The sequence below is a fragment of the Hypanus sabinus genome, chromosome X1, assembly GCF_030144855.1.
Source record: "Hypanus sabinus isolate sHypSab1 chromosome X1, sHypSab1.hap1, whole genome shotgun sequence".
Lineage (NCBI taxonomy): Eukaryota > Metazoa > Chordata > Chondrichthyes > Myliobatiformes > Dasyatidae > Hypanus > Hypanus sabinus.
Genome location: NC_082738.1, coordinates 28,427,833 through 28,499,921, shown reverse-complemented (window position 1 = coordinate 28,499,921; position 72,089 = coordinate 28,427,833). Strand labels below are relative to the sequence as shown.

The 72,089-nt window shown below is 43.7% G+C and overlaps 1 long non-coding RNA gene across 1 annotated transcript; it reads left to right on the top strand.

The window, feature by feature from the left end:
• The first annotated feature begins 30,251 nt into the window (after window positions 1-30,251).
• On the top strand, window positions 30,252-59,997 carry LOC132384732 (uncharacterized). The gene is made up of 3 exons (XR_009509002.1): window positions 30,252-30,373; window positions 59,571-59,706; window positions 59,818-59,997. It is a non-coding gene; the product is annotated as an uncharacterized LOC132384732 (long non-coding RNA).
• Window positions 59,998-72,089: the final 12,092 nt, after the last annotated feature.

Here is a 72,089-nt window from a genome sequence, read left to right as displayed (position 1 = left end):
TGTAATTTGCTTGGTTGCCAGACCTGAACACCACTGATCTGGCCCTCAGCAGATTGCAGATTGCCTGGTTCATCTGGAGTTTCTAGTTGTGGAAGACTCTGAATGATTTTGTGCAGTCATGCTTGTCTATGACTGTTTTTATAAACTCCGTGACAACCATGTTGTATTTGTTCAGACCCTCTGAAGAGTCCTTAAACACGGTCCAGGCCACCGAATGAAGCAATCCCATAGCTACTCCTCTTACTTCTGCAACTTTGCTCTTTAGCCTCTGCCTGTATGCAGGTAGGAGGAAGACAGCCAAATGACCAGATTTCCCAAAGTATGGTCGCGACATGGAATGGTCGGCGTTCCTTATCATAGTATAGCAGTGGTCATTATGTTGGGACCATTGGTGCTGCAGGTCATAGAGTCATAGAAAAGTACAGCATAGAAACAAGCACTTCGGCCCATCTAGTCCATGCTGAACTACTTTAACTACCTACTCCCATTGACCTGCACTGGGACCATAGCCCTCCATATCCCTTCCATCTATGTACCTGTCGAAACTTCCCTTAAGCGTTGAAATCAAGCTCGCATGCACCTCTTGTGCCGACGTCTCATTCCACATTCTCACCACCTACTGAGTGAAAGTTTCCCCTAATGTTCCCCCTTAACCCATGATCTTTAGCTGTAGTCCCACCCTACCTCAGTGGAAAAAGCCTGCTTGCATTTACCCTGTCTATACTCCTCATGGTTTTGTATACCTCTATCAAACCTCCGCTCGTTCTACGTTCTAGGGAATAAAGTTCTAACCTATTCAATCTTTCCTTATAACTCAGGTCCTCAGGTCCTGGCAACATCCTTGTAAATTTTCTCTGTACTCTTTCAACCTTATGTACATCTTTCCAAAACTGCACACAATACTCCAAATTAGGCTTCACCAATGTCTTGTACAACTTCAACATCACATCCCATCTCCTGTACTCAGTACTTTGATTTCTGAAGGCCAATGTGCCAAAAGCTTTCTTTATGACCCTATCTACCCATGATGCCACTTTCAATGAATTATGGATCTGTATTCCCAGATCCCTTTGTTCTACCACACTCCTCAGTGCCCTACCGTTCACTGTGTGAGACCTACCATGGTTGGTGCTACTGAAGTGAAAAACCTTGCACTTGGAGGAGCCACATTCACCCCCTCCTTTGTTTTAAAAGAGAGTCCCCATGGGGCGAAGTTTCTTACAAGTATATTTACAGGTTAGGTCTATCAGGTGGTCGAGTCTGTCGCTGCGATCTACGTAGCACCGGTGGTGATTGCACCGGTGACGGTGGTTATGCTGGCTTCGGCCTGACTTGAGGTGCCAGCCCGTTAGGCGTCAGTAATCCCGTATGCGTGTGTGAGGCGCCCGGTATGGGAGTGTTGTGAGGAGTCTGTGTAGGGCTTGGTGTGCGCAGTGTCTCGTGGGTATACACCTCGGTGGGTACGGGGTTCATAGTCACCGTGGAGTGTTCGGGGTAGGGGTCTGGTGCTTCTGCGGGCGCCAGGTCGCGGATGGAGACCGTGTCCTCCCGCCCATCAGGTAAGACCACGTAGGCATACTGGGGGTTCGCATGTAGAAGGTGAACCCTCTCCACCAGCGGGGAGTATTTATTGCTCCTCACATGTTTCCGGAGCAGCACTGGCCCTGGGGACGTCAGCCAAGCCGGTAGGGTGGTCCCAGTGGCAGACTTCCTGGGAAAAGAAAAGAGTCACTCATGAGGGGTGGCATTGGTGGACATGCATAACAGGGAGCGGATGGAGTGGAGTGCCTCGGGGAGGACCTCCTGCCAGCCAGAGACCGGCAATCCCTTTGACTTAAGGGCTAAGAGTGTGGCCTTCCACACTGTGGCATTCTCCCTCTCCACATGTCCATTCCCCCCGGGATTATAGCTCATGGTCCTACTAGTAGCAATGCCCCTAGCCAGCAGGTACTGGCGCAGCTCATCACTCATAAAGGAAGACCCTCTATCACTGTAGATATAGCAGGGATATCCGAACAGAGTGAAGAGCTGGCGCAGGGCTTTTATGACGGACGTGGCAGTGGTATTGGGGCAGGGGATGGCAAAGGGGAACTGCGAGTTCTCATCGATTATGTTGAGAAAGTAGACATTGCAGTCGGTGGAGGGAAGGGGGTCTTTAAAGTCGATACTCAGTCGCTCAAAGGGGCGGGTGGCCTTGATAAGTTGGGCCTTGTCAGGACGGTAGAAGTGCGGTTTGCTCTCAGCGCAGACCTGACAGTCCCTGGTCATCGTCCTGATGTCCTCAAGGGAGTACGGCAGGTTCCGGGCTTTCACAAAATGGTAAAATCGGGTGACCCCTGGGTGGCAAAGATCTGCATGGAGGGCGTATAGCTGGTCGAGCTGTGCGCTAGCACACGCTCCCCGGGATAGGGCATCAGGGGGCTCATTGAGCTTTCCAGGCCGGTTCAGGATATCATAGTTGTAGGTGGAGAGTTCCATTCTCCAACCGAGCGCTGGTCGGTCAGCAAGGTGAACTTTTTGCCAGCGAGATAGTGCCTCCAGTGCCTAATAGCTTCCACTATGGCCTGGGCTTCTGTCTCCACCGAGGAGTGCCGAATTTCAGGGCTCTGAAGGGTACGAGAGAAGAATGCTACTGGCCTTCCTGCCTGATTGAGGGTAGCAGCCAGCGCGAAGTCGGAGGCGCCACTCTCTACTTGGAAGGGAATGGTCTCGTCCACCGCAGGCATCGTTGCTTTGGCAATGTCCCCTTTAATGCGGCTGAAGGCCGTGCAGGCCTTGGCTGAGAGGGGAAATGCGGTGGATTTGACCAGGGGGCGGGCCTTGTCTGCATAATGGGGGACCCATTGGGCGTAATAGGAAAAGAAGCCCAGGCACCTTTTGAGGGCTCTGAGTGTGGTGGGAAGAGGGAGTTCCAACAGGGGGTGCATACGGTCGGGGTCAGGGCCAATGACCCCGTTCTCCACGACATACCCAAGAAGAGCAAGTCGGGTGGTTCCAAACACACACTTGTCCTTGTTATAGGTAAGGTTAAGAGCTTTGGCCGCTTGGAAGAATCATTGGAGGCTAGTATCTACATTAAATTCCATCTCCATTTCTCAACCCTTGTTTCCAGCTGGTCCAAATCCTGCTGCAAGCTCTGCTAGTCTTCCTCATTGTTCACTACATGTCCAATCTTGGTGTGATCTGCACATTTTCTGATCCAGTTTACACATTATCATCCAGATCATTGATATAAATGACAAACATTAATGGACCCAGCACCAATCCCTGTGGCACCCCACTAGTCACAGGCCTCCAGTCAGAGAGGCAACCATCTCCTACCACTCTCTGGCTTCTCCCACAAAGCCAATGTCTACCTCATCTTGATTGCCAAATGACTGAACTTTCTAGACTAGCTTCCCATGCGGGATCTGACAAATGCCTTGCTAGAGTCCATGTAGACAACGTCCACTGCCTAGCCTTCATCCACTTTCCTGGTAACTTCCTCAAAAAACTATATAAGATTGGTTAGATATGACCTACCACACACAAAGCCATGCTGACTATTCTTAACCAGTCCATATCTATCCAAATACCTTGTACATCCAGTCCCTTAGAATACATTCCAATATCTTGCTCACTGGCCTATAATTTCATGGTTTATTTTTAGAGGCTCTCTTAAACAGCAGAACAATATTAGCTATGCTCTGATCCTCTAGTACCTCACCCGTTGCTAAGGATGATTTAAATTTCTCTGCTAGGGCCCTAGCCTCCCACAGAGTCCAAGGGAACACCTTGTCAGCCCTGGGGATTTATCCACCCTAACTTGCCTCAAGACAGCAAACACCTCCTCCTCTATAATCTGTATAGGGTCCATGAGTTGATGCTGCTTTATTTCACTTCTATAGACTCTGTGTCCATCTCTTGAGTAAATACAGATGTAAAAATCCTTTTATGATCTCTCCCATCTCTTTTGACTCCTCACTTGGATTACCATTTTGATCTTCCAGAGGACCAATTTTGTCCCTTAAAATTCTTTTGCTCTTTACATGTCTGTAGTGTCCCTGAGGATTCCTCATCACCTTGTCTGCTAGAGCAACTTCATGCCTTCTTTTAGCCCTCCTGATTTCTTTCTAAGTGTTGTCTTGCATTTCTTATACTCCATAACTACCTCATTTGTTCTTACTGCCTGTATCTGCAAATCACCTCGGTTTTTTTTCTTAACCAGGGCCTCAATATCTTTTGAACTCCAAAATTCCCTACACCTGTTATCTTTACCTTTTATTCTGACAGGCACATACAAGCTTTGAACTCTCAGAATTTCACTTTTGAAGGCCTCCCACTTTCCAAGTACATCTTTGCCAGAAAACCGCCTGTCCCAACCCACACTTGTCAGATCATTTCTGATACCATCAAAGTTGGCCTTTCTCCAACTTAGAACCTCAACCCACGGACCAGACTTACCTACTTGCGTATTTATTTTGAAACAAATGGCATTATGATCACTACTTGCAAAGTTCTCCCCTACTCAAACTTCTGTCACCTGCCCTGTCTCATTCCCTAATAGCAGATCAAACATCGCACACTCTCCCGTTGGGATTTCCACGTACTGAATAAGGAAACTTCCCTGAACACGTTTGACAAACTCTGTCCCATCTAGTCCTTTTACAATGTGGGAGTCCCAGTCAATATGTGGAAAGTTAAAACTACCTACTATAACAACCTTGTGTTTCTTGCAACAGTCTGTGACCTCTCTACAAATTTGTTCCTCTGAATCCTGTGGTCTGTTGGGCGTTCTGTAATATAGGCTCATTAACATGGTCACACCTTTCTTATTCCTCAGTTCCACCCAAAACACCTATGAGTTCTCCAGTCTGTCCTGACTGAGCACTGCCATGACATTTTCCATAACTGGTATCGCTGCTCCTCCCACTTTAATCCCTCCTTTCATCACCCCTGAAATATTAACCGTTATATTCTCTATTAATGATGGTTCATGGCTATCTGCTTTTTCTTGTTTTGGTGGAATTTGGCTGCAACATGCTAATAATTTGGCAACTTCTCATTTAGCATCTTACAATTCATGCTGAACAGACAGAATGGCCCTGTGCTAATGTTTAAAGTGACGGATAGCACCTCTGACAATGCAATGCTCCTTCTGAAAGGTACATAAACCCCAGAATGATCCCTGAATCTCTGACCTCAAAGCTGACCACGCTGCTAATGAAACAAAATTAACACTCAAGTGCTTAGTATTCAATAAAACTCACACAAGTTTATGCATGACTTCTCATAAGGACACAATAATGACACGTTTGTTTATGTAACACTTCTGAACTTTACACCTTAGACTGTAGGGTTTGAATTATATACACAGGAGTCCAGCTTAATATGGAAACATATTTTTTTAAATTTAATATATTATAAGAGCTGACTGCCTCAGCTGTGCAACTTCATCAGATGGAACCCAAGATAGGCCAGAACATTGAACTAGGTGCCAAGAAATTTGAGTCGAAGTTAATATTTCTCTCTGCTTGCCTGCTAGGGTAAAGATGGCAGCTGTCCTGCCCTTTAATGGAATGTGCTGAAAGCAAGACTGCTGATTAGATGGAAAATGGTTGACCTGGAGAATATTAGTTTGGATTTTCAGATCACTTCCTTCCATTTTGACTGCAACCCGACAATTTGAAACTGACTGAACTGTCCGGTTTCCCATTGGCGTTATCTCTTTTACAGAACATTTCAGCTTGCTGCTTGTCCAGTGTGAAGTCTGGTCATCTAGAAGCTTCTGGAGTATAGACAGGATATTGAAGGGTGTGCTAAGGTCAAGATCGTTTTGGCGTTTGCTGGCTCAATAGCCAGGCAGTCACTTAGCTCATGAACACAAGCACTTGGGAATGTCAGTCTGCCGAGGAGCTGTGGTTTCAACCACAAACCTCCAGCACAGGGGCTTAGAACATTTTTCTTTATGGGTGGAGGCATAGGGGCAGGGTAAGCCAGCTGGTTGTGTAATGGCATCGGCACAGGGCTTCAAGGTGAGTGGTCCTGGGTTCAAATCTGGCTGGCTCCTTGCAGGAATTGTATCCATGCTGGGTTGAGCATTGAGCTAGCAACTTGGCCTCGTAAAAAAATAGACAAATGCTGAAGAAATGGCAAGGTGCGACACAAGGCATGTAAAGGAACAACAATAAAGTCATGGTGCTTGACAGCTCCAGGCAGGTTTATTGGAATGAATTGGGAACGTCTGAGGCTCAAGCCTATTATACCAAGATGGCGTCCCTTGGCTTTGTATTTATTTTTATTTACTTATTTAGATAGACAATCGGCCCCTCCAGTCTTGCAAGCCCACCCAGCCCAGTTACACCCACGTGGCTAATGAACCAACTAACCCATACATCGTTTATATGTGGGAGGAAACTGGGGCACCCAGAGGAAACCCACACAGTCACAGAGAGAACATACAAACTCCTTACGGACGGCGGTGGAATTTGAACCCGGATCGCTGGTGCTTCGATCATATGATCGAAGTAGAACATGAGTGAAGATTTCACAGAACCAAGAAATAGAATAGAATCAATGAAAATCTACACACAAAAACTGACAAACAACCAATGTGCAAAAAAAGACAGATTGCAAATACAATAAATAAATAAACAAACAAACAAACAAAGAAATTAAAAATATGCCGAGGACATGAGTTGTAGAGTCCTCGAAAGTGAGCCAATCTCATTTTCTAAACCATTGTCCTCCAGCACTCACAGCCCTTTTGGGAGAAGAACCCAAAACTTTCCCGTGAAAACGTGCTTAATCATTTCATTCTGCAATGGCCATGCTCGATTTTCAAATTATGTCCTATTCTTCTTCACATGCCTAACCACGGGAGATAATTTCCCATCCTCACTACTGATACTGCGATTCATCTGTCCATTGGGACCCAACTGGTTCACGAGATCATGTCAACCTTCTGCAGATACGGGTACAGATAAGGATGAGCTGTTCACGTCTGCTTAACCTACAGCACGTCTTTTGATAGCACCAATAGTTGTCCACTTAATATACATCGTTAAATAAGAGCTCTTGGTGGAAGAGCGGGTTTGACAGTACTTTCTTTCTGTGGGCAAACCTGTTACACTTAGGCGTTATCTGCTGAGAGTCAAAACCATGGGGGCTGCCTGCCAATTAGGTCAAAGAAGCCCCTTGAAGTCTTGAGCCACATTGCTTGTCTTCTCTCTGCAGCTGTTACAATGTGAATGATGTCAGTGAGAATACAGCCTGACAGCACTTTGATCATGCCCATCTGGTAGTGTGAACGCAAAAGAACACTATCAGTATTTAGTGCTTGAAATTATCATCGGTAATTGTAATTGGCACCATCCCCACTCCCATTTTAATTCTGACAGACACATGCTCAAGAAGGCAGTGGCACTAAATGCTTTGTAGATTGAGTCGGCTGGGTTGGAATAACCCACAGTTTCCATTTAATTCCGAATACATTGCTGAATCTTTGCTGATTTAATCAAAGAGCTCAGACTAATGGTGAGGACAAACAAATGCTGAAGGCACACTAGGATCAGGCCTCCTCATTTCACCTTGAACATTCAGAGAGATTGCACTCTGTTGCTGCAAAGATGATATTGCATGCTTGTGAAGAAGAAATGCTTCAATGTCCAGCTTCACAAACCTTTGTGGTCATGTCTCCTCGTTTAACAACTTTTTGGGGGAAGAAAATATATATTTTTTTCAAATGAAACATTTCTTGATTTCAATAATGACATAACATGCATTTTAATGTTGCTGCTATTTGCCAATGAAGTTGTTTCCGAGAGGCACATTGGCCATTTTGAACTGAATGATCGATTGGAAAGCAGTAAAGAGAAATGCTACTGAAGTCATCACTTCATTCAGTTGGATGTTAAAAATGTCAAATCTTAAATCACCTCTGTGCAAATGTAAATAAAAGTTGTACCTGAACAACCTACAATTCTTTTCTTCAATAATAAGAATAAAATTGATGGTTAATAGCATTTCTAATAATTTTTCTTTCTTACTCTTCAGCATTACCTTGTGCACAGATGATGTTGAAGAAATTGCTAACTGTATCATCACATCACCAATTACTGTCTGGCTTGGCGCAGCATCCTCGCACAATATACAAAGACTACAGTGAAAAGGTCACTGCAGAAAAGGTCACTGCATACGGTCTACTGCCACTGCAGGACTTGTATGTGTTCAGGATAAAGAAGCAGGTGATAAGAATCATTGCAGACACCACCCACTCTGACAGCTGCTTTTTCCAAAAGCTCCTTTTTCAGAAAAGTGCTAAAGGGCAACTCCTGAATTCATCGGGCATCAAGCGATATGTTAAGAGGGCAGGTGTATGGGGTTGAATTGGATCTGGGATCAGCCATGATAAAATGGCAGAGAGGACTCGATGGGCTGAATGGCCTAACTCTGCTCCAATGTCTACATCAAAAACTTCACATCATCTTAAAAGTTTCTTCCCCCAGGTAGTTAATCTGATCAATCATTCTAGGTTAGCTCCCTCTATGCATTACCTCAGCCACTGTACTACACTGGAAACAGTTTAAGCCACTTTTTATAATGTTGTTTACATTGTAATACATGTGGGTATTTACATATTTATGAACATATTTTTAAATAATTCTATATTCTTTATAATTGTTGAATGCTGTTTTTGTTGAACGTCGCACCAACTCACCATAGCAAATTCCTAATACATGTAAGTGTACGCTAATCCTTGATCCTTTATAAAATGTTGAATCGAGGTTGCAAAGTAATCCAAAACTGAAATGTTCACCTTCAAAAAAAAACAGAAGCTTTGGTCCCTCAATGTACTGAATTCTGTTTTCACCCTCCTTCACTCTCATTTCTCCTGTCAGCACTGTTCTGGATGCTAAATGTGATCCTTCGACTGGAGCGAGTGGCTTTTGCTGCATTTATGCCCAAAGTCTCAAACTTTTGTTCTATGTAAGGTTGGCGCATCAGTCCTGTTGTGCTGCTTTTGTTTCATTTTGATGAATATCATGAAAGCGCAGTGAATATTCTTTGGGTCATCTGAAGGCGGTGGTTTGCACAAGTTACCTCTTCTACTTAGGCTTCCCTGGTTGTGAAATCCTTTGCACAGTCCATAAAACAAGTTTGTTGCACGTGCCCAGGAATTCTTTAAACTGTTTTATCTGGTCAGCTTCTGATATTTGTGCTGCCATTGCAACTATTTTTTTAAAGTTCAAGGTTGAAAGGAAATTTATTATCATACTGTATATGTCACCACATACTACTCATTTTCTTGCAGGCATTCACAGTAGAACCATGAAATACAACAGAATCAATGGAAAACTACACAGAGACTGACAAACAACCAATGTGCAAAAGAAGAGAATGGTTGCAAATACAAACCACATTAAAAAACAACAAATAAATAAATAATACCAAGAACATAAGTTGTAGAGTCCTTGAAAGTGAATCTGTGGGTTGTGTTCAGTGTTGAGATTATTTCCACTGGTTCAGGAGCCTGATGGTTGAGAGGTAATAACTGTTCCTGAACTTGCTGGTATGGAACCTAAGGCTCCTCTACTTCCTGCCCAATGGTAGTAGTGGGAAGAGAGCATGGCCTGAATGATGGGGGTCCTTCATTATGGATGCTGCTTTCTTGGGGCAGCGCTCCTTGTAGATGTGCTCAATGCGGGGGGTGGGGAGCTCTTTTCCTATGATGGTCTGGGCTGTATTCATCACTTTTTTGCAGGTTTTTCCATTCTTGGCCGTTGATGTTTCCATGATGCAGCAGGTCAGGAAACTCTCCACTGTGCATCTATAGAAGTTTGACAAAGTTTTAGATGACATGCCAAATCTCCTCCAAGGCTCTGACTCTTAGGTTTAACCTCTTGTTTTGTGTCTTTCTGGGGATCCTGCCATTCCTCCGCACCTAGGTCCAGTCCTCTGTGAGTGCACCATGACACCTCCTGCCTGATGTAGGGGGGCAAAGAGATAGTAGGATGGGTGGGTGGAATCCTTGACAAAGCTAAGGGTCCTGCATACGCAGCACTCCTGATAAATACCTTGGATGAGTGGAGGAGAGACCCTGATGATCCTCTCAGCAGTCCTCACAATCCTTTGTAGAGTCTTACAGTCTGGTCTATACCAGATGGTGATGCAGCTGGTCAGGACACTCAAAGGTGCTCCTGAAAAAATGGTTTAGAATGGAGAGGGCAGCAACTTGCTTGTCTCAATCTCTTCTGAAATTGGAAATGCTGCTATGCTTTCTTGATTAAAGAGGAAGTGTTGAACGACCAGGTGAGATTTTCTGTTATGTGCACTCCCAGATATCTGGTGCTCCAAACCCTCTCCACAGAGGAGCTGTGCATGTGCAGTGAGGAGCAGTCAGTCTGAACCTTCCTAAAGTCCACAGTCATCTCCTTGGTCTTGTCCATGTTGAGACTCAGGTTGTTGTGATCGCATCATTCTACAAGATGTTTGACCTCCTCTCTGTACGCTGTCTCATCGTCGTTGTTGATGAGGCCAACCACTGTTCTCTCATCAGTGAACTTGATGATTCAGTTTGAGCTGGTTCTAGTGGTACAATCACGTGTCAGCCGGTCAGTGGGGCGGGAAGGTGGAGGGAACACTGGCGCTCAGCGTGTTCGAGCTGGAGAAGTTGCTGCCAACACAGGTTGGCTGTGTACTTTCTGTCAAAAGGTCCAAGATCCAGTCACAGAGAGAGTTGTTGAGACCCAGTGAAGACAGTTTACCCACCAGCCTCTGATGGATGATCATATTAAATGCCGAGCTGAAGTTGATGAACTGCATCCTGGCGCATGAGGCACCATTTTCCAGGTGGGGCAGGAAGGAATGGAGTGCAGGCGCTATGGCATCCTCAGAGGACTTCTTTGAGTGATAAGCAAACTGGAAAGGGTCCAAAGTAGCAGGAAGATGAGATTTAATATAATCCAGAACCAGCCACTCAAAGCACTTCATTATTGTTGAGGTCAGTAGTCATCGAGGCAGGTTACTGTCACCTACTTGGGCACTGGGGTGATAATGGCTACCTTGAAGCCTATGGGGAAAGTGGACTGTTCCAGAGAGATGTTGAAGATGTCTGTTAGAACCTCTGCATCTGACCAGGTGAGTATCAGGCCTGACAATTTTACTTGAAGTGACCCTGGCTAGGGTCTTCCTCACACCAGCTGTGGACAGTCAGTGTGCCCGCTCCTGAGAGGAAGGGGGCATTCCTTGCCAGCACGTCGTTCTGTGCACCAAACCATGCATAAAAGTTGTTGATTTGCCTTCACAGAGATGCATTTAATAATGGTGACATCCTCAATGCACTTCTATTGATAACCAGTCACAGACCTCACACAATCATTGATGTCAGTGCAATGGTCGTAAGTAGCCACCTCCCTGAACGTGATCCAGTCTGCTATTTCAAATCAGTCCTGCGATGCTGAGTTTGCTCCTTCTGGCCAGCTCTTTTATCTCCCCTTGAACTGGCTTGACTTAGTTAATTAGTGGTTTGTATGCAGAAATTAACATAACAGATAAATGGTCAGAGAAAACAGGTGAGGGTGGGGAACAGCCTTGTATGGACTAGGGATATTGGTATAAACCAGGTCTAATGCGTGCTCACCTCTGGTAGCAAAGTCAACATGCTGATAGAATTAGGCAGGACTATTTTTAAGTTAGCATGGTATTACAGTCAGCTTTTCCTCGCAGGAGGTTGCCAAGGGGTGGGGTGGGGGAAATTATATATGAGGCTGTAGAATTTCAGACAGGACAAGGAATATGATTAGAGAGTTATTCTTTACAAGGCATGGCTTCAGAGGGGCCAGTGCTGTAAAACTTGTTTTTCTGGAGTAAATAAGGACACTTATTTCCCAGACCTGCAAGGTTAAAGGTCTCTTGATAAGTGAAGTCAGCATGTCACATTGCTATTGGCAAAACTTGGGGAGTTTGATATTGGGAAAATGAAAATTCCACCAAGTAATGAGGAGATGGATGTCTGACCAGTGCAGAGACAGCCAGAAGTGGGCTGAAATTTAGTCAACTTTATCAGCAGCACAGTCGCAGGTGTTCTTGGAGTTGAAAGAGTGAATTTCTAACATAATGTCCAACCATGACATCAACCAAGATGATTGTTTTGTGAATTGCTTAAGTGCTTTATTCCGCTGTTCCATCTCTCTCATTATGAAGTGCATTTAGCTTAAAGTGTTCCAAGCAAATACTGAGGAGCACATTTGTGAATAAGTTGAGGAAAATTCACCTTAAAATAACCCCTGAAACCTGTTAGCTCCATCAGAGTTTTTTGGTTCTGCTCAAAACTGATAAAGAATTCGGCACTGCGTTTCTTGTAAGCCAAACATGCCAGGGTGTTTTTTCACTTCTTTCCCTTGGAAGATAATGGTTGGATTCTCTAAAAAACTAGACCAAATAACTTCCCTTTGAGTTATAGAGTCACAGATTCAAACAGCACAGAAAGGCCCTTCAGACCATTGTGTCCATGCTGACCATCTCCATTTAGAAGCAGCTTGCCATGGTGATTCAAATACTTATCTATATACCTCTTAAATGTTGTCAGAGTCTGTGTTTCCAACACCCCCTTAGCCAGTACTTTCCAGACTCTTGCCACACTTTGGGTGAAAAAATATCCTCTTCAGATCCTCACTAAACCTATTATCCTTTGCCCTAAAACTAAACCCTTTATTTTTAGCTACCTCTGCTGTGGGGAAAAGTTTCCTCCTGTCTACTCGTCTTTTGGACCCCCTTCAGCCTCCTCTTCTGCATGCAATTTAAACCCGGTTTCTCCAGTCTCTCCCCATAACGGAAAGACTCCATCCCAGGCAATGTCCTGGTGAATCTCCTCTGCACCCTCTCCAGTGCAGTCACATCCTTCCTACAGAGTGGTGGCCAGATCTGTGCACATTATTCTAACATGCTCAGATGACTCTGCCTACCGTCACTAATATCTACAGGAGGTGCTACCTCAAAAAGGCAACATACATCATCAATGGTCCCCATCATCCGAGCTGTGCTATCCTCCTGCAGCTACCATTGGGTACAAAAACCTGAAGTTTCACACTACCAGCTAGAACAGCTGTTTCCCTTCAACCATTTGGTTTTTGAGCTGACTGGCATCACCCTAATCACTCGCTACCTCAGTGCTGCAACACTACGGCCACTTTGATCGTTTTGCAACAAAGTGGACTTTATTTTTCTTTGTTCTAATTGTGTTCTTTATTGTAAAAGCTGTGAATAATTTATGTCACACACACACACACACACACACACACACACACACACACACACACACACACAAAATGCTGGAGGAACTCAGTAGGTCAGACAGCATCCTTAGAAATGAATCAACAGCCGACGTTTCAGGTCAAGACCTGCTGAGTTCCTCCAGCATTTTGTGTGTGTTGCTCTGGATTTCTAGCATCGGCAGAATCTCTTTTGTGTATGATGTATGTTTAATTTATGTTTTTCTAGTGAATGTTGCTTATCTGATGCACTGTGCCTGTGATTCTGCTGCATGTAAGTACATGAACTTGTGCAGATGACAATAAACTCTACTTTGACTTTTCTGTAGCTATGGCATAACCAATGTTTTATAAAGTGATATTGTAACCTCCCTGCTTTTACACTCAGTGGCCACTTTATTAGGTACACCTGTACACCTGCTCGTTAATGCAAATATCTAATCAGCCAATCATGTGGCAGCAACTCGATGCATAAACACATACAGACATGGCCAAGAGGTTCAGTTGTTCACATCAAACATCAGAATGGGGAAGAAATGTAATCTAGGTGACTGTGGTATGATTGTTGGTGCCAGACAGGGTGGCTTGAGTATCTCAGAAACTGCTGATTTTCAAGCACAGCAGTCTCTAAAGTTTACAGAGAGTGGTGCGAAAAGCAAAAAAACATCCAGTGAGCGGTAGTTCTGTGGGTGAAAGCACCTTGTTACTGAGAGAGGTCAGAGGAGAATGGCCAGACTGGTTCAAGCTGACAGGAAGTTGACAGTACTGTAACTCAAACAATCTCACATTACAACAGTGGTATGCAGAAGAGCATCTCTGAATGCACAACATGTTGAACTTTGAAGTGATGGGCTCCAGCAGTAGAAGACCACGAACATACACTCAGTTGCCATTTTCTCAGGTACAGGAGGTACCTAATAAAGTGGCCATTTTATATTGTTGAAGACAAGAATCATGTCCACCTTTTCAACACATCAATCTGCAGCCACCTTCACCGATCATTGAATTTTAAATCCAAACTGGAGGGAATGTGTGACTAGATCTCCTACCAGGGAATAAGACAGGGCAGGTGATAGAAATTGTGTAGGGGAACACTTTACATCCAGTGACCATAATGTCATTAGATTGAAGGTTGGGTACAAATTACAGATTTTATGAAAAGGATAGGTGTAGTCCTCAGCTGAAATTCTAATTTGGAGAAAGACCAATTTTGATGGTATCAGAAAGGATCTGGCACGTATAAATTGGGACAAGTTGTTTTCTGGCAAAGGTGCAATTGACCTTCAAAAGTGAAATTTTGAGAGCAGAGAGTTTGTATGTTCCTGTCAGAATAAAAAAAAGGATAACAGGTTTAGGGAACCTTGGATTTCCTGAGATATTAAGGCCCTGGTAAGAAGAAGAAAGAAGTACAGAGCAGGTATAGACAGGAAGGAAAAAATGAGGTACTTGAAAAGTATAAGAAATGCAAGAGAACACTTAAGAAGGAAATCAGGATCCACTTGAAGATCAGAGTGGTCATCTATGCATGGAATCAAAAGAGATGGCGGAGATCTTAAATGGATATTTTTGCATCTGTATTTACTCGAGATGGACACAGAGTCTGTAGAAGTGAGACAAAACAGCAGCGAAGTCAAGTATTTCAGAGGAGGAGGTGTTTGCTGTCTTGAGGCAAATGAGGGTGGATAAATCCCCAGGGCCTAACAAGGTGTTCCCTCAGACCTTGTGGGAGGCTACAGCAAACTTGCAGGGATCCTAGCAGATATATTTAAAATGTCCTTAGCAACGAGTTAGATGCCAATAGATTAGAGGATAGCTAATGTTTTTTCCGTTGTTTAAGAAAGGCTCTAAAAATAAGCTGGGAAATGATAGGCAGTGAGCTTGACATTAGTAGTGGATAAGTTATTGGAAGGTATTCAAAGGGACTGGATATAAGAGTATTTGGGTAGATGGGGACTGATAGGGATAGTCAAAATGGCTTTGTGTGTGGTACGTTATGTCCAACCATTCTTATAGAGTTTTTCATGGAAGTTACCAGGAAACTTGATGAAGACAAGGCAGTAGATGTTGTCTACATGGACTTTAGCAAGGCATTTGACAAGGTTCCACATTGAAGGTTGGTCAAGAAGGTTCAGTTGCTTGGCATTCAAGATGAGATAGTAGTGGATGGTTGCCTCTCTGACTGGAGGCCTGTGACAAGTGGTGTACTGCAGGGATTGGTTCTGGGTCTGTTTTTATTTGTCACCTATATCAATGATCTGTATGATTATGTAGTGAACTGGATCAGCAAATTTGTGGATGACACCAAGACTGGGGCCAGAGTAGACAGTGAAAAAGGCTATCAAAGCCGGCAGCGGGATCTGGACCGGCTGAAAAATAACAGGTGGAATTTAATGCAGACAAGTGTGAGGTGTTACACTTTGGGAGGACAGACCAGCGTAGATCTTGCATGGTGTGTGGAAGGGCACTGAGGTTTGCAGTAGAACAGAGGGATCTGGGAATAGAGATTCAAAATTTCTTGAAAATTTCGTTGCAAGTAAATAGGGGTGTGAAGAAAAATTTTGGCATATTAGCATTCATAAATCAAAGTTTTCAGTACAGGAGTTGGAATGTTATGCTGAATTTGTATAAGGCATTGGTGAGGCTTTATTGGGAGTATTGTTATGTAAGAAAATGAGGGGAGGTTTGATAGAGGTATACAAAATTATACCTTGTTGATAGGGTAAACGCCCAGTGAGAAGTACTTAAGAAATGGGGAATATACCTTGGTGAGAACACCACCATTTGCCAGCTGTCCCTCATGGTTTGCCCAGCACATTTTCAGGAAGGCAGAAACCAAGGCCAAAGCAATGAAACCTTTCATGGTGCTGGCTCTTGCTGTGATTTGAAAGCAAGTTTAATAAGAAAAGCAAAGAAGAAAGATCACAGGAAATTATTGCATGAACATTCAACAAACAGGGAGGAGCTGATCTGTAGGAAACACGTTGAGAGAAAAAAATCTCCAGCTTAACATTCCAAAGGACAACTCATAACATTTAATTGGATAAAAACAAATTGCAAGGCATATGATCAACCACTAGAGACAGAAAAAGAAGGCGGCTTTGATATACCTTCTCACTATTGGAGTGATAGTCAATAATTGATTCACATCTGTCCAAGCTGATTTAAAATATTCTAGTAGCTAGGGGTTTCATCATTTAAAATGGTTGGCCTGTTGATGCTAGTGCATTTGGAGTCAAACTGAGATTTTCCCAATAAAATACACTGCTCTTTGTGATTTTTATAAACGACTAGGATGAGGAAGTAAAAGGATGGGCTAGTAAGTTGGCAGATGACATGAAGGCTGATGGTGTTTTGGATAGTGGAGAAGGTTGTTGTAGGTTACAATGAGACATTGACAGGACACAGAGCTGGGCTGAGAAGTAGCAGATGAAATTCAAACTCGGCATGTGAAATGGTTCTCTTTAGAAGGTTGAACTTGAAGTACAGGGTTAATATCAGGATTCTTAACAGTGTGGAGGAACAGAGGGATGTTAGGGTCTATGTCGATAGATCATTCAAAATTACAGTGCAAGTTGATGGGGTGGTTAAGGCGGCATACGGTGTGTTGGCCCTCATTAGTCGGGGATTGAGTTCAAGAACTACAAGGTAGTGTTGTAGCTCTATAAAACTCTGGTTGGACCACACTTAGAGTGTTGTATTCAGTTATTTCATTATAGGAAGGATGATAAGGTGAGTGGGGTGTAGGAAGGGTAGAGGGCAATTACCAGAAGTTTGAAAAATCAGTGTTCATGTCATCAGGTTGGAGGCTATCTGGACAGACAATGAGATGTTGCTCCTCCAACCTGAATGTGGCCTCATTGTGGCAGTAGAGGAGGCCATGGATTGACATTAAGCTGGAAACCACAAATAAATTATGTCAAAGCAAAAATGTCAAAATCTATTGCAATACTGTGCAAAGTGCAGGACTTCTTAAATCAGGAATCTTTGTATACATTATAATGTTCACTTATAGTCCCATATGTGACTTACTGTGTAGCGGTATGGGGAAGCAAATACAAAACAAACACAAATTCAATTTTTCTACTCCAAAAGAATTTTTCTACTCCATATGAATTGTAAATAAGACAAGTTATTATGAGCCAAACTAAGCCACTATTTGTTCAACTAAATACTTTAAAATTCAGAGATTTTGTAGATTTTAAAATAATACAAATTATGTATAAAGTAAGAAATGGACAGTTACCACAAAGTATCCAAAGATTGTTCATAATGAGAGAAAGTCAACATGATTTGAGAGGAATATGTATATTTCAAAAACAGGATAAGAACAAATGTAAAAAAATCATTGTATTTCAGTCTGAGGGGTGAATCTATGGAACGGTTGTAGTGAGAATTTAAAAATATGCACCACACTTTACAAGTTTAAAAAATTATTTAATGAACAAATATAAAATACGATTTAAAATGACTGGGAGTAATGTAAATAAATAATATTTGGAATTGTATTTTGTATTAAAAGATTATGAATTTTTTTGTTTTTGATGATTGACGCCAAATATGTTGTTGTATAAGTAAGAGGGGTAGGCGTAATAAGCTGTAGCTTCAGCCTACACTCTTTCAGTCTGTTTTAAAGAATATCTATGTTTTTTTGTTGTAATTTTGTCCTATGAAATCATCATTGTAAATGATGCTTTTTGTTATGTTTGTACTGACTGAAATAAATTAATTTCATTCATTCATTTATTCATTCACATGTCAGAATGGGAAGCAGAATTGAAATGGGAGGCTACTGGGAAATTCTGCATTTTGTGGTGGATGGAGTGAAGGTGCTTGACAAAGTGGTGTCCTAATCTCCTTCAGGTCTCGCTGATAGACAGGAGGCCACATCAGGAGCACTGGATAAGCCACAAAGCAAGGGAGAACAGGTACTGAGCACTGAAAGCAACAAGGTAACTAAAGGTTAGGAGCAAATGGCTGAGGCTAGCTGGTTTGATGGGTAAACAAGGACTGTGAATGGGAGCTGGGTTTAAATAGGCTGCAGGTGATGAGTGAGAAACAACTAACAGGTGACTCCTGTTAGTTGGGTGGAGACTGGCAGCTGCTGTCCTGTGCAGTCCTGATAGGAACAGACCTTGGACTAGCTTAACCTGACACCAGACTGCACTACAGTCCTGCAACATGGAAATGATCTGTTAGTAGTTTTGGAGGAAAGGGTAGATCCATGGTATTACAGGAAAATTATTAACATGGATAGAAGATTAACTGATTGGTAGGAGGCAAAAAGTGGGAATAAAGGGAACCTTTCCTGGTTGGCTGCCTGTGACTAGTGATGTTCTGCATGGGTTGGTATTGGGACTGCTGCTTTTCACATTATATGTCAATGATTTGGATGACAGAATTGATGGCTTTGTTGCCAAATTTGTGGATGATAAAAAGATAGTTGGAGGGCAGGCAGTGCTGAGGAAGCTGTAGAAGGACTTGGACAGATTAGGAGAGTGTGCAAAGAAATTGCAAATGGAATACAGTTTCGGGAAATATATGCTCATGCAGCTGTTAAAAGGAATAAATGCGTAGGCTATTTTCTAAATGGGGAGAAAATTCAAAAATCTGAGTTGCAAAGTGACTTGCGAGTCCACGTGCAGGATTCCATAAAGGTTAACTTGCAAGTTGGATCGATATTAAGGAAGGCAAATGCAATGTTAGCACTCATTTCGGAAAGACTAGAATAGAGAAGAGAAGATGTAATTCTAAGTCTTTATAAAGCATTGGTCAGACTACATTTGAAGTATTGTGAGCCGGTTTGGGCTCCTTATCTAAGAAAGGATGTGCTGTCATTGGAGAGGGTCCTGAGGAGGTTAACAAGAATAATCCTGGGAATTAAAGGGTTAATGTATGAGGATTGTTTGGTGGCTCTGGGCCTGTACTTGCTGGAGTTCAGAAGAATGTGGAGGATCTCATTGAAACCCATCAAATTTTGAAAGGCCCAAATGGAGTGGATGTGAAGGAGATGTATCCTATATTGGGCGAGTCTCAGCCTCAGAATAGAGGGATGTCCATTTAGAACAGAGATGAGAAGCAATTTCTTTAGCCAGAGTGTGGTGGTTGAAAGGTTCTTGATTAATAAGGGTGTCAACGTTCAAGGGGAGAAGGTAGTTGAATGGGGTTGAGAGAGAAAATAAATCAGCCATGATGGAATGGCAGAGCAGACTCGATTATGCTGAATGGCCTAATTCTGCTCCGATGTCATATACTCTTTTGGTTTAATGGTAACCGCGTGCAGTCACATCCAGTGAAAGAGAGCAGCCACAGGTGTGGGGAGGGCATGGCAGAGCACTAGATAGGGGTCAAGTGAGAAAGCTGTTACAAAGGGGAATCACATGGGTTACCAGTTCACATCATTGTGTAGTTAGAGTCAGAATCAGGTTTATTTTAGTTGACCTAGGTCGTAAAATTGGTTGTTTAGCGGAGCCAGTGCAGTGCAAGGCATAAGTTACAATAAGAAATGTACATAAAGATAAATGAGTAGTGCAAAAAGAGAGCAAAAAGTGAGGCAGTGTTCATGGGCTGTTCAGAAATCTGATGGCAGTGAGCAAGTAGCTGTTCCTAAAAAGTGTGTGTCATCAAGCTGCTGTACCTCCTTATTGATTGTGATAATGAGAAGAGGGCATGTCCTGGATTGTGAAGGGCCTTCGAGATGGATTTCTTGAGGCAGTGCCTTTTGAAAATGTCATCAGTGGTAGGGAGACTAGTGCCCATGATGGAGCTGGCTGAGTTTACAACCAGCTTTTTCTGATATTGTGCAGTGGCTCCTTCATACCAAATGGTGATGCAGCCGGTCAAAATGCTCTCCACAGTACATCTCTAAAAATCTGCTAGAGCCTTTGGTGACATACTAATTCTCCTCAAACTCCTAATGAAATATAGCTGCTGTTATACCTTCTTCATAATTGCATCAATATGTTAGGAATAGAATAGATCGTCAGAGATGTTGGCACCCAGGAGCTTGAAACTGCTCACCCTTTCCACTGCTGACCCCTCACTGAGGGCTGGTGAATGTTCTTCTGACTTCCGCTTCCAGAAGTCCATAATCATTTCCTAGGTCTGACTGACATTGAGTTCAAGTTTGTTGCTGCAACACCACTTAACTGGCCAATCTATTTCACTCCTGTGCACCTCCTGGTCACCATCTGAGATTCAGCCAACAGTAGTTCTGTCATCGGCAGATTTATAGATAGTGCTTGAGCTGTGGCTAGCTACACAGTTTAGGTGTAGAGAGAGTAGAACAGGAGGAGATGTCATTTCTGATCTACATTGGCTGGCCTCCTGATAAGGAAGTCAAGGATCTAGTTGCAAAGGGAGGTACAGAGGCCCAAGTTTTTGAAGTCTGTTGATTAGTACTGAGCGCATGATGGTGTTGAACTCTGAACAATAATCAGCAAACAGAAGCCTGACACAGGTGTTGCTTTTGTCCAGGTGATCCAAGTCCAAGTGGAGAGCCAATGAGATTACATTGTGGTGACAGACAAATAGTAGCGGGTCCAAGTCCTTGCTTAGGCAGGAGTTAATTCTAGCCTGACCAACCTCTCAAAGCACTTCATTACAGTTGATGTGAGTGCCACAGGGTCACTAGGGTTGTATTCTCCCTTTTAAAGTATGTATAAAAGGTATTCTGCTCATCAGGGAACATGGTATAATAGCCAGTTATGATACTGGGTTTCATCATGTGGGAAATAATGGCTTTCAAACCCTGCCGTTGTTGACATGCGTCTGATGTTGTCTCTGACCACATGAAATCACTTTTTTGCTCTTTAAATAGCCTTCTGTAGGTCTGGATCAGCGGTCTTAAACACCATAGATCTAGCTTTCAGCAGACTCTGAATCTCCTGGTTCACCTATGGCTTCTGGTTTGGGTGTACCTGACCTGCTGAGTTCTTCCATCGTTTTGTGTGTGTTGCAAGAGAGGTTGTGTAAACTGTTTGGGGTTTCCACTGCTGTGCCACCGATGTAAACTGGGCTGTGGGTGGTGAGAGTTCTCCTGAAGTTAATAACCATCTTCTTTTAATTTTTGACATTGAGGAAGAGGTTATTTGCCTGTCACCTCCTCTCTGTAGGCTGTCTCATCATCGCTGGTGATGAGCCCAACCACTGTCGTGTCATCAGTGAACTTGACAATGTGATTACTCGGGTGATTGGCCGTGAGTCATGTGTGAGCAGAGTGTACAGCAGTGGGCTGTAATTGAGGATGTTGAGGATGATGGAGAGGGAGGAGCGGTTGTGCATCCTGACTATCTGAGGTCTGTTTGTCAGGAAGTCCGACACCCAGATGCACAGAGGTGTATTCAGATCGAGGAGTAGGAGTTTGTTCACCAAGGTCTGTGGGACAATAGTGTTGAATGCTGGACTGGAATCAACATTCTGACATAAGTGTCCTTGTTTTCCAGGGGTGTCAGGGCCAAATGCATGATAGCTGCTATGGCACCTGTCATAGAGTGGTTCTGTTGGTTCTATCAGTAAGCATGAATGGAGTTCTTGATATATGTCATTATCAGCTGTTCAGAATTCTTCCTGATAATGGGTACCAGTGCCACTGGGCGGTAGTTGTTTAGTTCTGAAGGTGTAGAGTTCTTTGGCACAGGGATGATGGTGGCTGATTTGAAGCATGTGGGGGACAACAATCTGGATGAATGAAGCGTTGAAGATGTCTATGAAGATGTCAGTGAGACGGAGTTAGTCGTGACACAGATGTTGCCACTTCTGCCTTTACCTGATGCCACTGTCCAGACCATCCAGTGGAAGATGAAGCGTTCAGGCTGAAGCGCTGTGTCTGGAGTGCTGGGGGTGAGCCATGTCTCTGTGAAGCAAAGTGTGCAGTAGTCCCTGATGTCCCTATGGTACTGCCCTGAGATCTTTAATTTTATTTTCCAGAGACAGGGCATTAGCCAGGAGGTCAGTAGGGAGTATGGGCCTCAGGGCCTTGTGTTTCAGCTTTACCTGAAGCCCAGACTGGCAGCCTCACTTTCTTGAAGAGAAACTGCCTGGATGGTCCAGAGTCTGTTGCTTTTGAAGATTGATAGATCTTTTACCACAACTTGAAACACTGTCACTTACTGAAGTATCTGTGGCCGAGGCTATAGATTTCAGCTGTTGTAGTCCTAAATGGAAATACTTGATAATTCCTTTCAGAGCTGCACACAAAGAGTTGCCATCTTGTTCAACATGTTAATAAGTTTTCCTTGACTTTAATGATCCGAAATGCATGTTAATTAATGTTTTTCATATTCACTAATTACTTTAATGAAGTGTTCAGATGGGGTGGTGAGGATAGATGGAATACTGTGCATTCTAAATGTTTAATTTTCATTCACTGTGAGGCATGACAGGGAGATGGCAATTTAATGCCAGAAGTTTTAGGTGTTCCGCACCCTCCTGCCTGAACTGGTACAAGATGAAGGGAGCTGCACAGTGCTCGGGGCAGGTACTTTACTGCAGCTAGTTGCTCACATTGTTCCCTGGCCTCAGGTCACCCCTTCAACCTCAGTCTCCTACACTCCAGTGAAAACAAGCCATACTTAACTGACCCTTCCATGTAAAGACAGCTCTCCATTCGAATACTCTCCAATACTTGGAGTATTGTGTTCAGTTCTAGTTGACTCATTATAGGAAGTAGAAACTTGAGAGAGGGTGCAGAGGGGATTCATCAGGATGCTGCCTCAATTAGAGAACATGTCTTATAAGGATAGGTTGAGTGAGTTAGGGCTTTTCTCTTTGGAACAAAAGAGGATGAGAGATGACTTGATAGAGATATAAGATTGAAAGTTCAAAGTAAATTTATTATCGAAGTACATATATGTCACCATGTATAACCTTGAGATTTGTTTTCATGTGGGTTTACTCAATAAATCCAAAATAGAATAATAACCATAATAGAATCAATGAGAGACCACACCAACTTGGGCATTCAGCCAGTGTGCAAAAGACAACAAATTGTGCAAATACTAAAAGAAAGAAATAATAATGAATAAATAAGGAATAAATATCGAGAACATGAGATGAAGAGATCTTGAAAGTGAGTCCACAGGTTGTGGGAACATTTCAATGATGGGGTAAATGAACTTGTCCCAAGTGAGGTGAAGTGAGGTATACAGTGTCTATAAAAAGTATTCACCCCCCCCACCTTTAGAAGTTTTCATGTTTTATTGCTTTACAATATTGAATCACAGTGGATTTAATTTGGCTTTTTTGACTCTGATCAACAGAAAAAGACTCTTTCGTGTCAAAGTGAAAACCAATCTTTGCAAAGTGATCTAAATTATTTACAAATATAAAGCACAAAATAATTGATTGCATAAGTATTCACCCCCTCCAAGTCAGTATTTAGTAGATGCACCTCTGGCAGCAATTACAGCCTTGAGTCTGTGTGGATAGGTCTCTAGCAGCTTTGCACATCTGGACACTGCAATTTTTCCCCATTCTTCTTCACAAAACTTCTCAAGCTCTGTCAGATTGCATGGGGATCGTGAGTGAACAGCCGCTTTCAAGTCCAGCCACAAATTCTCAATTAGATTGATGTCTGGACTCTGACCTAGGCACTCCAGGACATTAACTTTGTTGTTTTAAGCCATTCCTGTGTAGCTTTGGCTTTATGGTTGCTGTCATTGTCTTGCTAGAAAGCAAATCTTCTCCCAAGTCGCAGTTCTCTTGCAGACTGCATCAGATTTTTCACCAGGATTTCCCTGTATTTTGCTGCATTCATTTTACCCTCTACCTTCACAAGCCTTCCAGGGCCTGCTGCAGTGAAGCATCCCCACAGCATGATGCAGCCACCACCATGCTTCACGGTAGGGATGGCATGTTTTTGATGATGTGCTGTGTTTGGCTTATGCTGAACATAGCGTTTAGTCTGATGGCCAAAGAGCTCAATTTTGGTTTTATCAGACTATAAAACCTTCTTCCAGCTGACTGCAGAGTATCCCACATGCCTTCAGGCAAACTCTAGCCGGGATTTCATGTGAGTTTTTTTTCTAACAGTGGCTTTCTCCTTCCCACTCTCCCATGAGGCACACGGACAACAGTTGTTGTATGCACAGTCTCTCCCATCTCAGCCACTGAAGCTTGTAACTCCTCCAGAGTTGTCATAGGTCTCTTGGTGGCCTCCCTCACTGGTCCCCTTCTTGCATGGCCTGCTCTAGGCAGATTTACAGCTCTACCATATTCTTTCCATTTCTTGATGATTGAATATCCAAGGGATATTCAGTGACTTGGAAATTTTCTTGTACCCATCTCCTGACTTGTGCTTTTCAATAACCATATAACCATATAACAATTACAGCACAGAAACAAGCCATCTTGGCCCTTCTAGTCCATGCCGAACGCTTACTCTCACCTAGTCCCACCGACCTGCACTCAGCCCATAACCCTTCATTCCTTTCCTGTCCATATACCTATCCAATTTTACTTTAAATGACAATACTGAACCTGCCTCTACCACTTCTACTGGGGGCTCGTTCCACACAGCTACTACTCTCTGAGTAAAGCAGTTCCCCCTCAAGTTACCCCTAAACTTTTGCCCCTTAACTCTCAACTCATGTCCTTTTGTTTGAATCTCCCCTACGCTCAATAGAAAAAGCTTATCCACGTCAACTCTATCTATCTCCCTCATAATTTTAAATACCTCTATCAAGTCCCCCCTCAACCTTCTATGCTCCAAAGAATAAAGACCTAACTTGTTCAACCTTTCTCTGTAACTTAGTTGCTAGAACCCAGGTAACATTCTTCTGTACTCTCTATTTTGTTGACATCTTTCCTATAATTTGGTGACCAGAACTGTACACAATACTCCAAATTTGGCCTCACCAATACCTTGTACAATTTTAACATTATATTTCAACTCCTATACTCAATGCTCCGATTTATAAAGGCCAGCATACCAAAAGCTTTCTTCACCACCCTACCCACATGAGATTCCACCTTCAGGGAACTATGCACCATTATTCCTAGATCACTCTGTTCTACTGCATTCCTCAATGCCCTACCATTTACCGTGTATAAACTTTTCACAGAGTTGCTTGGAATGTCCTTTTGTCTTCATGGTGTAGTTTTTACCAGGATACTGACTCACCAGCAGCTGGACCTTCCAGATACAGGTGTATTTTTACTATTATCAATTGAAACACCTTGACTGCACACAGATCTCAATTTAACTAACTTCTATAGTTGTACCGTGGAGAGCATTCTGACAGGCTGCATCACGGTCTGGTATGGAGGGGCTACTGCACAGGACCGAAAGAAACTGCAGAAGGTTGTAAATCTAGTCAGCTCCATCTTGGGCACTAGCCTACAAAGTGCCCAGGACATCTTTAGGGAGCAGTGTCTCAGAAAGGCAGCGTCCATTATTAAGGACCCCCAGCATCCACGGCATGCCCTTTTCTCACTGTTATCATCAGATAGGAGATACAGAAGCCTGAAGGCACACACTCAGTGATTCAGGAACAGTTTCTTCTCCTCTGCCATTTGATTCCTGAATGGACTTTGAAGCTTTGGACACTACCTCACTTTTTTTAATATACAGTATTTCTGCTTTTGCACATTTTAAATAATCTATTCAATATTCATAATTGATTTATTTGTTTATTTATTATTAATAATAATTTTTTTCTCTGCTAGATTATGTATTGCTGCTGCTAAGTTAACAAACTTCACGTCACATGCCGGTGATAATAAACCTGATTCTGATTCTGATGTGACTTCTAAAACCAATTGGCTGCACCAGTGATAATTTGGTGCATCATATTAAAGAGGGTGAACACTTATGCAATCAGTTATTTTGTGTTTGTTATCTGTAATTAATTTAGATCATTTTGTAGAGATCTGTTTTCACTTTGACAGAAAAGAGTCCTTTTCTGTTGACCAATGTAAATAAAAAGCCAAATTAAATCCACTGTGATTCAATGTTGTGAAACAGCAAAACATGGAAACTTTTGGGGGTGGGGGGGTTAATACTTTGTATAGGCACTGTATAAGATGATCAGAGGTATAGAGATTGGAGAGCCAGTGATATTTTTCCAGGATGGAAATAGCTACTATAATACCTAATTTTAAGGTGATCGAAGAAAACTATAGGGTGATGTCAGAGATAGGTTTTTTCCACAAAGTGGTAAGTACATGGGATGTTCTGCCAGGGGTGGTGGCACAGGCAGGTACATTTGGGGCATTTAAGAGACTCTTAGATAGGCACATGGATGATAGAAAATTGGAGGGCTGTGTGGAAGGGAAGGGTTAGATTGATCTTGGAGTAGGTTAAAAGGTTACCACAGCTGTAGTTCTTTGTTCTATTCTCTATTTTAGGTCAAATAAGGCTGAAAGGAAAGACAGGTAGCAATAAGTTAATGAATGCAGTGGGACTGATGGGCTGAAAAGTGTTTATTTCAATGCAAAGAGTGTTGTGGGTCAGGTAGATGAACTGGATCAGTGTGTGGAACTCCAATGTTGTCGGCCATTATACAGACCTGTTGAGAGAAGGGCAGGACTGGCAGCTCAACGCTCCGTAATTTAGATGTTTCAGACGTGATAGAGAAGGGTGTAAGAGAGATGGAAAATCACTGACAGTGTCACAGCAGCACTTAGAGAGGACATCCTTGGTAGGACAACATGGGTAGAGCTCAGGAATAGGAAAGGTGCAAATAATCTGATGCGGTTATGTTACAGGCTTCCCATTAGCCTGTGTAAGATGCTCAGGTAGATTATGGAAAGAGATAAAAACAACAGAGTAGTTATAGTGAGAGACTAATTTCTCCAATATACACTGGGGCTCCCTTATTACCACAGGCTTAGATGGGGCAGAATTTGTTAAGTGCATCCAGGAAGGTTTCCGGACACAGTATGTAGATAATCCAACCAAGGAGACATACTAGATTTTTGGGGAATAAGCCTAGATTTGCATCGAGGAAACCAACTCTTTCTTGATATCAACATGCCTTAAAAGATCCATATACCCTTTCCTGATCTTACTGTTCTTCATGTCCTTCTCCTTGATGTATATTGATTTAAATTACTCATCTCACATCTTGCCCATTTCCTCAAGCTCTCTCCTTCGTCCCTGAGAAAATGATTGAATGTCACATTGAGTTTGAAAGATCTGCAAACTTTTCAAAGTAGTTTTGTAATCAACTCTACTCAAGGGTCAAAGATCAACTTCATGCGCCATATACTGTATGTTGACATATATCAGCAATTTGCTGTGGTGTGTTGGCCAGGGCGTGACATGCAACATTCAACAATTATAAAGAATAAAAAATTATACAGAAAATAAAGTTCAAGGTTAAAGTACAGAAATGGAATAAAATGTGAATAAATACAATGGATTCTGGTTAATTGGTCCATCAGTTAATCAGGACAGCTGCTTGTTGGGGTCAACATAAAACAAATCAGGAAAACAGCTGGGATTCCCTTTGTTTATTTGGGACACTTTGCTGCTTAATTGGGACAGGAGACTGTGGCCAAACAGTTTCTAACTAGCATCAGATGTGTGCACTTATGTGTCTGTTGGACACTACACCGTGCTTAGAGCAAACAGTTTTTAAATAGCATTAGCTGTGTGTGTTTGTGTTCAAAAAACAGTGATTTTTGTCAGTGATAGTTGGCAAGAAATAAACAGTAAGACAATTTAGAACTATTTTGCTCACTTGAGAGGTTTCAGGCTTGGAGATGCCAGAAATGGCCAGGCGTGAAAATGAAATGATTTTACTACTTCAACAAGTTAGGAATTATGAGGAATTTGAAGGTATTGAATGTTCCAAGGAAAAGGAAGATTTGGAGAATGCAATCATTGGTAGCATTATTTGAAGACAGTCCATTATCTGAACTAGATGTCTGTGCTGATTTTGTTCATCAAAAGAACGAGCCAATATACACTGGATAAATTCCTCCATCGATAACTATTAGGAACTAATACACAGTTTTATAGTACCGTAGTGGTATTGATTGTGTTCTAATTTGTTCTGTATTTCATTTAAATAGATAATTTTTTACTCAGGTAAATGGCATTTTGTCTTTTTAATAATAATAATAAGTACTTTATAGATCCCGAGTGGAAATTATTTCATTACAGCAGCAACAATTTAAAACACATTTAGCATTGTGCATACTTAACTAAAAATAAAGTAGATAATAAGAACATACACAATAATAATGTACCAATATGCAATAATATGCAATAATGTATGAAATAATAATGCAGAGACTATTGTACTATGATGTGTGTTCTCCTGTCACACAGAGATGAACTGTGTATATGCTTGTTGGATTTGGTGGGAAAGATTTTCTGTAACGATCTTGTGACAGCGGAGCTGAATGAGTCTGTTTGAAAGGGTGCTCCGCTGCTTATTCAGTAGGTCATGGAGAAGATGTGTCAGATTGTCCATCATGGAAAACAGTTCATTGAGTGACCCCTTTCCAACACTAACCAGACTTTTTGATGAGCTTATTTATTCTTTTTGCATTACCAGCACCAATGCTGCTTCCCCAACATAAAGCAGCAAAAAAGACCGCACTCGCTACACGAGACTGGTAAACGATCTCCAGCATCCTGCTGCAGACATGGAAGGATCTCAGCTTCCTTAGAAAATACAGTCTGCTCATCCCCTACTTGTGTTGGTTTTCCAGTTGTGTCTCTCATGTCTCTTGCTGAGGTGAGCTCCCAAGTGTTTGTACTCTTCCACCACTGCAACTTCTTCTCCCAGAATGTATACAGGACTCGACACAGTCCTCTTCCTCCTAAAATCAATTTCCATCTCCCTGGTTTTGGCCACATTCAGGAGCAGGTGATTCCTCCTGCAACACTCCACAAACTTGTCCAAAAGTCCTCAGTGCTCCAGCCCATCTCTGATACACCCAACCACCACAGAGTCATCAGAGAACTTCTGAAAGTGGCAAGACTCATATTTGTACTGGAAGTCTGACATGTACAGTGTGAACAGAAATGGAGACAGGACAGTCCCTCGAGGCGCTCCAGTGCCACTCACCACCATCTCAGAGTAATACCCAGCAATACAAACTGGGGTCTATCAGTCAGTAATCCAAGAGATAGCGGATTTGTCTACACCCATCCTTTGCAGCTTCTCACTCAGAAGAAGTGTCTGGATTGTGTTGAAGACACTAGAGAAATCAAAAAATGTGATTCTCACAATGCCACCAGCATCATCCAGGCTGGAGTGAGCTCTCTGCCACAGGTAGATGATGGCATCATTCACTCCCACATGAGGCAGGTAGGCAAACTGTAGAGTGTGCAATGAAGATCTCACCTGCGGTCCAAGGTAAGTCAGGACCAGCCTCTCCAGCACCCTCATCACATGAGATGTGAGGGCAATTGGTCTGTAGTCATTAAGAGTTTCCTTCTTGGGTACAGAAACCAAGCAGGAAGTCTTCCATAGCACCGGTATCTTTTCTTGACTCAGACTCAGATTTTATATAGCTTTTTAAACTACTTCCATGAAATTTCGACTAAATGGGACAGCCACTTAATTGGGCCAAAATGTACAAGTCTCAACGTGTCCCAATTAACCAGAATCCACTGTACATAAATGCCAGCATGCAGTTACAATGTAAACATAATTAGAAAAAGTGGTTGAAAGTGTTTACAGTGTGGTGCAGTGATGGGGGTAATAGGTGGGGGGGGTGGGGGTAACTAGAACGGTTGATTGGTTAACTGCCTGGGGAAGAAACTTTTAAAATGGTGTGAAGTTTGTGTTTTAATAGCCTTATAGCCCTTTCCAGAGAGGCATTTTTGGAAAAGGCGGCTTGTTGAGAGGATAGTGTCCACGATGATTTATCCTGCCCACTTCTTGGTCCTGGACACATACAAGTCGTGCGGTGATGGGAGACTGCAGCCCATGACCTTTCCTGCTGACCTGAGAGCTTGCTGGCGTTTTTGTCTGTTGTGACAGCGTGTTCTGAGGAAGATGGAATTTTACGAAATGCCTTCATTCTCTCTCATGCCATCGTTGTTTCCTTTGTTTCCATTGAAGACTCAAGTTTCAGATTGAAAGCAAAAAGGGAGGAAGCTCTGTTAACCAGCCAGGATGACCTCACCAGGTTGAAGCCAAGCTGTGTGGTCACCTGCTTTGTAGGTAAGTGTCACGTCTACATGAAGTACAAGAAGTGAAATTAGTTTTTATGCCTTGTTCAATTTACTTCAGCTCTCACAATGTTAACATTAATTAGAGCAATAATTAAATGACTGAAACACACATCTTTGCCACTCAGTGAATGTGCAGGGAACATCAAGGTCCTTGAACTGGATCCAAACAGCCACTTTAAGTGTATGGCTGGAGAGCCAGTAATTTCATCCCACTTTTGCGGCAGTGTTCCAGTAATGGCCCCAGAGAGACAGCAAAAGAAAGCTTTAAGGTATTGCAACTCTGAGTGTCACCGTACAGCCTCGCATGAGAAATTATGGGACCCCTGGCCTCTTAACTGTAATGGATTTTGCGAGCATTACATGTGGGATCTCATAAGGCAGATATTTCCACCACAGCAAATATTAGGCTGGCATACTTGAGTGCAGCTGTGAGTGGTGTTCAGAGCCAACGTGGCTGTTGTCGGATCTCACGGGGAGGAGGTCTGGCTATCTTGTATTGCCCATGTATGAAGTGAGGGAGCTACTCAACCTCAAGTGGAAAGGAGACTAGTTGCATAGGGGAAGCTGAAGAGCAGAGAAGTGGGGAGGCAGAGGGAAAGGAATAAGGAAGTGAGTATAAAGGGGGAGATCATGGTAGATGGGCATGGAGTAAGGAATGGGGGGGGGGTACATAAAGTAACCAGGAAGGGTGGGGAGAATAAAGGGGAAGGAGGGTATGGAAGGAAGGAAGAAGAGAAGGAGAGAAGAGGGAATAGGAAGGCGAGGAGGGAAGGGAATGGGCAGAGAGGTCAGGGAAGCGTAGAACACTACACACAGTACAGGCCCATCGGCCCACAATGTTGTGCCAACCTTGTAATCCACTCTAACATCAATCTAACCCTTCCCTCCGACATAGTCCTCCATTTTTCTACCATCCATGCGTCTATCTAAGAGTCTCTAGAACTTCGCTAAGGTACCTGCCTCTGCCACCACCCCTGGCAGTGATTCCACACACTACCACTCTCTGTGGAAAAAAGTCATTACTTGTTAGATCCCCCCTATACATTCCTCCAATCTCCTCAAAATGATGCCCCCTCATATCAGCCATGTCCACCCTTGGAAAAATTCTCTGGCTGTCCAATCAATTTATGCCTCTTACCATCTTGGGCACCTCTATCAAGTCATCTCTCATCCTCCTACGCTCCAAAAAAATGTCCCAGCTCATTCAAGTTATCCTCATAAGATATGCACTCCAAGCCAGACAGTGTCCTGGCAAATCTCCTCTGTGCCTTCTTTAAAGCTTTCATGTCCTTCCCATAATGAGATGACATAGAGCAAAAGGGAGAAAGGAATGGGGCAAGAGAGCAAGAGGGCAGGAAGCACAAAGATCGCACTCTGTCAGGTGCGTGTGTCGAGCCGTGAAATCAGGAGCATGTGCTGACTGGAATTCTGCTTGGATGGCAGCACAGTAAGATACTTAGAAACACGGAAACATAGAAAACCTACAGCACAATACAGGCCCTTCAGCCCACAAAGCTGTGCTGAACATGTCCTTGCCTGAGAAATTACCTAGGGTTACCCATAGTCCTCTATTTTTCTAAGCTCCATGTAGCCATCCAGGAGTCTCTTAAAAGACCCTGTCGTTTCCGCCTCCACCACCATCACCGGCAGCCCATTCCACACAGTCACCACTCTCTGAGTAAAAAACTTACCCCTGACATCTCCTCTGTACCTACTTCCAAGCACCTTAAAACTGTGCCCTCTCGTGCTAGCCACTTCAGCCCTGGGAAAAATCCTCTGACTATCCACACGATCAATGCCTCTCTTCATCTTATACACCTCTATCAGGTCACCTCTCATCCTCCGTCGCTCCAAGGAGAAAAGGCCGAGTTCACTCAACCTATTCTGATAAGGCATGCTCCCCAATCCAGGCAACATCCTTGTAAATCTCCTCTGCACCTTTTCTATGGTTTCTACATCCTTCCTGTAGTGAGGTGACCGTAACTGAGCACGGTACTCCAAGTGGGGTCTGACCAGGGTCCCATATAACTGCAACATTACCTCTCAGCTCCTAAACTCAATCCCACGATTGATGAAGGCCAATACACCATACGCCTTCTTAACCACAGAGTCAACCTGCGCAGCTGCTTTGAGTGTCCTATGGACTCGAACCCCAAGATCTCTCTGATCCTCCACATTGCCAAGGGTCTTACCATTAATACTATATTCTGTCATTACATTTGACCTACCAAAATGAACCACCTCACACTTATCTGGGTTGAACTCCATCTGCCACTTCTCAGCCCAGGTTTGCATCCTATCAATGTCCCATTGTAACCTCTGACAGCCCTCCACACTATCCACAACACTTCCAACCATTGTGTCATCAGCAAATTTACTAACCCATCCCTCCACTTCTTCATCCAGGTCATTTATAAAGATCATGAAGAGTAGGGGTCCCAGAACAGATCCCTGAGGCACACTGCTGGTCACCGACCTCCATGCAGAATATGACCCGTCTACAACCACTCTTTGCCTTCTGTGGACAAGCCAGTTCAAGATCCACAAAGCAATGTCCCCTTGGATCCCATGCCTCCTTACTTTCTCAATAAGCCTTGCATAGGGTACCTTATCAAATGCCTTGCTGAAATCCATATACACTACATCTACTGCTCTGCCATCATCAATGTGTTTAGTCACATCCTCAAAAAATTCAATCAGGCTCGTAAGACAGGATCTGCCCTTGCCAAAGCCATGCTGACTATTCCTAATCATATTTTGCCTCTCCAAATGTTCACAAATCCTGTCTCTCAGGATTTTCTCCATCAGCTTACCAACCACATTGTATGTGTTGCTCGAATTCCCCGCATCTGCGGATTTTCTCTTGTTTGTAGCTTACGTACACAGATTGATTGTACGTCCATAAAGTGACACTAGGCTGTACACAAGGTGACTGACAGGAACTAATAAAGTAGTGTTGATCAGCCTTATTGCTTGTGGAAAGTAACTGCTTTTGAGTCTGGTAGTCCTGGCGTGGATGTAGCTATCTCCCTGACGGGAGTCCATGAGCAAGGTGGGTGGGAACCTTCATGATGTTACTGGCCCTTGTCCAACACCTTTCTGTAGATATGTACCTGATGACGGGCAGTTTTGACTACCTGGTGCACAGCCTTCCTTTTTCCATAGCAAGCTGTGATGCACACTTGTCAGGATGATCTCTGCTGTGCATCTATAGAATGATGTGAGTATGGATGTGAAAAGTGCAGCTCTCTTCGGCCTTCTCAGAAAGTAGAGGTGTTGGTGAGCTTTCTTGATCTTGAAGGATTAGATCTTTATTAGTGGGGCAAAGAGGCCTGTAGTTCAGTAGTGATTCAGAACTACATACAGTACATTCATCAAACTAGTTTCAGTTTTATTCACATTGTACTCTACAGGGATCTAGCCTTAGAATTTTCACAGATTCCGATATGTTTGATAATGTGACTTATGGTCTTATAAAAACCGTAAAATATAGGAGCAGAATTAGGCCATTCAGCCCATTGAGTCTGCTCATCCACTCCAGGATCAGCCATGATTGATGCTTTCCTGAGTTGCAGAGGTACCCAGATTTTAGAACTTAAGCCCAGTTGATTTGCTGGTGCCTGGAAGGCTGCAGCTATGAATCTGTGTGAAGGGACAACCCAATGGAAACCCTACGGATTTGGTACACTGAGAAGAGGCTCCAACACCATATACAAGTTTGCTGATGACATCACTGTTGTGGGCTGCATCAAAGGTGGTGATGAATTAGCATACAGGACGGAGATTGAAAACTTGGCTGGGTGGTGTCATAACAACAATCTCTCGCTCATTGTCAGCAAGACCAAGGAACTGATTGTAGACTTCAGGAGAGGGAAACCAGAGGTCCATGAGCCAGTAATCATCAGAGGATCAGAAGTGGAGAGGGTTAGTAATTTTAAATTCCTGGGTGTCACTATCTCAGAGGACCTATCCTAGGCCCATCGTAGATATATAATTGTGAAGAAAGCACAAGAGCACCACTTCTTCCTCAGGAGTCTGCGAAGATTTGGCATGTCATTGAAAACCTTGGCAAACTTCTATAGATGTGTGGTGGAAAGTGTGCTGACTGGCTGCATTACGGCCTGGAATGGGAAGACCAATGCCTTTGAGTGGGAAATCCAACAAAAGGTAGTGGATACGGCCCAGTAAATCACGGGTAAAACCCTCCCAGCCACTGAGCACATCTACATGAAATGTTGCCGTAGAAAAGCAGCTTCCATCATCAGAGACCCTGACCACCCAGGCAATGCTTTTTTCTTGCTGTTGCCAGCAGGTAGATGGTAAAAGAGCCTCAATACTCACACCACCAGGTTCAAGAACAGTTACTACCCCTCTACCATCAGGCTCTTGAACAAAAGGGGATAACTACACTCATTCTATTTCTGGTGTTCCCACAACTGATGGCCTCAATTAAAGGACTCTGTCTTGTTATTTCAGTCTCATTATTTATAGCTACAGTATTAATTTATATTTGCATTTGGACAATTTTTTTGTCCATTGACCCTGTTTACAGTTTCTGTTCTACAGATTTGCTAAGTATGCCACAGAAAAATGAATCTCAGGGTTGTATGTGGTGACATGTATGTACTCTGGTAATATATTTTACTTTGAACTTTGAACGTTGGAGGAGGAGGCTTCCACTTAACATTACACCTGTTCTGTTGTTTGTAATAAGTCATGTAACAGTATTATTTTCAGAGGGAGTAACAGTTGAATATCAGTGTGTAATAGTACACACTAAGCTAACAGACTAAATCTACCAACAACATGCTCCATAAAGTTGGTTGCTAGCATCAATGACCAGCTCTCTATAAGACCATTAGACATAGGAGCAGAGTTAGGCCATTCAGCCCATCGAGTCTGCTCCACCATTCCACCATGGCTGATCCTGGATCCCACTCAACCCCGTACATCTGCCTTCTTGCCGTATCCTTTGATGCACTGACCCATCAGGAAGTGATCAACTTCCACCTTAAATATACACACGGACTTGGCCTCCACCGCAGTCTGTGGCAGAGCATGCCACACATTCACTGCTCTCTGGCCAAAAATGTCCTCCTTATCTCTATTTAACGGTTCTCCCCTCAATTTTGAGGCTCTACCCTCTAGGTTTGGTTACCCTACCAGAGGAAACATCCTCCCCACACACACCCTATCTAGTCCTTTCAACATTCGATACATTTCAATGAGATCTCGCCCTGCATTCTTCTGGTCACCTACCTACAGGAAAGATATCAATAAGATTGAAATGTAACAGAGACAATTTACAAGGATGTTGCTGAGACTCGAGGACCTGAGTGAAAGGGAAAGATTGAATAGGTTAGGACTTTATTCCCTAGAGTGTAGGGGAATGAGGGGATATTTAATAGAGGTATACAAAACTATGAGGGGTATAGATAGGTAAATGCTTGCAGGCTCTTTCCCCTCAGGTTGGATGAGACTAGAACTAGAGGTCATGGGTTAAGGGTAAAAGGTGAATGTTTAAAGGGAATATGAGGGAAACCTCTTCGCTCAGTGTGGTGAGAGTGTGGAACGAGCTGCCAGTGCAAGTGGTGCATGTGGGTTCAAATTTGACATTTAAGAGAAATTTGGATAAGCACATGGATGGGGGGGGGGTATGGAGGGCTATGGTCCAGGTGTGGTTCAATGGAATTAGGCAGAATAACACTTTAGCATGGACAAGAGGGCCGAAGGACCTTTTCCTGTCCTGCAGTGTTCTAAATGTAAGCATCCCAAGAAAGCCGCAACCCTTGTCAAAGGATACAACAGCACATAGACTAGATGTAAACGTGGGCAGAGAAATGGCAGATGAAGTTTAATCTGGGCAAGTATGAGGTGTTGCACTTTGGAGGTCAAATGTAAGGAAAAAAGGATGCAGTAAAAAAGGTACAGTAAATAGCAGCACTCTATAGAACATTGATGTGCAGAGGGATCTTGCAGTACAAGTCCATAGCTCCTTGAAAGTGTCAACAGATGTAGATGGGATTATAAAGAAATTGTATGGCATACTTGTCTTCATCAGTCAGGATGTTGAGTATAAAAGTCAGGAGGTCATGTTGCAGCTGTATAAAAATTTAGTTAAGCCACATTCAGAGAACTGTGTGCAGTTCTGGCCACTGCATTACAGGAAGGATATAGAGGCATTGAAGGGGTTCATCAGGACATTGCCTGGAACTGAGAGTATTAGCTATGAGTGTCTTTTCCCCAGAAGTGTCAAACACTAGAGGGGAAAGGTCTAAAGGAGATGTGCGGGGCAGGCGCATTACACAGGCTGCCAGAGGAGTTGCTGGAATTAGATACAATAGCAATGTTTAAGAGGTATCTGACAGACACCTGAACAGGAAAATTTCTCCATAAATAGGGAAGACAAAATCAAGAATACAAGTTACGGTGCTTCTTTATTATTAAGTAGCTCTGTTGATGATAGAACACGCTTTTAACTTAAGAGGAGTAAGTGCTACTGATTTCCATATGCTTCACAAATTTACTGTGAGGGGGAAAGATGGCCTTCATTGAAGAACATAGTTGGCAGTCTCTATGGCAACTCTTCCGCCTCTCCATCTGGCTTCTGAAATATAGTGAACAAAAGCAATATTCACTGTGCGGGCCTGTAGCAGATAAAATCGTTTGCTCTGTAAACTCTTGGCAAAATATTGAAGAGTTCTTCAATTTTTCCAGGGCGGTGCTGTATTATTTCAAATATGTGCATTGTCTGCAGGCTTTGAAATGACTCTATGGTGTGCATGTGTTATTAAAGCAGAGGACCAGTGGAAAGTTCAGCTCATACCAGTTCACACTAGTTCCAACACTCAGACAGCTTGAGCTCTCCTTCATACTAATGAGATTCCTGTCACCTTTTGATGCTAATATTCCTCTATCTTGACCGCTCAGATGACACTAAACTCCCCAGATTTATTTGTAAACCACCTGTTATTCTGTGCCGGCAGAGTTTCAGAGTATGAAAACATTACATTCCGGAATTAACAGCAGAATTCATCTTCATGTCCGAAGATAGATTCATGAAAGTAAATGAAAACTGATTAAAAATATATAATGTAACTTCTTTTATATGCTCTTGTAAAGTTGATAATGCTAGTAAAGTTACACTTGTTGAAGCCGAGTCTGTGAATCTCTGCAAGTCCACTGGGTACGTCAAGACCCAGTGTCTTCAGGCCTGAATCCGAGGCTGCTGGAAGCTGGGGTTAAAGGAATGTGTGGGTGGGTGGGAGGGAGGAATGGGCATTGTGGGCATGCTCTGTAGTTCGGCAACACTTGTGGGCTGCCCCCAGTACACTCTCAGGTGTGTCGGTCGTTAATGCAAATGACACATTTCACTGTATGTTTCAATGCGCACGTGATAAATAAACTTGAATCTTGAAAATTGAATTTGTCACCCATGCTTGGTCATCCTGAGATAGAGAAGAAGTTCCTGATAGTAATTGTCTCAAGTCCTAAGCAAGATTTTATTCTGATAGAGGATATTACAATTACTGTGGAGAATAAGTCACTGGGTATATTTAAAGTGGAAGTTAATATATTTTTGATTAGTAAGGGTGTCAAAGGTTACAGGGAGAAGGTAGGATAATGGGGTTGAGAGGGATAATAAATCAGCCAAAACAAATAGCGGAACAAACTCAATGGACTGAATGGTATAATTCTGCTCCTATATCTTATGGTCTTATTTTAAACTCTAGTGACGTCATGGCACACCAACAGTTTATTCTTCTGCTGCAGATTCCATCATTTGCTGTTTCTTATGTCTTCACAACATGCCCAGTGTTGTGTGGTCCAAGCAAGTACTAGTGGCAGAATCCTTCTTTACAGAGCTACACATCAGTTTAACAATTAATGGAGATACCAACTTCAGTTTCATAATCTGTTGTGGTGGGATTTGAACATTTGATCTCTGCATTGCTAATGCTGTGCCACAGTGGTCACGAAGGGTGGTCATTGAATGGAGCATTTCTTAAACAGAGACATTGGCATTTTTGCAAAGTGAGAATTCTGTGCAGAGGTAGAAGCAAGAGCTGTCATTGTTTGTGTGAACCTGAGGAGGTTAAGTCTTGCAAATGTCATCTAAACCTTTATTCCTTAGAGAATGTTTGTATTTAAATATTTCTATCACAAACTCAAAGGGAATTACAGTATATATAAATGGAGTCATTGAGTCATAGAGCACTACAGTTCAGAAACAGGCCCTTCAGACTATCTAGTCTGTGCCAAACTATTATTTTGCCTATTTCCATCAGCCTGCACCTGGACCGTAGCCCTCCATACCCTTCCCATCCATATGCTCATCCAATGTATGGAATGAGATCATTATGTGAGAGTCCATCACACAAACCAACTTTCCCTTCATGGAGAGTGAGGCTTTAGGAACAGGCAGCGCATTGGTTGCATCGCTCAGTCTGCTGCTGTTCACGTTGCTGACTCACGACAGCGCTGCCAGATCCAGCTTGCACCGCATCAAGTTCACTGATGATACCACAGTTGTCGGTCTCATCAGCAACAACGATGAGTTGGCATACGGAGAGAGCTGTAGCCTCCTTTGAGTCTTATAGAACATAGAAATCTACAGCACATTACAGGCCCTTCGGCCCACAATGTTGTGCGACCACGTAACCTACTCTAGAAACTGCCTAGAATTTCCCTAGCGTATAGCCCTCTATTTTTCTAAGCTCCATGTACCTATCTAAGAGGCTCTTAAAAGACCCTGACGTATCAGCTTCCACCACCGTCGCCTGCAGTGCATTCCACACACCCACCACTCTATGTTCTATAAGACTCAAAGGAGGCTACAGCTCGACTCCATCTTGAGAGACAAAAGCAGAAAATACTAGAAACACTCAGCGTGCCGGGCAGTGTAAGTAGATGGAGGTGAATGGGAACAGGGGAGAGAAAAACAAACATGGATGGAACTGTAGAATGTGGTAATGCTCTTTGAGTTTACAATGGGGTTTATTGGAGGCTGGGGGCAGAGGGCGTAGGATAAAAAATTGAAGTGATAGCTCACGGTCACTATTATGAGCTAAATGGAGGTGTTCTTTAAATCAGTCAGTGTGTGGTGTTTCCAATGTAGAACCTCCAGCTGTCTCCAGGCCATGCCCTTTTCTTGCTGCTGCCATCAGAAAGGAGGTACAGGAGCCTCAGGACTCACACCACCAAGTTCAGGAGCAGTTACTACCCATCAAACATCAGGGCAGAGGGGACAACTTAATTCAACTCCACTTGCCCATCACTGAACTGTTCCCACAACTTATGGACTCACTTTCAAGGACTCTTCATCTCATGTTCTCCATATTTATTGCGTATTTATTATTATTATTTCTCTTTCGTATTTGCACACTGGTTGTTCGTCCATCCCGTTGGGTGCAATCTTTCATTGATTCTACCATGGCTCTAGGATTTGCTGAAAATGCCTGCAAGAAAATGAATCTCGGGGTTGTATATGGTGACATATATGTACTTTGATAATACATTTACTTTGAACTTTGAAACTTGGAGGAAGGACAAGTGAATCAGCTGGAGGTTCTGTTTGGACCCTGGAATCGAGGCAAGGGAAATGGCATCACATTGCCAGGAGAGAGTGCTCCGAGAAGGGGTGTGCATGTTAGCAAGGAGGAAACAGACCCTTTGACATTCTGAAAGGGAAGGGAGGGCAGGTTGCATCTGATGGTGGAAGTTGAAGGGGGAGATAGCAGGAGCGGGAGGTGGGGGCAAGGAGAATACTATCTTGGCTGTGATTGGGAGGAGAGCAGAAGGCTGTGAAGTGTAACAGAAAGGAAGCCCTCTCTGAAGTTCTGAGAGAAATAATCTTTAAAGCCTGGGCCACTGTCCCTGCCTCTGCAAATGGATCATTGACCTCCTCATCAGGAGACAACAATCAGTCCGGATTGGAAATAAAACCTCCTCCTCGCTGACAATCAATACCAGTGCACCTCGGTGATTCATGCTAAGCCCACTGCTCTAATCTCTCCACACCCACGAGTGTGTGGCTCGGCACTGCTTAAACACCATACATAGATTTGCTGATGACACCGCTGTTATTATCACCATCTCAGGCGGTGATGAGGAAGTCTGCGGGGTTAGATGGATCGGCTGGTTGAGTGGCGTTGCCTCCATGTCATAAATGTGCGCCTCACTAATGAAATGTAATGTTCTCTGTTCTATGTTCTAAAAACTAAGTACCCACATCCTGGCTAATTTTTTCAATTAATTTCTGGAGTTACAAAATATTACAGTGGTGACGAGTTAGTTCTAAAATGAACCCAAGATGACTACTTTACCTATTGAAGTGCGGCATGTTTTTCCATTGTGGCAGAGGCTCACCACCAGACCAATGCATATTTAAAGGCAAAAACTTGTAGAAACTGCAACAAAGTAGGGCACATTCAACTTCGGCATGGACTAGAAGAGCCGAGATGACCTGTTTCCGTGCTGTAAATTGTTATATGGTTATATATGTTACATACAAAGAGCATGTCAGGCAGACAAAATTAAATGGGCTGCTCAGAGAAGAGAAAAAGATAAAAAGTCAAGGTGAAGTTTCAACAAGAGCATTAATCTGCATGCTGTTGATGAAAAATCTGATAAATGAGTGTCACAGGACTGAGTAGCCTTTAAGATTTACAATGTGAAAACTAACAAGAGGCAAGCAATATAGTGTATATCAGAAGTGAATGGCAAATGAGTTAAAATGGAATTGGACATTGTTTCGGCTCTTCTTGGCCGTTCCAAAAATGAGATTGAATGGCTTTTCATAGATACTGAACTGAAACCTGTGAATATCCAACAAAGAACTTATAATGGAGAAAAGATTTCTGTGGGAATGACAAACGTAACAGTGAAACACGACAACCAACAAGCCACATTGGGCTTGTATGTGGTAAGGCAGGAGGGTCAGCATTGTGGGGCCATAATTGGCTATGACAACAACAACTTGATTGGACGTCCATCCACATTTGCATGCCACATCCCCTGTGAGAGAGTCAACTGAAATGAATTAAGAAAGGTACTGTATGAGGCCACAGCAGTATCCAAGGAAGGCACTGGAAAACACAAACATATCGAGGGTATAATAGAACACCCAGGTTTTACAAAGCCTCTTCGGTTCCTTAGACCATCTGAGATAAAGTAGCCAGTGAACTAGATCGCATGGAGGCTGAAGGAATTCTTTCCAAGGTTAAGTGGAGCCCATGGGCAATGTCAGTGGTCCCAACAGTCAAGAAGAATGGGTCTTTCAGGATCTGTGCAGATTTGAAGGTGTGGCGGTTCAGTCCAAAGTCTGTGGTCCGGTCCGTGGACTCCAGGCTCCGGGTTTTCCGGCAGACCCTTGCTGCGGTTGGACTTAACCAAAAACACCTGAGGCTCATATTGGAACTGAGAATATAAGTGACCTGGTATTGAATGTGGTTGTCTCGTCTTGTCTCTCATGGTTGGTGGGAGGCTAGAATGAGCTCTTGCCATCCTTGGGCCTGCATTGTAGAACCATGGCTTCTGGGAGCCTTGCTGTCAGTAGTTGGAGTGGTCATTGTGGTATGGATTCAGCTGTTTCCTGGGCCAGCTGGGTGGCTGTCAGCCACTCCGAGCTAGGGAGGAATCTGGTTGCTTCTGTAGCCAGCCAAGGCTGCTGGCTGTAATGGCTACTCAGAGCTACCCCGATGCAGAGGTGGAACTGTCTGTTGTTCCTTGGTGTTTGTCTCTTCCTGTCCTTGCCCCTGTGGGGTAAGTCTGGCTGTTCTGCTGTTGCCCTGTGGGGGGATCTGTCTTGTCTTGCCCTTGCCTCTATGGGGTAAGTGAGGCTGTTCTGCTGTTGCCCTGTGGGGAGATCTGTTTTGTCTTTGCCTCTGGGTAGGTCAGGCTGTTCTGCCATTACCTGATAGATGGTCCTGCCCCACCTTGGTGTGGAGTTATAGATGAGTCCTGGCTTGTTGGTGGATAAGTCCTGGCTCCATGTTGATGTACAGTTCCTAGTCTGCCCCCAGCTCCAGCCTCTGATTTCCCCAAGCCTGCAGCCTCCAGCCTCATCATGTCCTCACCTGGGTTTGGGGGTCTGAGCCCGAGGCAAGACTCAGGTTCTGGATCCTTGTCCAGTCTTGAGCTTGGTGTCCACCCCAGACTCCTTGTCCCTCGTCCTGGTCCTGCTTCCTCTGCCTAGACTGCATCCCATCCTGTCCTTGGGTTCTGTCTTGTCCAGTTTCTGGGATTCCAGTGTCTGCGTCCTGCAGTTGGGTCCTGATTCAATGCCTGACTTATGACAGAAAGTCACCATCAATCCAGTACTGAAAGAAGATCAATGCCCTCTATCCAGGATAAAGGATATACTATTTGCAAACTTTTCTGGAGGGAAACACTTTAGCAAAGTGTACTTGGCTGAGGCCTACCTCCAGTTGGAGATGGAAGAAGAGTCCAAAGTTTTCCTCACTATAAGCATTCACAAAGGACTTAATTGTTATAATAGGCTTATTTTTGGAGTAGCAGCTGCAGCTGCACTCTGGCAGAAAACTCTGGAGCTGATGCTGCAAGGCTGCTCAGGCACTCAGTGTTAAATGGATGACATCATTGTTACTGGTAAGGATGACAAGGAACATCTCCAAATTCTCAAAACACTCTTTAAAAGATTAGAAGATTATCAGCTCAGAACATGACACAAGAAGTGTGAACTCTGTAAACCAAACATCTTGGTGTGATCACACCATTGACTCACAAGAATTCACACAAGAATAACATCGTGGAGATTGTGGTTGATATCATCTGGAGATGATGCTTCAATCAGTTGAGGACAGCAGAGTCAATTGTTAGAGAAGAAAGGTGTTCCCAGCTATCAGATCCACTTCCTGGAGTCCCAGTGTCAACCACCACGGAATCTGAGGTTGTTTCACAGTCACAGTTCTCACCTGCTGAGCAGAGTGAACCTCTTTGTCAGGAAAGACGTTATCCCACAAGACTAAAAAATTATATTAACAACCATAACTTAGTAAATTTATAACATCCCTGTCATTCCTCATGAATGACACCTCACTTGAAGAACTGGGACCCCCCCTCTACATTTCCTGTGGGTTTCTGCTCAACAGGTGTAGGCAGGACACCTTGAACATCTTCTTCAGTGTAAGCCCAGTATGTGGGGACTCCCACTCCGAGAGGAGATCACTGCAGACATCTCCTGCCAGGACCTTCTGGTGCTGGGCCTGATGAATCTCACAGCCCCATCTCCCTGCGCCCAAACCACGCTCTCTTCTCACTGCTGCCATCAGGAAGGAGGTACAGGAGCCTCAGGACCGACATCACCATGTTTAGGAACAGTTACGTCCTTCATCCATCAGGCTCTGGAGCCAGAGTGGATAACTTCATTCAGATTCATTTGCCCCATCACTGAAATCCTGTTCAGAGTGGTGTTTCATTGATTCTGTTGTGTTTCTTGAAATTACTGTGAATGTGCGCAAGAAAATGAATCTCAGGGTCATATATGGTGACGCAGATGTACTTTGACAATAAATTTACTTTGAACTTGATAGGATTGTTTGGAGAACAGGTTGCAGGGGATTAAGCAGGGGAAAAGGATTGATGAGATTGCTCTGAGAGCTGGCATGGAATTGATGGATTGTATGGGCTTCTGTGTCATGGTGAGATATCAGAGAACAAACTCCATTTGGCAAAAAATGGTGCGCAGGTACTGGCAGGAAGATTATAAAGAAAGTTTCCTGGAAGATAAGAAGGATGAGAGTGGGCAAGGGGGAAGCTACCTTTCCCGCATGTTTTGGCTGAAGTGGAAATTGGTGCCTGAGATGCCATGAAAGATGGAAAATGACAGAAAGGGTTTGTGTCAACAATAACATGTGCATTCCTTATTACTATTTCATGAAATATTTATGTACAGCCTGACACCCCACTGAAAATGAGCCGATGCACTGCTTTAGGACTGACTCAAATATAACTATCACCCAGAACAACAGGGAGAACTTGCTTGCTTTTTCAGATTGGGGCCTCAGTTTATTGTAATTACAGACCTCCCTCAGTACTGCAGCAAATGTTCAGGGTGGATAATGAGCTCAGGATCTGGCTGTGGGAGGTGAAACTGTGACCTCCTGGCTCAGATACAAGTGTCACCCCACTGAGGGGAGAAAGTGGGCAGCTTCCACATCTACTGCAGCTATTGTCCATGTTGTATCTACACCCCATTCATCAGATTCTTCTGTTCCAGCTGCATCGGGACTATTGCCAATCACTTACCGTGGTGGTTACTGAGGTAAAAAATGACCATTGTGATGTTTATTGCAATCACATTTCAACTGAGCCTGTGTGCTTGGCATCATAAAAAAGTTGAAAGTTTGAAAGGGATGATTTGGATAGAAAGAGTGGCGGGTCCTGCAGTGAACAAAAAGAAAGCTGAATTACTGGAGACCGATGAATGTGGTAAATGAAGAGGCAATGGTGAAAGTTTGTAGGAAGAGATCCCGACTGTGGGGAGTCAGGCTTGGTGAGCGTTGGAGAACGTAAAGTCCTGCGATTAATTTCTGATCAACTTTGAACTGTTCCCACTCTAGGCAGCAAAAGAGACACTTTGCATCCTGCTGAATAATCCATTCCAAAAACAGCAATGTAATGGGTAATGGTGCTGACGCAGGGACTCGACTCGAATGTCAACACTTTCACACGAATGCCTTCTGGGTCAGGAGAGGGCCTACAGTTCCAAAGGACTCTTGGTGTCAAAGATCTTCTGATTCCATGGAGCGTAGGTTGGGAAATGGATCCTCCTGGTCTGTCACATCCATCAGTCACAGCCTGGTGGTTTCCTAGGTGGGTACGGTAACTCTTTGGTCCTCTATACCTTCAGGACAGAAGGGAGAGAGAAAAAAAGTCTCCCAGTAGTGGTGTGAGGGGGCTGTTAGGGCATCACTACCAGCTACTGGAAAACAAAAGTTTTATGGAAAATACACCACAGAAGGAAGATAAATCACAGTGCAATCTGACCGTGATCATTTGTAATTACGTACAGGAGCTTTTGTACCCGTCCCACTTTAGCCCACACAATGGAGACAATCTGATTAAACTGTGGAAACTGTAAGGGGTTTCCTTTGGAGTGCGCCAGACACATTTCTTCCCATTATCCTATTGTACATTGTAACGCGATGGAAATAAATTATACAGTTCCATACAGAACCTTCTTTCTTCTCACTGCTTTCAGAACCTTGCATGGCTGTTCCCTTTTCCTCAATGGCCCTATTGTCCAGCACATATAGTCCTCAGCAAGTTCATTTCAATTTATGCTATGGGCCAGATTCTGTTACTTGCAAAATGGCAACAAAAAAGATCATGTAATGGAGGACCTTTATCAGCGATAATGGTCAAATGTTCATGCTTGGCTTCCACATAGTATCCCAAGATCCTAATCGGGAATGAAATAGGCTGAGTTCTGAATGTTTCTGATGAATGCACTCTTTATTGAATTTAATCAGTGGTGTAATTATCAGTGATTGATGAGGAATGTGATGTCGTTTTTCCACGAGCTTTCCTCACACTCTTTGTCCCTCCCCCATCTACATTCTCCTTTTGACCTAGCCAGGATGAACTGCAGCCTTCGTTGATGCCAATGCTTGATCAGATGCTGGGAGGCTTTCTGAGCTGCCTTCGTTTCACTTCCACCCCCCCACCCCCATTGGTGACCAACAAAAGCAACTCTCTCAGCTAGTTCCACATTAGGCGTTGGAACACTTTTCTTGGCTCAGGAGCCCAATGAATAAGTTTCTGGTGGCTTCTTTGTCACCTGCAGAGGGTTCAGAGTGTGATACTGTGGGCTTTGAGTCTTAAGGATACGGACCATAGTCGTACAGTCATTGAGTCATAGAGCACTACAGCACAGAAACAGGGCCTTTGACCTATTTAGTCCATGCTGAACTATTATTCTGCTGAGTCCCATCAATCTGCACCTGGACCACAGCCCTCCATATCCCTCCCATCCATGTACTTATCAAAACTTCTCTGAAGTGTTGAAATTAGACCTGCATCCACCACTTCCACTGGCAGCTTGTTCCACACTCTGAGTGAAGAAATTCCCACTCATGTTTCTAGAAAGCACTTCACCTTTCACCCTTAACCCATGATCTCTAGTTCTAGTCTCCCAACCTCAGATGGAAAAGCCTGCTTGCATTTACCCTATCTATACCCCTCACAACTTTATATACCTCTTTCAAATATCCCCTCAGTCTTTTGCATTCTAGGGAATAAAGTCCTAACCTTTTCAACCTTTCCCTGTAACTCTGTCTTCAAGTCCCAGCAGCATCCTTGTAAATTTTCTCTGCACTCTTTCAACCTTATCAACATCTTTCCCGTAGGAGGATGACCAAAAACTGCACATAATACTCCAAATTAGCCCTCACCAATGTCTTCTACAACTTCAACATAACAGTACAACTCCTGCACTCAGTACTCGGATTTATGAAGGACAATGTGCCATAAGCTCTCTTCCCACCTACAGTCATGCACATGTTGCTTATAAACTCCCAGGCTGATATTCTGGTGCCGCGTTGCTGCAGTTGCATGAGGTATTAAAGCCAAAGCCAGAGAATCGTGGAGTCCCACAGCACAGAAACAGGTGCTTTGACTGACCGTGTACTTGCCAACAATCATACCCTCTGCCACGATCCCATTTACTGGCACTTGGGCTGTACTCTTCACCACCTTCAGGCGCTCATCCAGATGAACATTGTGAGCCTTTGCCTCCACCACCCCCTCAGGCCTCAACGTTTTTTCAGGATTCCTACATTAGAGCAGAACGTGCTGTAGAACGGTGTCTAACATCCTGAGCGTAGGAAGTCAGGTAGGTATTATTGTGTACTCAGTACCTGATAATGTTGTTCCATTGTTAAAGAAAGGCCAGGAAATAATAGGCCAGTGAGCCTAATATAAGTTGTGGGTAAATTATTGGAAGACATTCTAAAGGCCAGGGTATATAAATATTTGGATAGACAAGACCTAATTAGGGATAGTCAACATAGCCTTGTGCGTGGCAGGTCATGCCCAGCCAATCTTATAAAGCTTGTTGAGGAGGTTACTGAGAACGCTGATGAAGGAGAATTGGTGGACATAGTCAAGGCCTTTGACAACATCCCACATGGGAGGTTAGTCCAGAAGATTCAGTAGCTTGGCATTCAGGATGTGCTAGTAAATTGAAATCAACGTTGGCTTATCGGGAGAAGCCAGAGGGTAGTAGCAGATGGTTGTCTGCTAAAAGCCTGTGACTGGTGGTGTGCCACAGGGATCGGTGCTGGATCTGTTGTTGTTTGTCATCTATATTAATGATTTAGATGATAATGTGCTTAAGTAGATCAGCAGATTTGCAGATGTTGCTAAGATTGGTGGAGTAATGGAGAGTGGGGAAGGCTATCAAAGCTTGTTGGAGTTGGGATGTTATGTTGAAGTTGTATAAGATGTTGGTGAGGCCTGATTTGGAGTATTGTGTGTAGATCTGGTCACCCACCCACAAGAAGGATATCAATAAGATTGAAAGAGTGCAGAGAATTTATAGGGATGTTGCTGGGACTTGAGGGCCTGAGTTATTGGGAGAGGTTGAATAGGTTAGGACTTTATTCCCTGAACCGCAGGAGAATGAGGGCAGATCTCAGTGGAAGACAAAATTATGAGGGCTATAGATAGGGTGAATACCTGTAGGTTTTTCCCCTCAGGTTAGGTGAGACTAGAAATAGTCCCAAGGTGAAATACCCAAGTTAAGCCTGAAGGAGAACTACTTCCCTCAGAGGGTGGTACGAGTGTGCAACGAGCTGCCAAAGGAAGTGGTAGATTTGGATTCAATATTAACATTTTGAAAAGGGTTGGATAAGTACGTGGGTGAGAGAGGCATGGAGGGGTATGGTATGGGTGCAGCAAGATGGGAAGAGGCAGAAAAGCAGGCTGGCACTGATTAGATATGCCAAAGGGCCTGCTATTGTGCTCTACCACTCTGTGACTCTACTGATCATCTCACTGGTCGGTGATAAGTCAGTGTCTCCCTTGCTCTGGGCAATGAGCCTTTGGCCAAACTCCCCAAGTTCAGCAGGTTGTGTTGTTTACTGACAAAGTTTGTTTTTCCTCAGGCCAAGTTCTGCTACATGTGTTCCTAAAGAAGAATTTCAGAGCGAAAAGCAGCCTTTTTGTTCCATTATGAATTGCTTAACGTAAAAAATGTATTAGGACGGGAAAAGCAGAAGGAATTCGAATGAGTTTCAGTGGCAAATGAGTGAAAGGCATACAGTGAAGGTAGGGGTGAGGATAGAAATAAGTTCCCTAGGATAAGCACTCATCGGTTAAGTTCTCATGTAATGAGACACCACTTGGATGAGGCAAGAAACCCCCAAGGAGGCAGTGATCATACGATCACAAAATGCTAGAGGAATTCAGTAGGCTAAGCAGCTTCTATGGAAGAGAATACAGTCGACATTTGGGCCAAGACGCTTCATCAGGCCTGGAGATAAAAAGACGAGATAAAAAGGGGACGGAGAAGGTGATAGGTAAAACCAGGGGGGGAGGGGTAAAGAAAAGAGTTGGAAAGTTGATTGGTGAAAGAGATACAGGGCTGGAGAAGGGGAATCTCAGGAGAGGACAGTGGGAGAAAGGGAAGGAGGAGAGGTGGTGGGCAGGTAAGGAGATAAGGTGAGGGAGGGAAATAGGCGAAGGGGGAGCATTAATGGAAGTTAGAGAACTCAATGTTCATGCCATCAGGTTGGAGGCTACCCAGATGGAATATAAGTCCTCCAACTTGAGTGTGGCCTCATCTGTGACAGTGGAGGAGGTCATGGATTGACAAATTGGAATGGGAAGTGGAATTAAAATGGGTGGCCACTGGGAGATCTCATTTTTTCTGGTCCTCGGCGAAGTGGTCTCCCAAGCTATGTTGGGTCTCAGGAGGCCACACCATGACCGCCGGACACAGTAGATGACCCCAAAAGGCTCACAGGTGAAGTGTTGCCTCACCTAGAAGGACTGAATGGTAGTGAGGGAGGAGGTGTAGGTGCAGGTGTAGCACTTGGTCCGTTTGCAAGCATAAATGCCAGGAGGGAGATCAGTGGGGAGGGACGAATGAACAAAGAGAGTTGCGTAGGGAGTGATCCCTGCGGAAAGCAAAAAGTGGATGGTAGGAAAAGATGTGCCTGGTGATGGGATCCCATTGGACATAGCGGAGAATTATACGGAGAATTATGTGCTGGATGTGGAGGCTGGTGGGGCGGTAGGTGAGGACAAGAGGAACCCTATCCCTGGTGGGTCGTGGAAGGATGGGGTGAGGGCAGACTTATTCCTCTGTCTCTGCCACATCTGCCCTCAGGATGAGGCTTTTCATTCCAGAATTCCTCTAACATGATGGCATGAACATTGATTTCTTGAACTTCTGGTGATGCCCCCCACCTTCTCTATTCCCCGTCACCTTTTCCCTTTCTCACCTTATCTCTTTACCCGCCCATTACCTCCCTCTGATGCTCTTCCCCCTTTTCTTTCTTCCATGGCCTTCTGTCCTCTCCAATCAGACTCCCCTTCTCCTGCCCTGTATCTCTCTCACCAATCAACTTCCTAGCTCTTTACCTCACCCCTCACCTGGTTTCACCTATCGCCCTGTTTCTTACTCTCCTCCCTCCACCCTCTTACAATAGACAGTAGGTGCAGGAGTAGGCCATTCGGCCCTTCTAGCCAGCACCACCATTCACTGTGATCATGGCTGATCATACACAATCAGTACCCTGTTCCTGCCCTCTCCCCATATCCCTTGACCCCGCTATCTATAAGAGCTCTATCTAACTCTCTCTTGAAAGCATCCAGAGACTTGGCCTCCACTGCCTTCTGGGGCAGAGCATTCCACATATCCACCACTCTCTGGGTGAAAAAGTTTTTCCGCATCTCTGTTCTAAATGGCCTACCCCTTATTCTTAAACTGTGGTCTCTAGTTCTGGACTCACCCATCAGCGGGAACATGCTTCCTGCCTCCAGCATGTCCAATCCCTTAATAATCTTGTATGTTTCAATCAGATCCCCTCTCATCCTTCTAAATTCCAGTGTATACAAGCCCAGTCGCTCCAATCTTTCAACATATGACAGTCCCGCCATTCCGGGAATTAACCTTGTGAACCTACACTGCACTCCCTCAATAGCAAGAATGTCCTTCCTCTAATTTGGAGACCAAAACTATACACAATACTCCAGGTGGGGTCTCACCAGGGCCCTGTACAGCTGCAGAAGGACCTCTTTACTCCTATACTCAATTCCTATACTCCTTACTCTGACTCCTCATCTTTTATTCTCCAGTCTGGATGAAGGGTTTCAGTCCAAAATATCGACTGTACTCTTTTCCATAGATGCTGCCTGGCCTGCTGAGTTCCTCCAGCATTTTGTGTGTTGCTTGGATTTCTAGCATCTGCATATTTTCTCTTGTTTGTGATCAGACTGTGATAGCATTCATCCTGTAATTTGAGAGGGAGATGATAAAATCAGATGTATCGGTATTACAGCTGAGTAAAAGTAACTACAGAGGCATGAGAAAGGAACTAGCTGAAGTTGATTGGAAGGGGACACTAGTGGGGATGATGGCAGATCAGCAATGGCTGGAGTTTCTGGGAGTAATCAGTTCATCCCAAAGAAGAAGCATTATTCTAAAGGGAGGAGGAGGCAATCATGGCTGGGGAGGGAAATCAAAGACAACATAAAAATAGAAGAGAAGGCATACAATATTTCAAAAATTATTGGGAAGCTTGAGGATTTGGGACCTGAGGGCACAATTTCAGAATTCAAGGATGTCCCTTTAGTACAGAGATGAGGAGGAATTTCTTTAGCCAGAGGGTGAAATTCATTGCCACAGATGGCTATTGAGCCCAAGTCATTGGGTATATTAAAGTGGAGATTGATCGGTTCTTGATTAGTAAGGGTGTCAAAGGTTATGGGGAGAAAGCAGGAGATTGGGGTTAATTAGTCAGCCATAATGGAATGGTGAAGCAGATTTGATGAGCCAAATGGTGTAATTCTGCTCCCATGTCTTATGGCCTTGTAAGTTACAATAAGATATAAATATAAAGAAAAGTGGAATAGTGAGGTAGTGTTCATGGACCATTCAGAAGTCTGATAACAGAGGGGAAGAAGCTGTTCCTAAAACATTGTGTGTGGATCTTCATGTTCATGTATGTCCTCCCTTTAAGACCCACACCGATGTTAGTAACAAAAAGAGGGCATGTCCCGGATTGTGAGGGTCCTTCATTGTGGATGCCACCTTCTTAAGGTACTGCTTTTGAAGATGCCCTCAATGGTGGGAAGTCTTGGAGCTGGCTGAGTCGACTACCTTTGTAACCTTCTGCGATCCTGTGTGTTGATGCTTTCATACCAGACGGTGATGCAACTCGTTAGAATGCTCTCCACGCTAAATCTGTAGAAATTTGCTGAAGTCTTTGGTGATATACCAAATCTCCTCAAACTCCGAATAAAGTATCTGGACCAGTACTCGCTGGAGTTTAGGATGAGGGAGGATCCCATTGAAACGTACTGAATATTGAAAACCTACAAAGAGTGGATGTGAAGAGGACATTTGGTGTAGTTCGAGAGTCTAGGGCCAGAGGGCACAGACTCAGAATAAAAGGATATCCTTTTAGACCATAAGACCATCAGACACAGGAGCAGAATTAGGCCATTTGGCCCATTGAGTCTGCTCCATTTTATCATGGCTGATCCATTTTCCTTGTCAGCCCCAATCTCCTGCCTTCTCCCCATATCCCTTCATGCTCTGACCAATCAAAAATCTATCAACCTCTGTCTTAAATATATGCAAGCACTTGGCCTCCACAGCTGCCTGTGAACAGAGATGAGGAGGAATTTCTTTAGCCAGAGTGTTGTGAACCTGCACAGTTCATTGCTGCAGATGGCTGTGGAGGCCAAGTCATTGGGTGCATTTAAAGTAGATGTTGATAGACTTTTGATTCCTGAGGGTGTCAAAGGTTACAAGTTGAAGGCAGGAGAATGGGTTTGAAAGGGAAAATAAATCAGCCATGATGGGATGGTGAGGCAGACTCAATAAGTCAAATGGCATAATTCTGTCATGTTTTATGTTCTTACGGTCTTATAACACCGTAAATCTATTAATTTATTTTCAGGTTCATAGCACTGAGCAAGTAGTGCTAAGCCTCTGAATATCTTGGGCATGGTTTTGCACTTCCTGTGACTTTTCTCCATGATGCCTCTTCCTGGTTGCCCTGGCAGCTGATTCCTCCTCAAACCCTGGAGGTTTCATGACAACCCCAGAGGCCTGTCCACTCCAGCTCTGTTCCAGTCCCAGGCCGGCTCCACAATGGAATCCTTGCAAAACTGCAGAAAAGGAAATCAAAGCGAGCAACTGAACTACTGAGTGTGTGGACGGGCTTGCAGTGAATTTCTCATTTTGCAGTGACAGGCAGTTTATTTTAGCTGGCTTAATGCCTTTGCTAAAATAGTAGGTGGTAGAGTGTCACAGGAACTCAGATGGGAGGCTCGTATTATTTCCCTGCTGCAGACCTGAGCCACGCAGTCCCAGTGACCACAGCCATTGACAGGAAGCCCAATTTCAGCAAAATATTACTTGGTCCTACTGGTACAAAGTACCCACTGGTGGTAAGGCCACTCCATCGCTCCTCATTTGCCAGCACTTTGTGTCTTGTGCAGCTCTTTGAGAAGACATGACATTCCATTAGATTAGTGCTGCTGAGCACTTCTGTCCAACTGATTTACGACACAAATCATTCAGGAAAAATGCATTATACTGTCATCATCTCTATTACTGTAACATTATCAGATTCCAGACTAGCATCCTTGTAACTAGAACATAGAGTCCTTGCTTAAGACACGTGCTGAGAGAGCAACTTTTAATGAAATATAGACCAGTATTAAAGAATGATCATACAGTTATGATTCTTTATTGCTAAGGGTAATCATTAGTGCTACTGGGCATTTTTAAGGATTAATAAAGTTGTTAAGGAATTTACAAAACAGCTTTAAGGAATCAATGCTTTACCTCATGCAAAGTGAGTAACATTTCCATAAGCAAAATTTAATTCATTGTGATAGATCTTTAAGGTCTTAATGCAAATCCATAACATGTAACAACCCCATCTACCCTGTGGTAACTTATACTTTACAAAAAGACCACTCGACAACTCAATGGCCAAAAGAGCATCTTTATCTGGGACGGCAAATGATACTTACAATACAGAGGCTTCCAGGTACCTCGTGCAGCCTGGGTGGAGGAACTATATACAATGCATACTGGGAGTAAAAAGAGCGGAAGTAAAGATCCCGCCAACCCCGGATCCCACCTCTTGCTACCAACAGCTCCCCGATTAGTATTAACTTACTTTTAATAATACTCACATTACAACATACCCTGTATTCTGTTTGAAATAATCTGCGGCGCTTCAAACTGGTTACCATTTAAAAATGGCCCTTTCTTTTATTATTAGTTACATTGACTGAGTGCAACTCACCTACTACTCATAGATGCTGCCTGGCCTGCTGTGTTCCACCAGCGCTTTGTGTGTGTTACTACTCTGTTTGTTGGTGACTGCCAAATAAAGCAGCTCACTAAGTTGGTGCCGTCTTACCAACTGTTTTTTCGGTCTGAGTTTGATTAGATTGCAGGCATGCAAGTGGTGAAGGAGCAGTCACAGACGACACAGGTGGGTCCCGCTGTCACTGCCTCGGGTTATATGATTGTACAGTTTTATGCTGGGCCGGGTCAAACTGACTGACAGTTGATGGCTCTGAAGGGAACTGCAAGTGTCAGTCCCTTGCCTCCCAACCCCTCCAGAACATTTGTGTGGGTTTCACCGGAAGTGGAGTCCCAGGTGAGCTGGAGCTGAGATGCCGAGGCCTACTCACAGCTCAGGGCGTACTCTGCCTCACAGGGTCCCGTTTGGGTTTGGAGGCTCTCCGAGTCCAGACTCGAGATTCAAGTTTATTTATCACGTGTACATCGAAACATAGAGAAATGCATCGTTTGTGTTAACGACCAACACATCAGAGGCTGTGTTGGAAGCAGCCCACAAGTGTCACCACTCATTGTAGCACCACCATAGCATGCTCAAGACGCTCAGCAGAACAATATAGGACACAAAAAGACAACAACACAAGTCCTGTTCCTCCACAGTGCTCTAACCCCAGGACAGGCTGTCTTTATCAATCTTGGACCTCCAGAGCACTCCAATTCAGGCTTGGACACACAGACATTGGGCTTGCACACAGCGGACTTGTAGAGAACAGGCATCCTGAAGAGAAGGTCCCAGTTCACTTTACGTTTGGCCATCAGCTTTACATCAAGGTCAATAGGGGTCATGGACTCTGTAGAGAAAAGCTAAGTGTCTTGTAAGTATTTGAGTCACCTTGCTTTATAGAAACATAGAAAACCTACAGCACAATATAGGCCCTTTGGCCACAAAGTTGTGCCAAATGTGTCCCTACCTGAGAAATTACTAGGGTTACCCATAGCCCTCTATTTTTCTAAGCTCCATGTACTTATCTAAAAGCCTGTTAAAAGACCCTATCATATCCGCCTCCACCACTGTTGCTGGCAGCCCATTCCACACACTCACCACTCTCTGCGTAAAGAACTTACCCCTGACATCTCCTCGGTACCTATTTCCAAGCACCTTAAAACTGTGCCCTCTCATGTTAACCATTTCAGCCCTGGGAAAAAGCCCCTGACTACCCACAAGATCAATGCCTCTGATTATCTTATATACCTCTATCAGATCACCTCTCATCCTCTGTCACTCCAAGGAGAAAAGGCCGAGTTCACTCGACCTATTCTTGTAAGGCACACCCTCCAATCCAAGCAGCATCCTTGTAAATCTCCTCTGCACCCTTTCTATGGTTTCCACATCCTTCCTGTAGTGAGGTGACCAGAACTGAGCGCAGTACTCCAAGTGGGGTCTGACCAGGGTCCTGTGTAGCTGCAACATTACCTCTCAGCTCTTAAATTCAATCCCATGGTCAGATATCAATGTTTTAAAGATTTATTAGCAGCTCTGGCATTTTAATCTACATTTGTACATATTTTTACTTTCCTTAAGTAAATACTTTCCATATTTTTTGCATTGGTTTGAATAACTTGAATGTCTGTGGCTGTGCCCACGGCATTCTGGAGCAAAGCCTTGGGGTATGACACCTGTGGCATAACTTCGAGCTCACTCTATCCCATGGGTCCCTCTCGCGTGCGAGGGTTCGGCATTTCTAACCCTCTGCTTCCAGTTCTGCAATCAATTCCAGGTGAATGGACAGTGGGTGAACACAAAGTGCAATGAGACTGGACGGTCTGGTCAGAATAATTGATCCTAATTGTCTTAGAATGTTTTTGGACTTAAGTGTGATCACTGTAGAGACCAGCAACTTATGACAGAACCTTATCCAGAATTGCAGTGTCAAAGATGTCATACCCCATTTTTATAGGACTAACACTCGAGATTACTTACAAAGTTCAAAGTAAATTCATTATCAAAGTCCATGTATGTCACCGTATACAACCCTGAGATTCACTCTCTTGTGGGCATTCACAGTACAATACGAGAAACACAGTAGAATCAATGAAAGACCACACCTAATAGGACGGACAAACAACCAATGTGCGAAAGACAACAAACTGTGGAAATACAAAATGAAAGGGAAAAAATAGAAACAATAACAATAAAAAATAAATAAGCAATAAATATCAAGAACATGAGATCAAGGGTCCTTGACAGTGAGTCCATAGGTTGTGGGAACAGTTCAGTGATGGGGCGAGTGAAGTTGAGAATATTTATACCCTCTGATTCAAGAGCCTGATGGATGAGAGGTAGTAACTATCCCTGGGCCTGGTGGTGTGAGTTCTGAGGCTCCTGTACCTCCTCCTTGATGGCAGCAGCGAGAAGAGGACATGGCCTGGATAGTGGGGGTCTTTGATGATGAATGCAACTTTCCTGCGAGAACGCTCCTTGTAAATGTGCTCAGTGGTGGGATGGGCCATTTCCACTACTTTTTGTAGGACTTCCTGTTCTTGGACATTGGTATTTCCATACCAGATCATGATGCAACCAGTTAATATCCTCTTCCGTGGAAGCTTGTCAAAGTTTTAGGTGACATGCCGAATCGTCACATATTTCTAAGAAAGTAGAGGTGCTGCTGTGCTTTACATGCTGGACCCAGGACAGATCCTCTGAAATGACACCACTGACCCTCTCCACCTCCGACCCTTGATGAGGACTGGCTCATGGAGCTCCGGTTTCCTCCTCCTGAAGTCAATATCGATGTGCTGCATGATCATCTGATTTCTGAACTGACAATGAGTCAACCCGTGAACATTACTTCACTATTTTTGCTCTCTTTTAGAGCTACTTATTTAATTTAGTTTTGTTTAAATATACATTTCTAATTGTAATATGTCATATTTTTATGTCTTGCACTGTGCTACTGACACAAAACAATAAATTTTATGACATGTGTTAATTATATTCTGCTTCTGTTTCTGGTTTTGGTATTCTTGCATCTTTCAGTACAAGGATAGTAGGTGCACTCTCTGCAGTCAACTCTTTAAGGGATGTACATTCTTCCAGTAACGGGAGGGTTGCTAATGAGTGTTGGAATGGTGGGAATGGGTGATTAGAAGAGGGTTCCTCATGGTTGAAACTTCCAAGGTACACGTGAGGCTGTAACCAAAGTAACGGGAGATTACAGACCTCAGTGTACGTTCTGAGTGCTGCCCCTTTAAAAAGCATGGACTCATGGGAAACAGGGTTAGTGACACCCAACTGTTCTGGAGGGAAATCTGATCTGTCCTTGCCCAGTGAAGGATGGACAGTATATTTCCATGTCAGGATTGTGTGTGACTCGGCAGGGATCCAGCTTCAAGATACCTGCGGCCCTTTTCCCTCTTGGTGGTAGAGTTCAGGTGTTTGGGAGATGCTGTCAGAGTAGTCTGAGCAAGTAAATACACTTCAATTTGTAGTCGGTATACACTGATGTATGGTTGATAGAGTGCTGAGCTAGTGGGTGCTTTGTCCTGGATGGTTTTGAGCTTATAGAGTCATAGAGCACAGTGGCACAGCAACAGGCTCTTTGGCCCATCTAGTCCATGCTGAATTATATTCTGTCTGGTCCCATTGACCAACACCAGGACCATAGCCCTCAATACCCCTCCCATCCACATACCTGTACAAACTTTTCTTAAATATTGAAATTGAACCAGCATCACACCCAGCACTCTGAGTGAAGAAGTTCCCCCTCAGGTTCCCCTTAAATAATTCACCTTTCACCCTTAACCTACAACTTCTAGTTTTACCCAACCTTAATGGAAAAGCCTGCTTGCATTTACCCCATCTATGCCCCTCATAATTTTATATACCTCTCTCAAATCTCCCTTCATTCTCCTATGTTTCTCAAGAGTGGTTGGACCTGCACTCACCCAGGTAAGTTCCACCACGCTCCTGACTTGTACCTTGTAGATGGTGGGAAGACCTTGGGATGTCAGGAAGGAAGTCAGTCATCAGACGATCCCTGGGCTCTGTCCTGCTCCAGTAGCCACACTATCCTCGCAGCTGATTCGATTAAGTCTCTGTGTAATAGTGACCCCTAAGGATGTTGATAGTGGGAACTTAGTGATGGTAATGCCCTTAAATGTCCAGGACATATTTAGACACTCACTTGCTGCAGGTGGGCATTGCCTGGCACATTTTATGGCACAAATAGTAGCTGTCATTTATCGTTCTGTGCCTGAATGTTGTCCACTACTTGCTGTGGGCGGACATGGTCTGCTTCATTTACTGAGCGGCTGTGAATGGAACTGAGCACTGTCTAACCATCAGTGACCATCGCCACTCCTGAATGTAGGTCACTGATGGAGAAGTGGAAGATGGTTGAAACCAGGACACTCTCCTGAGGAGCCACCGCAGTGATGCCCTGGGGCTGACCTCCAACAACCAGAACGGTCTTTGCTCAAGACAGTGACTCCACCCACTGATTACCTTTTCAATACGTATTGGCTTTGGGACCAGATTTAAAATAGTTATGAAAAGAAATAGGACTGGTCCACAAATTAAAGTACTAAATTGGTGTAAGGCTAAATTTTATGTCATTTGACAGGACCATGCAAAGGTTGATTGGGAGGGATGATATCAAGGATCAACTTTACTTGCCATATACATTTATATGCATTGGAATTTGCTGTGGGGTGTTGGTCAGGACACAATATACAACAAAAACAACAGCATTCAGCAATGATAAAGGATAAAACATTATATAAAATAGTTCGAGGTCAAAGTATAGATATGGAATAAAATGTGCATAAATACCAGCATGTATTTACAATGTAAACAGCATTATAAAAAGTGGTTTAAAGTGTTTACATTTCAGCACAGTGACAGGGGTAAGAGATAAAGGGGAGCGGTGGTGGACTAACTGTTATGGTAATCAGATTAACTGCCTGGGGGAAAAAACTTTTAAGGTGGCATGAAGTTTTTGTTTTAATAGTCCAATATCACTTTCCAGAAGACAGCATTTGGAAAAGGGAGTTCGCAGGGTGTAATGTCCACAATAATTTTCCCTGCCCACATTTTTGTCTTGGACACATACAAGTCCCGCAGTGATGGTAGATGTTATATGTTGTAACCCAGAAACTGCTTGAAGAAAAGCACAGGAGCCTGGGATAACTTGTGTATGCTTAGTTTCTCTTTAGTGAGGTGCGCACATATGACATGGTGATGTATGCCATTCACGTACTTTTACATATAACCTGTAATGACTGAGTTAAACAAAGAATGCTTAATCAAACAATATATATACAATATTACTCAGGAACGAGTTACTTGTGGCTGTGTTACAATCTCAGGTTCCGTGGCCTCATCCCTGGTGGTTGTGGGAGTTGACTCTGAGTCTGCAGGAAGTGATTCTGACAGCTCTGGACACATTTCTTCTCTAACAATTGACTCTGCTCTCCTCAGCTGATTGACGTGTCGCCTCCAGATGACATCAGACACAATCTTCACTGTGGAGGAAAGTAGTCCAGTTCTGTCCTTAATCTTTCCAAGTACTCACTTTTGATCACCACTGTTGTCCCTCGCCAGGCCTGCTTGTCCAGGAGTGAAACGTCAAGCCTCCTTGTTTGATGAGCCTTCAATTTGTCTCTGCAGTTCGCCCTGCGCATTCCTTCTGAGATTGGGCTTGAGGAGATCCAAGTGTGAGCTCAAGGGTCAACCCAGGAACAGGATAGCTGTTGAGTTGCTGGTTGTGGAGTGTGCTGCATTGCGATATGCCAGGAGGAAATTGGTGAGCTCCTGACTCAACGTCAATATAGTGTGTTCTATTAACATTTAGATGCATCTTTCCACTAAGCCATTTGTAGCCATATGTAATATCTCTTCCTCCATTCATTTTCAGGAATGACTGAAACTGTTCTGCAACGAACTGTGGTCCTTTGTCACTGACTAAGTGTTCTGGACCACCAGTCCTTGAGAAGAGGCTTCTCAACACAGCAAAGGTATGCGAGGCTGTTTACTGGAGCCTATTGGGAACGCTGCTGGCCATTTTGTAGCTGCATCCACAATTAGCAAGAAATCTGCGTCCATGAATGGTCCGGCAAAATCCACATGATTCCTCTGCCAGGGAGGGAGAGGTGCTGCTCTTGCATTTTCTGGAGGTGTTGTCATCCCAAACAGTACATGGCAAGCTGCTTAATCTGCTGATCTATCCCAGGCCACCACCCAAATTTTTGAGCCAATGCTTTCATTTTAACCACACCTAAATGACTGCTGTGTAGCTCCTCCAACAATTTAGCTTTCAGCTTGGACGGTACAACTCTCAGTCCCCACATAAGGCAACCCCCTTGTCAAAAGCAAGTTCAACACAGCACTGGTAAAAATGGGGAGTTTCTGCTGCACATTCCAGCCATTTTAGGTGGCCACATAGACCTGAAACAGTGTGAGATCTTTTCTGGCTTCCCTCTGGATCATCTCTAGGGAGACTCTCAATTTGCAATAGGGTGAATATGCCAAGTGGAAAGTCCTCTTTTGTAAATTTTTCAGGTATTTCCTTTTCCAAGGGTAAACGGGACAATCCACCTGCATTTCCATGATTGGTTGTCCTCTAGAATTCGATCTTGTAATTGTGTACTCCAGGAAACAGGGCCCATCTCTGCATCTGTGCTGCTGTTACTGGAACACCCTTCTGTGGATTGAAAATGGATACCAGTTGTAGATAATCAGTAATGAGGATAAACTCCCTCCCATACACGTAGTGGTTGAAAAATTTTTCACCCCAAACCGGGTTCAAGGCTTCTCTGTCAATTTGTGCATAATTTCTCTCTGCAGTGGTGAAGGAACATGATGCAAAGACTATGGGGTGTTCACTTCCATTATTCATAATGTGTGACATGACTAAACCTATACCATGAGGTGAGGCATCACAGACAAGCTTCTCTGGACGATGCGGATCATAATGTGTGAGTACTGTGTCTGATGTCACCATTTCCTTTGCCCTTAGGAAAGCCACTTCACAGTACTATGTCCATCACCATTTCTTCCTGATCTGTAGTAATGAGTTCAAGGGGTAGAGCACAGTAGCCAGGCTTGGCAGGAACCTGTTATAGTAATTGACAAATCCTACAAAGGCCACAATTGTGACATGCCCTTTGACCTTGAGGCATCCACCACAGCTTGAATTTTCTCAGCAAACTTGTGTAAACTCTTGTGTGTCAATTGTGTGACCATAGTAAGTGATACTTGGTTTAAAAAATTCATAATAATTGCATTGTGCTCTGAGCACATTATCTTCTAGTCTTTTTAACACTGTCTTGAGATGTTGGAGATGTTCCTTGTTATCCTCACTGGTAACAATGGTGTCATGCAGGAAACACTGAGTGCCTGGGCAGCCTTGCATCACCTGATCCATAGCTTTCTGCTTGATTGCTTTCAGAATCGGGTTGATGGTGACCTTAAAATCACTGCAGATCCTAACAGACCAATCCTGCTCAGCTACTGGGACCTCTGGCATTGCCCATGGGTTTCACTCAACCTTGGAAAGCATTCTTTCAGCCTCATGCAATCTAGTGCACTTGCTACTTTATCACGGATGGTATAAGGAACCAGATGGGCTTTGTAAAACTTGGGTGTGCAATTTCATTTAATACTATTTTACCCTTGATATGTTTGAGTTTTCCAATCCCACGATTGTTGCTACTTTTATGTTTTGTAACTCTGGAAATTGATCGAAAGAAAAACACAGGAGCTAGAATAACTCATGTATGTGTAAGCTGCATTATCTGATGTGGTGACACAATTACTTATTCCATTCACCTACTTTTACATATAACCCATAATGAATTACAGTATGTAAAAAAACAAAGAATGCTTAATCAAACAATATATTTATAATATCACTCAAATATTGCTGAAATATTAAATACCACACACACCCCCTACTTAACTATAAACTCCAACTCAATATGTAATGTATTGTTCTCTCTATATAGGTATGTTAGCTCTTGGGGATGTCCGGCAAATTGGAAGCTTTTAAACATGAAATAGGGAGAGTTCAGAGTCAGTAGGTTTCAGTTCGTGTGAAGGGTAAGGCTGGCAACATTGGGGAATCCTGTTTTGCAAGGGTTATTGAGGGAATAAATGGGGAAGTGTATGTCAGGTCAGACAGCTAGGGTCAAGTGAAACCTTTGAGAAGGTTGAGGGATGTAAAGAACTTTGAGGGGCAGAAAGGTGACATATGGTAGTTTTGGAAGATAAGGTAAAAGAAAATCCTAAGGGATTCTATAAAAGAGCAAAAGGATAACTGGGGAGAGAAAAGGGTAACAGGGAAGAAATTTCTGGGAGCCTGGCAGAGATTTTGTGCTTTTATCAGCCACGGGTGAGGTAACAGAAGACTTGAGACAGTTCCTGAGGAGACATTGGATTGCATAGACAGAGAGAGAGTTTAAAAGAAGGGAGTGGGAGAAGACGGCAAATTTTGAGTGCCACATTTACTGAGGAGACATTTGATTGTGCATAATTGGGCACTTGGTGAGGGCCAACAATAAAAAGTTAGATTTAAGCAGAGCGGGCCCATGCATTTGAGGCTTTGGCTCATCGAGGAGAGGCATACGGCATAGGTAAGGTTATGTGTTGTAACTTCAAAACATTAAACTAGTTCAAAGGAAGACACAGGAGTCTGAAATGTGAGCCTACCTTCGAATTTACTTTAAACAAGGCACGCACATATCACGTGGTAGCGTGATAACATATGCAATTCACGTATTTTTACATAGAACTCATAATGAATTATTTAAATGAACAGGAATGCTTAATCAATCAATATATACACGAGATCACTCAAATATTACTGAAATATTAAATAGACAACACTCCTCCCTGCTTAGCTATAAAGTCCAACTCTGGAGAATGCATCTCAACTACACACACAATATACAACATAATACAACTACTATATACAGGCATACACAGCACTGTAAGTTTTAAATTGTCACATTCAAGCCTAAAGATTTCATCACTGAGGAGGGTTTCTTACTCTTATGGGATAACGTTTTTCCTGATGGTGGGGGGGCGGGGGTCACCCTGTGGCTGTGAAAACAATCTCATGTTCTGGGGCCCCCTCTGTGGTGGCTGTGGGAGCAGACTCTGAGACTGCAGGAAGTGGTTCTAACAGCAGTAGCCACCTTTTTTCTCCTTCCTTTTTCTTCTTGGGAAGGTGCATTTAGTGCACTGGAGTATTCTCTTACTAATCCTTCCATTGCTCCCTTTACGATCTGATCTCTCCTCTTGGTTTCCTCATCCACAACATCAGCAGTTTTCATAGCTCCATAGACTGTTTTCTGTTTGGCCTTCCATTCATCCAGCTGGGCTTTGGTCTTTGCATCTACTTTTACGAGCAGCTTTCTGTCTCCCACTTGAAGTTCATGCAATAACCTCAATGGACGCAAAGTAGATCTGGTTCATTGAACTCACAAAAGCCGAATGCTTTCAAACTTCCTGAAGCTCTTTGAACTCCCTTCCAGCTTAGAACCAAGCCCCATTTGGCAAGTAACTGCTTTATTAACATATCAGAAGCTTTCTTTTGTCACTTTCATGCTTCCTCTGAGCAGCCTTGATCCAATATGCTCTCCAACCAGAGGCACAGAGGTTGGCACCAACACCTGTGTGTCCGCTCTGGGCCAATGGTTCGTGGTATTTGGCATGGAGACAGTTGTGGCATCATCCAGAATCTTTGTTGGGTTAATTGCAGAGGATGTGACATGCAAATGGTGGATGGATTTCCAATCAAGTTGTAGTTGTCTCAGCCAATCATGTTCTCTCAATGCTGGTCCTCCTGCTTTTACCACATACAAGCTCAAGGGGGCTTATTAGTTGTATTTCACTGTTAGGAATGTCATTCCTACAGGAGTTATATCTTCTCTAGCATAAGTTCTTGGTTGGATATCTGCAGGCTTCACTTTGGTATCTTTGAAATGCCATTCAAACTCATTTTGGGGAATGACTGAAACAGCTGAAGCAGTGTCTGATTCCATTTTAATTAATTTGCAATTCTCTTCTGGTGTACACCATTTGTCTATTGTTAATTTTCACAATGTAAATCTCAAGGATACACAGTCGTGTGTCACTCAGTATTATCAGAGTTTTCATCAACAGCATTCAGATCAGTGCTCTTTCTGAAAATGGAACCTGAACTATCATTTTTTCTCCTCCCTAAGCAGTCCGTTTAATTTTGTCTGCCCGACTTACTCCTTGTATGTGTCCTACTTTGTTGCATTTCCTGCAAGTCTTGCCTTTAAATCTGGTGTAAGTGAACCCCTGCCACAATGGTATCACAATTTGTTTGGCCAGGCTGATTTCTGTTTAGATGTTGCAAGTTTGTTCATGCTCACTTTCATTCCTGACTGCAACTCAATCGCATCTCTGTCTGCAGTTTCCATTGAAGCAGCAATTTCAACTGCTCTTTCAAATATGAGTTGTCCTTCCATTAGGAGCCATTTTTAAATGCTTTCTTTTAAGATGCCGCAAGATAAATGATCTCTCAGTGCATCTTTAAACCCATTACTGAACTGACAATGTTCAGCCAATCTCTTCAATTCAGCCACGCACACTGAAATGGACTCCCTTTTGTTTCTGCTTTCTAAAGTGTTCTGCAGTCAACAATGCCATTGGTTCTAAATGTTCCATCATTACATTTACGACATCAGCAAAGTTTATTTTGGATAGTTTGGTTGGAGCAGTCAAACATAAAAGCCTTTAAACCCAATGCACTGAGCAAAATTGGCACTTCACTTCTCATTGGCTATTTCATATGCTTCAGAATAGTGTTCCAATAGCTCAGTATACATGAGTCAATTACCGGGTGAGTAATCAAACGCATTTCCCGATGTAGCTAGACATTTCTGATTTTTATTGATTATTATCATCAGATACTCACTCTTTATGAACCCTGAATTCTTCCGTTTAAGGCCTATTTTTTTTTAACTCGACGTCTCTGCACGTGCTGGGCTGCATTTTGTACACAGTGTTTTTTTCTCAGTTTGAAAATTTAAACAGGTCGGCAGCTGTCTCAGGTTTGTTTTAAAAACACCTCGTCACCAATGTTGTTTTGTAACTTCAAAATATTAAACTAATTGAAAGGAAGACACAGGGAGTCTGAAGTGTGGGTCTAACTTCATGTTTACTTTAAGCAGAGCTGGCACGTATCATGTGATTAGCATGATGACGTATGCAATTCATGTATTTTTACATATAACCTGTAATGAATTATTTAAGCTGCTCTGGGCTTTGTGTCTATGGACTCGCTTTCAATCTGATTGCTGTTGCTTGCTTTTATTGTTTGCACAATTTGTGTTTAGTTTCCTCTCTCTGCGCATTGGGTGTCGGTCTTTTTTCAATGGGTTTATTGGTTTGTGGCTGCCTGTAAAGGAGACGAATCTCAATACTTTGATAATAAATCTACTTTGAACTCCGAAATTCACAACAGATAGATTTTTTCATCCTTTTTTTCTTTCTTATTACAGAAGGGAAGGGGGAGAAGAGGTGAGCCGTAGTGACCGGGGATTCATTGGTTAGGGGAACAGACAGGAGGCTCTGTGGATGAGAACAAGATTCCTGGATGGTATGTTGCCTCCCGGGTCCCTGGGTCAGGGACATCACAGGTCGAGTTCACAGCATTCTTAAGTGGGAGGCTGAGCAACCAGAGGTCGTGGTCTATATTCTAGGTACCAATGACATGGGTAGGAAGGGCATGAGGTTCTGCAAAGTGAGTTCAGGGAGTTAAATGCTAAGTTAAAGGACAGGAGCTCCAGAGTTGCTACCCATGCCACGTGCTAGCAAGGCTAGAAATAGGAAGCTCACACAGTTTAACATGTGGCTAAGGGGATGGTGCAGGAGGAAGGGCTTCAGATTTTAGGTTCCAGAGAAGGTGGAACCTGTTCGGAAGGGACGGTTTGCACCTGAACTGGAGAGGAACTAAAATCCCACTGGGAAGGTTTGTTAGTGCTGCACGGGGTGGGGTGGTGGGGTGGTTTAAACTAGAGTTGTAGGGGAATGGGAACCAGAGCAGCAGAACGGATAGTGGAGTGGTTGTGGAGACAGATGTTGTTAAGCCTACATACAAAGTCAGGAATCAAAAGATCGAGCATGGTGGGACTAACGTGCTAAAACGCGTCCATGTTACTGCAAGGAACATTGGAACATTGTAGGAGAGGCAGATGAGTTTAGGGCAATGATCAGCACGTGGAATTGTGACTGCAGCCATTAGTAAGACTTAATTGCAGGAGGGGCAGGACTGACAGCTCAGTGTTCAGGGGTTCTGTTGTTTTAGATGTGATAGGGAGGTGGGGCTAAGAGGAGTCGCTTTACCAGTCAGGGAAAATGTCACAACTGTGCTCAGTCAGACAAACTAGAGAGCCTGTCTAGTGAAGCTTTATGGGTAGAACTGAGGAATAAGGAAGGTATGACCATGTTAATGGGATTATATTATAGACCACCCAACAACCCGGGGAATTAGAGAAGCAAATTTGTAGAGAGATCACAGACTATTGCAAAAAACATAAGATTATGGTAGTTGGTGATTTTAACTTTCTATATGTTGACTGGGACTCCCATACTGTAATAGGGCTGGATGGGAAAGAGTTTGCCAAATGTGTTCAGGAAAGTTTCCTTAATCAGTACAGAGAAGGGTGCGATATTAGATCTCTTATTAAGGAATGAGACAGGGTAGATGACAGAAGTATGTGTAGGGAAACACTTTGCACCTAGTGATCACACTGTCATTAGTTTCAAGGATGAAAATAGATAGGTCTGGTTCTTGGGTTGAGGTTCTAAATTGGAGAAAGGCCAATTTTGATGGTGTCATAAAGGATTTAACAAGTGTCTGGCAAAGGTGCCCTTGGTAAGTGGAAGGCCTTCAAAAGTGAAATTTTGAAAGTTCAGCGTTTATATGTTCCTGTCAGAATAAAGGACAAGGATAACAGATTTAGGGAACCTTGGTTTTTGAGAGATATTGAGGCCCTGGTTGGAAGAAGGAGGTGCATAGCAGGTATGGGCAGGGAGGAACAAATGAGGTACTTGAGGAGTATAAGAAATGCAAGAGAACACTTAGAGTCATAGAGAAATACAGCACAGAAACAGGCCCTTCAGCCCATCTAGTATGTGCTGAACCATTTAAACTGCCTAATCCTATCAACCTACACAGGACCATAGCCCTCCATACCCTTACCAACTACTATGTACCTATCCAATCGTCTCTTAAACATTGAAATCGAGCTCACATGCACCACTTGCTGGCAGCTCGTTTTACACTCTCACAACCCCGAGTGAAGAAGTTTCCCCTCATGTTCCCTTTAAGCTTTTCTCCTTTCATCCTTAACCCATGACCTCTGGTTATAGTTCCACCCAACCTCCGTGGAAAAAGCCTGTTTGCTTTTACCCTTCATAATTTTGTATACCTCTATCAAATCTCTCCTCAATCTTTCATATTCCAAGGAATGAAGTCCTAACCTATTCAATCTTTCCTTCTAATTCAGGTCCTCCAGACCCAGCAAAATTTTTGTAAATTTTCTCTGTACTGTTTCAATCTTATTGACATCTTTCCTGTAGGTAGGTGACCAGAACTGCACACAATGCTCCAAATTAGGACTCATCAACGTCTTATACACCTTCAACATAACATCCCAACTCCTGTACTCAATACTTTGATTTAGGAAGGCCAATGTGCCAAAATATTTCTTTATGACCTGATCTACCTGTGACCCCACTTTCAATGAATTATGTACCTGCATGTTCAGATCCCTTTGTTCTAGTGCACTCCTCAGTGCCCTACCGTTCACTGTGTAAGACCCACCCTGGCTGGTCCTACTGAAGTGCAACACCTCGCATTTGTCTGCATTAAATTCCATCTGCCATTTTTCAGCCCATTTTTCCAGTTGCTCCAAATCACTCTGCAAGCCATGATAGCCTTCCTCGCTGTCCATTACACCCCCAATCTTGGTGTCATCTACAAATTTGCTGATACAGTCAACCACATTATCATCCAGATCATTGATGTAGATGATAAACAACAGACCCAGCACCGACCCCTGCAGCTCTCACCTCGTCACAGACTCCAGTCAGAGAGGCAACCACCTACTACCACTCCCTGGCTTCTCCTGCAAAGTTAATTTTAAATTGAATTTTCTGCCTCATTCTGAATGCCCAGTGACTGAACCTTCCTGACCAGCCTCCCATGTGCGACTTTGTCAAAGGCCTTGCGAAAGTCAATGTGGACGACGGGGAAGCTGTGTGCCCTCAGTCAAAGCAAAGACTAGGCCTCAAGCACTGTACCGGAGGAGGTTTGGTGTGGCGTCCAAGCTGGAGTCGGTGCTGCCCCCAGTGTTCACTCAGCAGAAGACAAGCTGTACTGTGTTCCAGTGCAGACAGCTGCAACATTCATGGACTCAGTGCCTTGGACTATATATTTTTGTGTGTGACCATATTTTACTGATAGCTTATATGTATCTTGCACTGTGAGTGACTGTTGGTGCTGTGTTTTTCACCTTGGCCCCGGAGTAACACTGTCTCATTTATGGGTATTCATTTATGGTTGAATGACAATTAAAGTTAAACTTGAATGAGAGAGTGTGGAACGAACTGTCAGCACAAGTAGTGGATGCAGGGTCAACTTCAACATTAAAGAGAAATTTGAACAGGTTCATGGTTGGGTGAGGTATGGTGGGCTGGGGTCCAGGTGCAGACTAATGGCTTGGCCTGGACTAGATGGCCTGTGCTGTAGTTTTCAATGACTCTATGACTCCAGTGTTGTGCCTTTATTTAAGAAGGGCTGTAAAGATAAACCAGGGACTACAAACCAGTGAGCCAAACATCACTGGTTGGAAAGTTACTGAAGGGGTCTCTGAGACAGGATCTACCTGCATTTGAAAGGCAACAACTAATTAAGGAACAAACACGAGGAAATCTGCAGATGCTGGAAATTCAAGCAACACACACAAAATGCTGGTGGAACACAACAGGCCAGGCAGCATCTATAAGGAGGAGCGCTGTCGACGTTTCGGGCCGAGACCCTTCGTCAGCATTTTGTGTGTGTTGGTTGAACTAATTAAGGATATCTTTGTGTATGGGAAACCAGGTTTCATGAACTTGATTGAGTATTTTGGAGAGGTGATGAGGGCAGGGTGGTAGATTTGTCCACATGGACTATAGCAAAACTTTTGACAAGGTTCCACATGGTAGGCTGGTCTGGAAGGGTTAGATCCTGTGGGATGCTGGGTCAGGTCGTCAATTAACAGGCAGAGGGGGTTAGTCGCAGGATTCTGTTTCTGGGTTGATTGTCATATACTGCATATGAACGATTTGGATGAGAATGTGGGTGTGGCATGATTAACAAGTTTGCTAAAACTAGTGGTGGACTGGACAGTACAGTAGATTGTCTAACATTACAACAGCAGTGAGATCAGCTGGGGAAGTGGGATAAGGAATGGCAGATGGAATTTATCTTGGACAAATGCGCAGTGATACATTTTGGTAAGTCAAACCAGGGCAGTGAATGACAGGGCCCTGGGGAGTGTTGTAGAACAGCGGGTTCTCAGGTTTCAAGTGTATAGTTTACTGAAAGCGGTGACACAGATGGACAAGGTTGTGAAGAAGTCATATGGTACATTTATTTTCATCGGAAGGGGCACTGAGTTCAGGCGTTGGGACATCACGTCGCACCAGTACAAAATCTTGGTGAGACTGAGTGAGTGAAGACTCCATCAATCAGAGTTGACCATGGATGTTGTGTCCTAGCTGTTTAGAATATGCAAACCTGGTCAGTACGGTATGGAGAGCAAGCTGTTGCCCATGTAGCAAGTTCCCCCTCTCCACACATCTCATAAGCCCAATGGAATGGCAGAGACCAACACAGTTTTGTACCAGCAGCATCCAGGAGTTGCCAGTCAACATTGGACTCAAAGTAGGACTGTCTTAGGGACTCCAGCTCCAGATTTTTCCCTCAAGTTTACTCCCGAAGCCTTCCCCATGAGTGCGTGTAGCCGCAAGGCAGCTGAGGTTTGAGATCAGAATTTTCCTTCTCCTAGATGAGCTGACAACCACAGCTGATGAGCCCCATCTGCCCAAAAAGACTGGTTTTAGGGTGCCAGTAACTCGCCTTTGCCCCTTCTCCTGTCAGTGGAAATGGTTCCGTTGGGCTCAGTAGTTAAGCCACACGTGAAGGCCAGGAGCTGGTCTTGGCTGTCAGAGGCTACTTGAGGCCCATGCCATTGGGAGTATTTAATAGTTAGTGGGAGCTTGTCCCCATTACCACCCCAGCTATAACAACCTTAAGGAACCACTGGTGAGACTACACTCGGAGTATTGCATGCTTTTATAGTCACCCAGGCACAAGGAGGATGTCATTAAGATGGAGAGGACCCAAAAAAATTAATGAGGATGATACTGGGACTGGAGGGTTTGTATTGATACATTTGGACATTGCTCCACAATTAGTGACATCTGGGGGAATTTTACTCCAGAATAAATGTGTCAAGTGATTTGAAAATACTGCTGAAAAGAAAGGAGTTGATTTTGACTTAGATTCAGATTTATTTATCACATGTACATTGAAACATACAGTGAAATGTGTCATTTCTGTTAACAACCAAAATAAATGTTGCCACATATTCTGGAGCCAACATTGCATGCCCAGAATGTTCAGCAGGACAACACAAGCATCAACAACAACAGCGAAATAAACCCCTTTTCCACCCACACAGATGGGTCCTTGGCCTGGACTTGAAGGCGGACAGACATTGGGCCTCTGGCCTCTGAACAAACCAATTCAAGAGCTTCAGGTCTCTACCTTCAGACCCAACCTTTGGGCTTTCTACCTCCGGATGTGTTGAGTTCTGAACTTTGACCTTCAGTTTTGCCCTCAAGAGTTTGCCAGTCTCTGGGTTTTGACCCCAGGCCTCGCCAATCACAGGTTGGGCTTCAACTGCGGAATGCTCTAAACTGGACTCCGAACACTGCTGACTCTTCATTTACTGCCGCTGCCTCTAACTTTCATCCCTGTCCCTAAATACAAATCTGACCTATCAAACGTCCTTCATATGATAACTCTTTCATTTCTGGAATCATCCTTGTGAACTTCCTCTGAACCCTCTCCAATGACAGCATATCTTTTTTTAGATGAGAAGCGCAAAACTGTTCACAATACTCAAGGTGAGGCCTCACCAGTTCCTTATAATGCCTCAGCATCACATCCCTGCTCTTGTATTCTAGACCTCTTGAAATGAATATTAGCATTTGGGTAAGTACATGGACTGGTGGGGTATGGAGGGCTATGGTCCAGGTGAAGGCCATTGGGACTAGGCAGAATAGTAGTTCAGCTTGAACTAGATGGGCCAAAGAGCCTGTTTATGTTCTGTAGTGCTCTGTGACTCTATGACTCTAAGTGCTACATAGGCCTGAGTCCTCCATCAGTCAGAGTCAACCATAGATGTCATGTCTTAGCTATCTAGATATGCAAGCCAAGGCAGTACAACATGGAGAGCACTGTTGCCCATGTAGTAGGCTTCCCCTCTCCACGCATCTGATAAACCCAAAGAAATGGCGGAGGCCAATATAGTTTGGCCTTAGGAACTCCAGCTCTGGATTTTTCCCTCAGGGTTTACTCCCTAAGCCTTCCCCGTGAGTGGGTATAGCTGCAAGGCAGCGAAGGTTTGAGATCAAAGTTTTCCTTCTCCTACATGAGCTGACAACCACGGCTGATGAGCCCCATCTACCAAAAGCGACTGTTTTTAAGGTGCCGGTAACCTGCCTTTGCCCCTTCTCCTGTCAGTAGAAATGGATCCGCCGGGCTTCGTAGCTAAACCACAGGTGAAGGTCAGGAGCTGGACTTGGTTGTCAGAGGCTATTTGAGATGCATGACATTGGGAGCATTTCATAGGTAGTGGGAGCTTATCCCCACCACCTCCCCCAGTTATAACAACCTTAAGGGACTTTTCTAAAGAGCTGATGTGAAGATGGGCAACGTAGTTGCGCTGATCAATCAAATCATGAAAAATTGATCGGCATTTTCTGTTCATTGCACATCGTGCTTTTTGCATTTAAAGATTGTGAGAAGCAGAAAGTCAGTCTAATGTAAATAATGGAGTGCATTGACATTCTGAAATTAAAGCATGGATCTACCCAACT